Genomic DNA, 72,089 nt, shown 5'->3' on the forward strand with positions numbered 1-72,089 from the left:
CAATATCGGAAATCTGTATCGAATATAGTTAACCAATTACAAGTGTACAATTGGCTTATTTCTGTAACTGATTTGCGTGCTACAATATTGTTGCATGCTGCTGCGTTTCCTAACATGTCGTAGAGGCTGCTTACAGGGATCCTCAGCAGTAACAGTTAAATATTGAAACAGAATATTCTAGAAATATACATTTTGTATAAACACTTGCCCATGCGACGTAATCGAAATATACGTAATCAATAGCGCTATAACCCTTGATCTTAACCTCAGACCAGATATTTGTTTTGTGATAATTTTCTTTTTATTCATCGTTTTCTGTCTGACACACTCCGTCAACTTTTTGGGTCTACGGTCTAAGTTTCACAATACTTTTCTTCACCGTAAGATCGAGTGTTTAAATGCGAACATACCATTAGTGTACAGCCGTGGTTCGAAGCTTAAGCATGAGTGTCACACACTAGGCCAACACTGATCTGCGACACAGGATATTACGACATTTCCCTAAAAATAGCGTACAGATTCATTAGACTGGTATAGGAAGTTCCATGAGCGCCGTCTTTTTGATCTGTCCTTTTTAAAGGCCAACCCAACTTGTATCATATAGCACGTAATGGGGTGAAGTAAATACAAAGAGTGTGATAAATCTAAATTCGTCGATCAGAGAGTGCACCAGGCGTGCCGTGCTCGTTCCAGTAATGGAGACATAGAGTAATAAAAATTCGCTTGTCAAATGTAGAAATTAAAGGAAGGATATTTCAAAACGCATAATGCACATGCTATTTATTATTTGAATTAAAGTTTTAATTTAATTCAGAGAAATATCGTCATTTCAACGTAATTAGTGGGCGATATGTAGATGACAAAAGACATTAATAATTATACATTGATTAATTTTAACACTACAGATAATACTCAAGCTTAAATTATAATGAGAAGCAGGATCAGGGCACTTACCTCTCATCACCACAATTCTCTACAGAATACTCAATCAGTACTGTCCCGCGTTCCCTGAACGCAATGTCCAAAGTTAAGATGGCTGACTCGAGACATTTGCCCTGCTCTGATTGGTCGTATTCCTACTTTTATTCAAAGTTCATAGAAACAATTAATTAGTACCAAAACAATTCAAATAAATGTCTTAAAAGTAATAGAAGCAATGTTAATGATTAACCAAAGCAATAATGAAAACCAACCAACATTTCCTGATAATCCGAGCATCCCTGCCATTTATATATCATTTTCATTCGATATCTATTTATCTGAGGCGTCGACTACCACTCGTTCTTTATCGTGAGCTAATTAAAAAGTTAATGTTTTTTTTATGATGAAACGCAGTTAAACTAGTTTAATTAAATTATTCTTTGTCCCCTTTAATTATTTTCACAATACCTACCTTATTTATTTTGTTTATAATTATTATGTTGAAATAAATTCGTTGCTTTGTTATTGATTGCACAGTGACACAAAAAGGCCATCCGATGTATACCATGTCTGCTCTGTGGTACAACTAATCGTTGTGATAGAGTAGCGACTATACTTTGTCACGAAGGCTGTACGAACGTGATGGGCAGTTTATTGCTTCGACGGCAGTATCGCACTCTTTGATTGGCAACACTATGCGTGAATAAACATTGATCCTCGCCTAATCGACTTCGCTGAACGATGTTTTCATTACGATATATCGTTATTTTGTATGGCTTTAAAAACGTCAATATTTTATATCTTTAAAATTATACGTACTAATAATTTTTGCCGTATTATAAAGTCTCCAATTGATATTAAAAGTGTCATCAGTCACGTGTCCTTTATGTATAAAGAATATTTTTTTAAGTTATTAAAGCTAAAACTAAATTATAGCACAACAAATTGACAAACATATTTTCTAAGGTAATAAAGTCTTAATTTTCTGGTATATTAACAGCCTCCAAAGATAAGGTACTAAAAGTGCATAGGCTTATTTAAGACGAAATTATAATTGTTTCTCTTTGAACTAAAATATCCCATCTTACCTAAAATAGTGACGTACGTACAAGATTCGTACGATTTACTCAATTCATTTTTAATTCTCACAAAGCGATGTTTATTAATTCACGAATATATTCTTGGCATATTTGCCTGGCTTATGTAGGATGCGCTTTGATAAGCCAGAAGCGAACAAGGAGTATTTTGTCACGGAGAGGACACGTACGGACGTGATACACCGTTTATTGCTCTTACTCGCCTGATTGGATACGGGAAGATAAACACCAAACGTTTTGCGATAGATACTAGACTCGACTTATATACCAGACATATATATTATTCCACGGAACGAAGGAGTAACGTATATATATATATACAAGTGACCATTCCAATTGTTACAAAACGTCGGGACATTTTTTTAACTTGTGATAAATTTAATTATATAAGGGTTTCTTTTAAACTCGTTAATAAAAGATTATAGTAATGACAAATAGTTTTATGATAATGTTATCATAGTATGTTTTTCAATCTTATATTCTGTGAACATGATAAATACTAAATTGAATCGAACTTTAATTGCTAAAATTAAGTTTAACCTATAGTCTAAAATAAATGTTTTTATTATGATTGGTTCATACATTACGCGTGTCTGGTAATTAGGATGCTTGGAATTGATAATCAATAGTTTTCATTAACAATGTTATTATTCACGGTAATTATTTTTATATACGTTTAATAAGTAGGCCAAAGTTTTTATTGAATACCACATATATTGTAGTATCTCTGTTAGTCTTTCGTTCATTAAGATTGAGGTTAAAATTTTACAGCCTTCACATGTAGCAATAAAGATACTGATTTAAGTAAAAAGACTTGTTCAACTTTAACATAACCTAGATATTTTGTGTCTGAATAACCTTATTTTAAAATTTTGCTGTGTATTGTGAACCAAGATTTTAACATTCTAAGGCAAGTATTTGGACCATAGATTTGACACCGATTGTAAATAATTTAACTTTGACATTATTTTATGTTCTTAATAAGACATTGTAAAAATTATATGACATTTGTATGCCTATTTATATATGGCTGATTGTGCGGATATTTGTAATTGATCGATCTATTTGTACCACTATATTTACGATTTAATATATAATTATATATAAAAAATGAAATATAATAAGTATATTTAAAGGAACTCCTCACGTTCGTTAGATCCGAAACCAACACTATATTTCCTAAGAATGTAAGTCATAGACAATAATCGTATAATTTGTCTAAATGTGTCAAATCAGTTTTTCAACTATATCAAAGAATCTTTTAGTCATTTAACACTATATAACTGCTGTTTATTTAAATGAATGCAAATTGCTTATAATTAATATAAAAAGAATGCCTCTTAATATGCAGAATTCTAAAAACTGATCATACAATTTTCACGTGAAAAATACTGCACTTCTCATAGTTGAATTGACGGGTGAATAGACGGCAGCAAACTTTGTAGGTCGAGAGAGAGTATTTACTTTACAGCTTCGTATGCGGGCGGATATCCGAATATAAAACAAACATTTGTTCGGCTCAAACTTTTTTGATATCTCAAAAACTATTAGTGAAAACGTTCATGTATTATCTTAATTCTATTAATTAGTGTTTGGGAATACATGTCAACGTTAATTTGTTATAGTTTTTAACATGTCTTTTTAATGGTAAAAAAAGTCGAGACTTACAGCATCATCGTCTACTTATTTACAGAAGGCTCTCCTTATGTTACGTGATACCGCCGCCCATGGACTCTCCAAAAGCCACAGGACTCATTAGTGAGTTGAAAAGAATTGATACGTTCTTATTTTGAATGACGCTAAGTCAAATTGGTTCGGAAAAATATAGTGGTTGAGCGGCAGAAAATGCCTTTAAAACACTTAGTTTCGGAACGCCGGGCACGGTAGAACCGGGTAGAATTTCTTATTTAGCCTTGAAGTCCGATGATCAAACTCAGCTGCAGATCTAATCAACTCCGAACAACTCTGACTACTCTCGGGGGTAAATACGGTACAACATGCAGAGTGACCCCATCTTTCTACGCAAAGCTAAGAAATCAAGCGCCTCGGAAAGGCATTGTTCGTCGACGATTCGAATTCGAAATTCAAAATCATTCAATACAGTCAAGTGGAAGCAGCTGGTACTGAGGAGCTCCCGTCTAGAAGTTAGGGTGTGTTCAAAAGTATTGGATATTTCATTTTCTTCGTAATTAGCGTCTATTCTATGATTACTCGATAAGTCGTCTACGTTCAGCTCAAGGCAGTCTCATCGATTTTGGCAAGATTTTTTAATTTTGCTTCAGTATTTCCGGCTTCCTTTTCCTTTGCAATTATTGTTTTGGGAGATCCGAGTCGCGAGCTTGTTAATAAACTGGACCTGGGTCCATCCAAAGCGTAATTGTAATAGGTACATTGTCATAGACTACAGAAAGTATGCGCCATCTAACAGAACAATGTAACAGAAACTACATCTTAATACATTTCGTGTAAAAGATCGTATAAAGAACATAAAATCCTGATTTGATTACGGCTATGTTTTTATCTATTTCTTAATTTGAAATATCAATGCTTGAATTAAAAAAAATCAATGGCGCTACAACCTTTTTAGGTCTGGGCCTCAGATTTCTGTATCTGTTTCATGATCCTTTGTTAATCTAATAGGCAAGTAGGTGATCAGCCTTCTGTGTCTGACGCACGCCGTCATTTTTGGGTCTAAGGCAAGCCGGTTTCCTCACGATGTTTTCCTTCACCGTTCGAGCGAATGTTAAATGCGCACATAGAAAGAAAGTCCATTGGTTGACAGCGGGGATCGGACCTACGACCTCAGGGATGAGAGTCGTATGCTGAGGCCAACGCTGTTCTCTATGCTTAAATTACGTTTAAATATATCCATATAAATGTTGATTTTTTAATACTATAATAATGTTTATTTAAACACAGCTCAAATGTACCAAGTTTGTACTATGAAGATTACATTACAAATATTTGCGAGAGCGCTTCATACTCTCTGGAGTATAGCGCCCCTCAAGAAAAGAGTAAACAATCACCTTCCACGAATTAAGATGCAAATAAACGCACGACTGGTAATTATAAAAATACAATAGTTTCATGAACTACAATTATCAATTTTCATTTAATATTTTAATAAATTTGGTAATAACAGCAAGCAAAATCTTTTATGCTCCGTCCAAGAAAATCTAGTAATACTACGAGAAATTCTCACGCATATTAAATATTCAAGCTTTTATAGCCGACTAAGAACTTCTCAGTGGTCTTGAAAAAGTGAACACACAGACATTTCTTTCCTGTTTAATTCTCGCTCAGGCTAAATGCACACGTATCACGTACAAGTCGTCTTATCTTAAAGCACGTATCTCGCTTGACGCCTATTTTATTGGCCTTTGGAGTACTCTGAATGCCATTGCATCTGCAATGCCCTTAGAAGGACCTTTTAAAGTTTTCATATGAAAATAGCGTATCTTGGAGTGAATTGGTATGAATTATTATAAGTCTTGTGACGTCCAAACGGCGTAAAGCTACCACTTAACCACCTTTCTCATTTATTTCATTGATAACTTTACTTTAAAAGCTGAACTGTCTTTGTTTTAAGACTGGCTAGTTTCAACGTTAGAGCTGAAATCGTTGAGAGTTGTAAGGTTGCATTGCGCTGACACCGTCTTAGTTATTACTAGTCCAATATAATATTCTTCAGTGTCATCGAAAATATTAGAGGTTTTTTTAATTATCCAACTATTGATCGAGTTAGCGAACTTGTTAACAGTTTCCTAATGGACGTTTAATTAAATAATTGGATGAACAATAATGTTGTAATGTACTGAACGTTTCTCAAGGCAGTTTTAGCTTTAGTGTTTTTGTATAAATTTCCTTGACAATTCCTTTATGGAGAAATAAGTGTTGTGTGCCTGACACTAGCCTTTGATATTTTTGTCTTAAACAGTTTCTCAACACAAAAGCAGATTGTCGCGGCAGTGTTTTAATGACGCATATTACAAATTTAAAAAAAAAATCGGAGAAATTTAAATAATAATCAATACAAAGGTCTGCGTAATCTTTTACGCATAATTAATTACCTACTCTTACCGATAACGAAATGGAAATAAAAACATCCTTTGGAGGACGTCTTTAAGAGGATTTATTCAATTAAAAGGAAAAAATATTTCACCCTCCAATTAACTTGCCAATATAAGCTAGAATTATGGGATTTTAAATCAGATAGCATCGACCGCCAAGGTATTTTTCATTAACGATAAAGTGTACGGTAATTCGTCCCAGACTTTAATACCCAAAAAAAAAATATTCTGAAACCATAGATACGTAACGAAATGCTTAAGGTTCGACTGATTGAATGATTATAAATACCACTAGACTTTATCAAGTCTAAAATATCTTATACAGAACTTTTAAAGAGACATCAGATACCACATGTGTGTGACAAATGTGTGTAAATGAATTTATAAGCGCAATTATTGATCCATTGTATCTGTCGCGTTACAGCAATCGCATTCAAATCACCACAAAAAAAATTGTATAAAGAATACGTAAATTGAACAATCTACGTAATTCACTTTCTTTAGAAAACTCTAAACGCAGCTACTTGTAAGTTATAAAGTATGATTTATATCTAAATTGCTCTACATAAATATTCTGCTATATTTCTTGTAATGTTTATTACACCCGTTTTGTACACATGGTCGTGATATAGCGCCTTAATAACTCAACTTCGTTTCGTATGTACTATAATTATACCTGCGGAAGTTCGCCTAATAACACGCCTAGTGATAACGCAAAGCCATTTCGATACGCGTAACTTTTATTTGTTAAGACTCAATTTAGTTTTTTGTATGTTTTATAGAACAGGGCTGGAGGCTCACCTGATACCGCCGCCCATGGACACTCTCAATGCCAGAGAGCTCTCGAGTACGTTGCCGCGTTTTAAGAACTGATACGCTTTTTTTTGAACCCCAAGTCGATTTTTTTTGGATGTACTTGAGTAGGCAGCTGGTTCCACATAGTGGTGGTGCGCCTGAAAAACTGCCTTAAAAACAATTGTAGAAGGAAGAAGGAAGGAGATGTCACGGATATTGTAACTAATACAAGGTTTAAATACGTGGCGCAAACGAATACTTAGAGATCTTACCCACCAGGGACATCTGCATCTAGAGACAAGTATATTTAAGGACCCTCTTTTAATGAAAACTTTGCTATCTAAAATCTATGCTTTTAATAACGAAACTCACTAGCTTCATAACATTCTTTGTGACCCTTTTTCGTATCAAGCTGTAAAACAGACTGAATTAAGATCTATAATTGCTTAGGTGAAATTAATTCACAAAACAGTTAAAGCGAGCATTTATGAGGGGAGATGTAATGTTGGTTCACGTAAACGGCATTTGCAAATCCGTTTATGTTCCCGCAAGCCCACTCTCGGTGAATTGTAATGGTTTTAGGTGTTGCACATATGACGTACTTACATATCCGGAATGGTAACGAATTACAAAGCTTTGAAAAAGTTACTTTGAAAGTTAGAAATCGTTAAATGTTTAAGTAGTTTCCAAGTATGAGACGACGGGGTTTTTGGTAAACTTTTACAAACGTGACTTTTTCGGGGAATTGTGCACCTGTGTGGAACTCGTGTGTATTTCGGGTTGCCTGCTAGCAATCGCTGCCTGCCGAAGCGATGTGATTGATGGCAGCGAGTTGTAATAGTTAAATAAAATTATAATATGCATAAATAAGTATTACAAACAATTACTCTTCTCAACCAGAATTGAAAGTTTCCAAGTCGGTTTCCAATTACTCGGTAACTAACTACATGCCTTCATATAAATTAATTGATTAATAAGCAAGTAGGTGATCATCCTTCTATGTCTGATACACATTCGATGAAAAAGGATGTAGAATTCTTCTATGTATTGCTACTTCGAGATAATGACGCGATCAAAAGCATGTTTTAATTGACAATATTAGGTTTTGTTCCTGTTATTCTTTTGTACAGTGACTGTGATGTTTTATTAGGTATATATTTGGTTAACACAAGCAACTCGTATAGTATACGTTTATATTTATTAGTATACGTTTCGTGTTTATTTCATTTTTTATAGACAAGTAGGTTATTAGCCTTTGTGCCGAATTTTTTTCCAAAATGTAAAATAAAAATGATTTTATACTAGTCGGTGATTAATAACGATAATTTATTCCTTAATAACACGTATGATTTTCGAGTTTATCGATTATGGCGTGTTTTTAAATATACCGTTTCGTGATCATTTCTAATAGGCAAGTAGGTGTTCAAACTTCTGTGCCTAACACACACCGACGACTTTTTACGAAAACCGTGGCATAAGATTTCCGTAAATTGGGGCACAGCTGCCGTTTGAACCTATGACCTCAGGGATGAGAGTAGCGCATGATATTTGAAACTTTAATTAGACTCAATGAAATATAAACGTAAGAGTACATTGTCATACTCAATATGTATTTATTCCTAGTGTACTACTAGCGTATATACACAACGATGCCATTGTTCACTAAAATAAAAATGTTATTATTAATATTATGAGAACATGTACCTGTATCAGTATTTCCAATACTAAAAGCAATATTTAATATTCTTACTAATTCATTACAATTGCGTGGTAGTAGTAATAGCGGTAATTTTAGGTTAGCAGACTCAGTTTCAGACCTAAAACGTTCGTGCGTGTTGGACATAATTTCATTAAGTGTTAGAGGCTAATAATATTGGATAAATTGTTACATTTGGAAATTTTATTACAGTAATTTAAATTAATACTCATAATATTAGGGATTTTGTTAAAGTTTAAAATTACTAAAGATATATATTTATATATATATATACTAGCTGGCCCCCGCGAACTGCGTTTTTCCTTACTGTAAGTGTACTGAGCCTTCCTCTTAAGTACATACCAACATGGAACATTTTGCTACGCTACCCCAGAGATTGTTCGGTTTCCCGGAATGAAAACTTATTAGGTTTTTCTGTGAATATTTCTTTAAATAAACCTCAGAGTTCGAGTCATAATTTTCTAATTAACAAATAAAATATAGGGGTTGATAGGAGAGGGGTGGAAATTAAGGGTCGTATGCATTTTTGTTTGTTGTATGATAAAAAAAATTATCCTAAAAATATAAAAAAAAATATTGTTTGGGGTGGACACCCCTCATCACTTAACGGTAAAATAGATAGTAGCAGATTCCGATATTTATACTACATATATCTATATAGTAGTTATCATAATATATGTATAGATATTGAATAAATTAAAATAAAATGTTAATATGAATATATTTATCACCTTGAAGGCTGGAAGTCTTTCACGGTCCGCTTCACAAGACATTTTGTGAACTAGCGAACTGTGGAATCGTCTCCCAGAGAGGGTCTTGCCAGGGATATAGGAACCCAAATGGTACAAAAAGGGCATATATATCCCACACAAAATGGGACGGCAACGCACTCAGTTAAATAGGATTTACGCATGAATAAAAAAAAAATTATCAATGTTTTTATTATTTATAGTCAACATAGCTCGGTACTTTTTTATTTTGTATCACACTGAAATGGCTTCAACCTTGAGTGGCCCAATTTTTACACTGCGACCAGGTTAAATTGAAATCGTGCTGTTAACGAGTTTAGAAGTTATCGCAGTTTGATCGAAAACAATAATTAAAATCACCCATTTGTCGACGGCACTTAAGATTGATTGATACCAGGTGACCATTACAGTTTATCCTGGAAGGAAGTTCGGACGTTGAACTCTGTCCGTAACTTTCGTGGCGCTTGTAGCAGACATATCTCGATGTTTATTTTATTGATCAAGAAAAGAGTATGTCATTCCCTGGAAACAGAAACACACCCGCTTGCCCCCTTTTTTGCTGGTGTCCATGGACGTGGTTAGCACTTTATTGAAAGTGACCAGGCTCGTATGCCTCCTGTCCGCTAATTAAGCTTTCTGTACCCAACACTTGTTGGTTGGCTAGCATACTGGCTGGTTTTCTAAAGATGTATTCCTTTATTGTGGGAGCAGATTCTTGATTGCGCGCATAGAATGAAACATCACTTGGCGAGGCTAGGATTGAAATGACTCTCAGTCTAAAGTCGCATTCAATAACTTATTTGTTTGATATTAATGTAACCTATATCATTGGTTATACGATGAGCTTTAAAATGTCTATTATCCGAGAATGAATTGAGACCTTATACTGTAAATTTTATAGATTCATATTATTTAATCATGTGTAATCAGAGTTCAAGAAGACAAGCTTAAGAAAATTTACTAACTATTCAATATTACGTACAAAATTATTCACGCAATGTTGTATGTATCTTTATTTTCGACTCCTTATAAATTATACTCGAATATACGTCAGAATTCGTTGAGCGAGGTAAACGTTGCGTTCGTTACATTTGTTTGAGCTCAATTAAGTCTCTATTGTGGGATTTTTGTTCCAAATAATTCACTGGACCGTGTTAGTTTTTCTAGGATAAATTGAACAAAATACATATTAACGCTTGTGTTGTTAGAAGATGTACTAGTCATAATTAAGATAACATACAGGCTACAGACACACACATTTCTTAGCTACCATCATCATCGTCAACAATGGGTGTACAGCCTCTTAAGGGCTCTTCGCATATATCTTTCGCCATGAAATTCTATTTCATCCTTCTTGCGTCCAATGTCGAATATAAGGGTCTTTTTGAGGTCTTTGACAACTCTATCACACCAACGCAGCCTCGGTCACCAGGTTTCCTCTTGCCACCAGGTTGTGAGATCAGTAAGGACTTGAACCCAAAGGTCCTGCATTCAGTGCACATGTACAACTTGAGCCTATTGCACTAATAATTAGAATAATTATATATAGTCGTTGCTGAAAAGATATCCTTGTAATAGATTGTTCAGCGTCGATCTATTAGAATGCAATTACAATAAATAAACATCAAAAGCTGCATTAAAATTAATTTCGTTACTTCAACTCCCAAAACTTTTAGATAGAGAGCATCTTCAAATCGGATTAAAATTAAAGTTTATTACGACTACTCCGACCCAATTACATAAGCCAGACCATAAATACGACAAGTTAGCGAGATACCTATTTATTAACCACGAGCTTGTAATATATACGAACGCTATTTTAAGTAGATATTTTACCTCGCATGTTGTTTTACTACATTTATTTAGGCAAAAATGAGTATAATATATAATAAGATAAGTATAGAAAAAAGTTACTGCTATAATTATAACAATTTTAATAAAAATTGTTATTTATTTATGTAAGCAGACAATCATTAGTCCGTATGGTTAATTTTGTGGTTACAATATTATCCTTAATATTATATTAGTAGGTTATAATAATACAAATAGCTTTAATCCGGTTAAAAATTGTTTTCTTTCAATGTGTAAAAGCTATGTTAACAAAAGACAATACTATTATTTAGGGCTGTACTGTAGTACGATTACAGTACGTTTTTTTATGTTCTAAGAATCTTTAGTGTTAAATTTTTGTAATAAGCACGTTCGTCCTTGCTCATAGCCTCATTAATAATAATTGAAAGTTGTGAAAATAATGGTGATTGTAGTCATCCCGGGATTGAACCAGAGAGCTTACGATCTACCGTCGAACATGTTTACTTTTAGACCGATGAGCCAGTTAACGTCAGACCCATTAGCACAGGTCGCAAGAGAGTTTAGTGAATTAGTTTGGTGTTCTGTGTATGAAGGTGCGATGGAAAATTTTAAGCTCTGTGCAAATGTTTTATAAGCTTTGCGATTTAATTAATATATGACTTTAAAACATATATTTGTATTTTATTTTCCACAAATAATATTTTTAAATTAAATATAAATACGGGATTTGTGTTGACACACGCAACCCGCACTACCCTCCATCCCCTCCATCCTCAATTGTTAATATAGTTGTCATAATTGCACCACTTTAACTTGAATCTTGGATTAACAAAATTTAAGATATTTACAAGAAAACATAGGGTATAATGCCTTTAATTATCACAGTATCGTAATCAGAGAACAATCAGGTTTGTTTGCAATCATGCGTAGAATGCTGCCGCGGACTGAGAAGCCGTTTTTTATCAAAGCACGAAGCAGTACACACGACGAACGTAAACACGTTGAAATCACGTTACAGAAGCGTGACACCGAGAAGGCCAGTTGCGTCAGTACCTGCCGTCATCCCACAAAATTCCCTCATTGTACATCTGAAAAAATATTTCTTTATCATTTGGTTTTTTAACATTTATACCTTGACTGTTCACATACATACAAGATACCTTGGATTTGATTAAATTTGATTTATGGACATTTTGTATTCAATTACACAATCGGGCAGCCGCGGCCAGCGCTTTGTAAACAATTGCATATGCAGAGCAACATAAGTTTTTGTGTGTAAACGGTTTTTTTTAATTGTAAGAAATTTTCTTATTTTAACATGTATATAATCCATTATAAATGCTAACCTGCTAACTCGTTGTCAGTCCATACTCTATGGGCGTATGGGTGTACCTTAGAAGAGATTGTTTAGTATTTATTCGAAATATATTTAAGGTTTTGCAATAAAACACAATCTTTGAGAATACTCGTGTAACTTACCTACTATGCCCAAATATCTAACATATACTAAAACTAAAAATAACTTTACTCATATACCTAGGTAACACTGAAAATGTTTAGATAATGAAAAACGGCTTAATGTAGGAAGTTGCCAATACTTTTATTGTTTTTCGAAATAATCTCCGTTCCTCACAACATATCGTCGCATTCGATGGAAACACTGAGAAAAGCAATGGGCCCATTCTTCCTTAGAGGTCTCTTCTATGGCATTTTCGTATGCTTTCACTGCATCTTCAGGGCTCATAAACGATTACCTCGAATTTTATCTTTAGTTCTTGGGTGACGAAAGTCGCGGGGCGCCAGGTCTGGACTGGTACAAAGCTTCCTGACGCCTAAACGTTCGTGTAATATTTTTTGAACTTGCCTCATACTAATGCCTAGGCTTGCCCGTATCTGCTGATTGGCCACTCTCTTATCTTCTTCTATCATGCGTGGCACAGCACTGATGTTATCTTCAGTGGTCGCTGTTCGTCACGCGCATCATCATTGAGATTGCTATGTCCACGCTTAAACTCGTTAAACCAATTGTAAATAGTGGCACGAGATGGGGCTAATCGCAGCCTATCATAGATGTGTTGTTGAGTGAGCCCACAACAAAAGTCATAATAAATCATTGACCGAAAATTTTCTAGCGTTAGATTCATTTATACGTGTAACAAGAATTTTATATTACCGCCAATTCACAAAAACAAATGACAAATAAATGCAATATTCTACATTACCAAAAAGTTTTAAATTGAAATTCAAATAAAGTTTTCATTAGCAATGTTTCTGGCCAGTTCTTAACATGTTCATTGTTACCCACGTATGAAACCAAATACACTTATAAATGTCAAAATGGTGTTCCATTGATTCTTAATTTACATTTATTACATGTTGGCAAATCCAGGACCTAGAGCAGTACACTTGTAAACAACTCTCCGTCACCCTTTTTTTTAATATTCTATTATTTAAAAGAACTTAAGGATAATTAAAGTTTTTACAGCATCTTTTACAGTTTGACATACTATTTAAATTCACATTATCAAGTTATTTCTATTAGCAGTATGACATTTACATGCTTTGCTTTCTCTTATCAATAAAGTGTTTTAGTAACGTAAATACAGCGTTATATAGAAATATAATCAAAGTGTAATCGTATAAGTTTCAAAGTCGGTGAGCCCTCGGAAGACAGTTGTCACATTGCCTTCGGATGTCTCTTGATAAATTTAGATACGCGGATTCACCTTTGCGAAGTGTAGCGCAGGTGCTAAACCTTGCCCGAACAATCATGAAATATAGATCGGAGCTCGGACGTGATATATAACGGCCGCCGGCTCTTTGAAACAATATTTATTAAAATGGTCCCACGTTACTCTTTTGGAAAACGGACGTGTGTCTTGTTATGCGATGTCATTGTCTCATGTTTTACGGCCGCGTCTAAGCAGTGATACATTATGTGACGATCATAATTAAAAACTATTGATTTACTTACAGTACCAAATTTTTGAGGATTTTTTATTTATTATGAAAATACGCAGTCGTCTAACCAACAACAGAGCTGATGCGGCTGAAAAAGCTAATGCTAAAATACAGGTCTAAAGTCTGAATATGATTTTGTCCCATTTGGTGTCGAGACCTATGGTCCGTGGGGTCCTAGCGCTATAAGGCTTTTTTACTGCTGGTAGCTACCACGGAAAAAGAATTCCTATAGCTATTCAAAGGGGGAACGCTGCCAGTATCTCCGGAACCTTTCCTAAAGGAACTTGTTTTTTGTTATATCCCTTTATGTTATCAGTATTATTTTATTTTAATGCCAGTAATAATTATAAAATTGTATTAGTTATATTCAGATTTAAATTAATACTAATGAGGAGGAAAGATGTGCGCTTCCTCCAACCTAAAGAAGGGATATTCGACCTGTTCATTTGACGAACCATTAAATGGGTAGGCCGAAGGGCCCAGTGGCTCAGGTCGACAATTTCTAAATATCCTTAGCCACGGTAGGCGTAGACTGTAGATCCCGCTATACCAAGCTCTACTGATTAATTAATTCTATTACAAGAAGAACATTTGATTATGGTATGTATACCTTGGTACTTGTAGATAATAATACACACAAGGCTCACGCGTTCCTTTCACGTAAGTATCTTCTATAAATAACTATTCAAAGTCCGATACTAACATGCAGACAGAACGTGTATCCTTCAGAAATTTGCAATATTCAATCTATAGTGAAAAGAAATATGGGTTTCAAGTTACCAATAGATACTATTGATTTATATTATGTAGACAATTTAGGGCAAAACAGGTCTGCATTCTTAAACGGCTTAGGGGACATAATTTAACTAAATGTTATAGAAGAATCACTAGGCGTTATTTATAGACAATTTCTAATTAAAACTTTACCAAAATGTATCATAAAATATCATTAAAACTTTTCGTTTTAACACATCATTAAGGGAGGAGCACCACCGAAACTTTCAGGTTGTTTTAAAAGTTAAATATAAAAGTAGACAAAGGTAAGTGAGGATGAAGTGTTTGTTAAGAAATTAAATGTTAAGGTAATTTGCACAAGTTTCACTGCGAAATGAGAGGTTTTTAAACACTTAATACAGCTAGATGCAAGCTTTATTTTAATTTTAAATTAATTAAACTGATTCATTTTATTTACGAGTTAATCCAACAGCTATATTTATGAGTGTAAATCCGGTATGTATTGTACAGCCGCTACACCCCTTTATGAATTGCGGCTTCGGCAATAGCGATATATATTTTTTTATAGAACAGTGCTAATCAGGGCATGTGCTTGATATACCAGTAGGTGTCTTGTTATCCTTTGAAAAGTTTTCATGTGTAATAAATGGCATCTTCTGTGTACCTCTTACCTATAAAATGCTTGATCTATATTTATACTACATTACATTACTTATATCTTTAACAGTTTTAACAATATGTTTTAATGATGACTTATAGAGATGTCCAGTTTTCTTACTCTTAGACTTATATTAAGCGTTTGTTAAAAGCATGTTTTTTTATGTGATTTAATATCTTGACTGAATATAAATTTTTGTATTTTGTTGTTCAAAATGAATCAGCCAGCAATCAAGACTTATAGAATCAATAAGAACACTTAAGACAAAAAACATTATTAGGTACTTTTGAAGAAAACGGAATAAAAACAATTGCCGTGAATGCACTAAAAGTATTAAGTAGAAAGTCTCTTATCACTTTCGTCAAAGCTTATATGGATTAAACTTAGTTTCACCGATACGTTCAAAAGCGCTTAGAATTCTTGATAAAATTCCTTAAGATAAAGTTTTGAAACACTTATAAAATTACGGACATTAACGGTTGACTAGGTTTTCGACACATTAAAGTTTTAGATAGATATTTTTACGGCATAATGACCTCTTTCCTTCTTCTTCTTCCTTGCCTATTATAAATTCTTAATATCAGTTAAAGGAGTGTTAATCTTGGTACTCTTTGCAAATCAACAAATGTGATAAACTTGGACTCTAACCTTCTCAGAACAGAACAGAAAACAGCTTTTTATAATTATGACGATTATTTAAATGATCCTAATCCTTGGAATTGATTTGATCCAGTTCGAACAATTTGTATGACATCCAAACTTGGCGATTAAAGTGTGGCGGAGAGTTTCTTGCCAGTTCTTCTTGCCCGCGCTACGCCCTTAACTTAGCTTAACTACGGCGAACTGGTAGTACATGTAAATTTAGAATTAATTTAACATCTTTTTTGTTGACGTTCATTAGTGTAGTTGTTTACCTATATGAATAAAGTTATTTTGAGTTTGGACACTTCATTGATTATTCAGCAAGAAGTAAGATAATAAATCTTTTGACGGGAAATGAAAACATCTCCAATATAATAGAACATAAAGCATTGATTCATTGTTATTGGGACCAATTTTTTAAAATAATTTCTCGCTGTATGGGATAACAATTAAAAAATACATCATAAAATTTTAATGTAACAATTTATTTTATATACAAATAGCATTATGATATGACTAGAAGAGCTAATATTAATAGCACATGAACGTTATTTCTAACTCCGTCACTTCGTTTCAACGCTTCTAATTCGCTAACATCCGGAGTCTCCTCAAAATCTACATCATTGTACTGCATCTCTTCAAACTTTCCCGAGAGAGCTGTAAAGAAAATATTTATCACTGTTTATCTGGTCGTGGCGTAAAGCCTCGTTAAATAGACGAAGTGTATTGAAACAAACAAATGTTTTGTCCGTATGGGTAGTCGTTGAAGGCGGAGGTGTTTGGTTGGAAATACCTAGAATCCCAGAGGCATGAACTTTACGATAGTTTTGTCAAGTATTCGTATATATATACGTCAATACGATACATTTAGTTTTTGACAGTTTGAAAGTACAAAATCGATACTGGTGTACAGTACATATAGTTAAGTAGACGTATAACAGTTACTTGTATCGTGTTTGGATTCAAATACGCCTACGTTATTTTTATACAAACCTGTATCGTTAATTTTCTATTAATTAGCAATTCAATTTTATGTATTGCTTAGGTCTTTACCGTACTTTTCTCGCACAGCATATCACAATCGCAATCTAGTGAGAAATGCAAGGCATGAAAGGATCTCGACAATAAATCTTAAAGTTAGAAAAAGTCTTAATAATATTGAACTTAGGTTTAGACGAGCTCTTTCATTTCATTTGCATTAGGCGTGAAACAAATATTAACGGAATCTACTGTCTATGTTAATAATAATAATTATTTTAAGTAATCGATTTAGTTAAATAATTATACATGAAAGTTTTTCCAAGTAAAAATCTATATAAACTAAATTATTCAAAGAATTGCGTGTCATTGACATCCTTCTATAATCAAACTTATTTGTTACAAAGTTTGTATGCGTGCACCCGTAATTCAAATCAAATACTAATTTAAGTTTCTTAGAACTACATTTTTTCTCCTTATATCTCTTATCGTATATGAATTATAAACATTCCCGTAAGGGAATGGAACTGAATCGGGTAATGGATTTCACGCTAATTATGTACTACTATTAAAATTATATTCTCAGAAGAGCATGCATGAGATTTGTAATTTAATAATGCAAAACTAGTGACAACATAGTAACATTGATTGTCATTTGTTAGTCTGTGCGGAAAGAGAAACGACGTAGCAGTTAAACGTCATTCGTGTCACGCGCCATTTAAATTATACACAAAAATCATTATAAGTATCAAGATATAAACTGTTGAACTACAATGACCTAAGTGTTGTCAATTGTCAACAGCTGCAGACTTTAAACGGACGTTCTGTATGTCTGTGATTGGTCAAAAGGTAACCAATAACACTCGAAAGAAGAGATCGATTTAGATTCTAACATTGTCACTAGATACGTGTTGAATATGGATGAACTATGGACAAACTGATATTGGATTCCGTTTTAACTAATTTAGAATATAGGCGAGCTAAAACTAGATTATCATGGTTTTACTGATATTATTTTAGAAAATGTACACTACTAGTATACCAGAAGCGTCGCTAATACCGCAAGCTTTTGCATTGACTAAATGTGGTTTATATGAGGTTGTACGAGGATGTACGTTGTTGTTTAAAATATATTATAATTGCGAATATTTGAAAATAGCTCAAATGGATCTTGGTTTTTTATCGAAAGTACTTAATTATTTATATGTTATATTCTACGTATGTGGTTTAAATATGAATTATTTTAAATTAAAAAACAAACAATAATTTTATTTTCTTTAAATAAGTATCACAAATGAAGTTATATACAAGTTTCTCAAAATCGATTCCGTTAACCATAAATATTTACGAAAAAAAATAATTATGCACTTCCAAAAATAATAGATAGAGGAAAAACAATAAGTATACACTTTAGATTTCTTTATAATTAGGTAAAGTTTATTAACTATTTTTAATTCACTCACTAGTGCCCGCTCCCGAATATTTCAAATATTATAATAATATACAATCGACTGATTTGAAAAATTCCCTCACAAATAGAACCCTATGTTATCTCTGATGGATAAAATCCATAGATTTTTTTAAAAAGGTATGAACAAAATAAACATTCCTAAATAGCGTATGCTGCGGGAATGGTAACACAAATATTATTTTTGGATTAAAGTCTATTAACCGAGATATAGACCATATAGACCACCGTGCCATGAGCGAATTAATGCGGGTAGAACCGCAGAGCCGGTACATAATTAAATTACTTACAATATAATTTAATTGTTCCATCGGTGTCTCCAAGCGAGTTTTTTGAGATACAGCTGTACGTTCCGAAAGTGTTTCTGCCAACTTTCTTAATTTTTAATTTCATGTCCACTTCATAGCCCCTCTCAACGGCCATAATTTCGAACCTTTTATCAGCTACAACAAAGTATAATTTGATTTGATTAGTAACAAGAACCTTGCTTAGAAATAGGGGATCTAGTGTTTGTATTACAAAATCATATTTATACATATAATCTGTCACGCGTACATTACAGAGTAAAAGCGAGAGTAAGGACGTTAAGTCAAGAAAACATTGAATGATTTGACATATAGGGGTCATACTTAGTGCTTAGTTTCGACTCTGGATCTTAGTATTGGCTTCAGATTTCTATATCTGTTTCTTTGATCATTATTTATCTCACAAGGTTTTCTTGTTATAGGTTAAATTGAGTATATAAAATAATTAAAACACCATCGTGTTATAAACGCCAGACTAAAGTTACGCAGTGTTACTGCTTATTACAAAGAGATTCTAAAATCTAATATTTAATTTACATGCTCGTCGCATATATTAATTATACACAATTTGTCTTAAAATATTTGAGTAGCACAAATAAAACAACATCATGAGTAGTTTTGGACTTTTACTGTTAATACTAATTGCCTATGAGTGCAAATTAAGTTTAAAAATCATTAAAGATGAAACTACCAACTTTTTATTTCTTTATAAAGCTTAATAATAAAAAAGATATTAATAAATGACATACTATTTGTCGGAGCAATGGCATTACTGTCAGCTGCCTATATCATAATATGTCACAGAGCTCATAAAATAACGACGTCAAAGTCTCATAAGTTAAAAACCGTTAATATTTTACTAACTTTAATTATTTTTACTAATAGTAATGACCATGGAACATAATATAATATAATACTCGTTAATTTGTAGATCTTTTAATATTGGCAGATCAAAAAAATCGGTAAGTATTATCGGTTTTATTCTAATTAAACTTTGACGTTGATAAATTTTAAGAAATATGACATAATGACAATGGCAGATTACTGTAATGCCATTGCTTCGACATATTTCTTCTTTCTTCATATATATGATTCTACTGTTCGTGTGTATTTCACTGAACTCCACTTAAACGGTTGGACCGATTTGAATGAATATTTTTGTATGCGTTAAGGTAGCGGTTGGTTTAGATTCACAAACAGCCCGGCAGATGGGGCACACTTTGATTAATATCCTTATCGCTTGAAATATCATGCAGGACAATGTTTGTCGAGTCCGCTAGTTCTATACATTTTTTATCATCAAATATAGACATAACTTTACTAATTAGCAACAACAGAAGTGAGAATGTAAAACGAAAGATGAAGCGACGCAGCGTTAAATCACAATTGCACGTTTCACCTTTCATTTAATAATATTATGTCTGTATTATATATTATAGACTACAGTGATATAAACTGACAAATAAAACACTTTATTATTTTAACCTTATTCTATTGTTGCATAATTTTACAGAGTGCTAGACTTCTTAGATATTCTTGTGTGGATGATTTGTCTGTTCCGAGGTGCAAGAAAAGTATTATACAAGTCTACGCAAATGATATATGAGACAGGTAGTGATTACTGTCGCTACAATAAAATATCTCCGTGACTTCATTTAAAGCTAAATCTAGAGGTTCTACACAGATTATCGAAACAGTATAATCGTTTCGCACTAAAGTATGACAGAAGAGACAGATCGCATACACAAAAATGTAGGGCTTTTAGGATACATACGATATTTGGTAATAACCCAGTTGACTATAGGTACTTACTCTGTGATATTATTTGATCGTTTATCGTCCAATAGTTTATAGACCTCGGGAATGCTTCGGAATGGCAGTCTAAATATACAGTATCGCTTTCCTTGGCCCCTACTAATTGGTTTTGTATTGTCATTATTGGCGGAACTGCAATAAATCAAAACAAGTATCAATTCGTTGTTCAGTTAACTGCTTTGGGAACAATTTTAATGATCTAATAAAAATGTTTTATTTACATCACAATTCTAAAAGGGTGTATTCTATAAAGGAAATTATTACGGAGTCATTACAAAATCTCCAAGGCTTACACAGCGTATACAAGTATGTGATGCTTTAACCTCTACCATTTCCTTTAATTTTAACCTAACCTTCCGACTCCTAGAACCAACAAAGTGTCGGTTGGTTGGGTTCCGCGAATCTCTTCACACGATGTATTCTACTTTGGATTCTGCTACTAATATCGAGTACTTTTTCGCACCCCTCTACTGCTTCATTAAAGAATAGGTTAAAACAACTATTAATGTCCTAAGCCTTGTATCTTTTTTCATTATAATATCTACTAGTATGTTTGTAGTTCTCCTGATTTTGTGTTGTATTGTCTACTTAGATAATGTTCCTCTGTCATGTTTTGATTTCTTTTGCTTTGTACCTTATTTTTTATCAGTGAAACTTTTTGTATATGTGTTATTTTTTTTGCTTTCTAATCTAGAGATTTACCTGTTTTGTTTTAAATAAAAAAATCACAAGTAGGAAGTATCAATAACGATTATAGAATGATACATAACGCTATTTAATTTAGTCATTTTAAGAGCCTATGGCAAGGGCCGTTTGGTTACCTTGAATAATCCATGAATCAGATGCAGAAATGTGTTTGTCTTCGCATTACTAACCACTAAATAATATCAAACATTGATGTTCCTGCAGTTTAAAAGCGTAGGCAAGTGTTAGCATTTAGCAATATCAAAATACCGAGAATTGAGTATAAACTTTCCAGCGATAAGAGAACAAATTGTTGGGACATTTATCAGTGGCAGTAAGTTGAAGGATCGCGTGGTAACTCACAGTGCACGACAAGCATGACTCGCTTGCTCACGGAGGGCGGGACTCCGTTGCTTGCGATGCAAAGATATGCACCCATATGCAGTCTTGATACCTTTACCAGGTGCAATACGGCGCCACTCACGGATGAATCTGAAAAGTGTTATGTACGTCTTATTTTGAATTGATATATGAATTAACTAAAAATATTTCAGAAACAAAGTGTTTATTATTGTAATGCTATTTGTTTTCTAGGGCGTATATAAATAGTTTTGTTGGTATTCCGACACGGGACCAGGGGATATATAACTGATATGTACAAAACATGGATTTTCAAAATAAATACCACAAACAATTATTAGCGACTGTAATTATTTTATATGTATTTTATCAATATAATAACTCCGATCGAAGCATTTGTTTTAAAAGATATTCGTCAAAGAGGTTGTAATAAAAATAGAACCTCTGTGACGACATTTGCTACACGCATTCTATCAATGTTATGTCAAACGCCATAAGGTTACATGAAAAAAGTTTGAATTGTAAAAGGGTTATGCACTGAATAAAAAATTGCTATCGTAACGAAAGTCATGATAACTTAATACGAAGGTGGTTAAGTTTTCTTAAATTTTCAAATTTTTCGCGCATTTTTCTTAATTTTCATAAGAATCTTTTAAGAATTAGTGAAATCGGTCCCATCCCATCTATATATATATATATATATATATATATATATATATATATATATATATAAAGTCAGAAGTGAAACCTCAGAACATGTCAGAAGGCAAACTAATTTTTAAGTCTTGTTCATATTTATACAAATCTAATACTTTAGATTTCCGTTACTTAGAGGGAAGAAAAAAGGAAGATATTTTAGGAATTTAATTGTCAATTAAATAGTGTCGAAAATTTATACAAATTATAAATTAATTTAATTTAATTTATTTCTTTGACATTTAAATTATTCGATGCGATTTTTATTGTGGCTAAAGCATTATGATAAGTAAAATATGCAATATAAGTTCGCGTTTCAACACTATTCAAATACCTTTTAAAAATAGCATCTATTGTCGTTCTACTCTCGCTTCATGGCTATTTTTTTCATGCTACCTTAGCCCTTTCTTACTCCATTTCGCTTGGTCTCAATCGCTCGTCAAAAATACACCCTCATGTGCCTAATGAAGTTTTACTACAAAAGGACTTATTTATCCTTTTGCTGCATAAGTACAAGATCGATACCAAGCAAAAATTCAGGCAGAAGACGGTCTGTCGCTTCGGTTCGGATCGGTTTAGTATCGTTAAATTGAAACGTTGGGATTAATTTTCAATTCATTAATTATTTTTCCCAGCGTATTGCTTTACTGCACATCAGTAAAGTGTAGTGTATTTTTTAAAAACATCGAAACTGGTATGTCTTAGTATTATAGCCATACCTACCAGAAGAGTAAAAAACAGCCATTGGAATCCGTTTTTAATTAAATCCTACCTATTTTTGAGATTTTCTACATTTACTTTAAATTAATTTAATTAGCATATCTATAAATACACGAATATTAATCAAATAATTTAAACTGATAACATAAAACCTTTCGTGTTGAAACTCGCTTAAAATTTTAGTATAATTTTATTCAAATTTTACTGTTAAGTGTATGTTTAATCCACGATGCAAAAGAGAGGTTATAAATCTAACCAGGATAGTTCTTAGCTATTCATGAATATCAGGCATATCAAGGTCATCAACTGGTTTTATGAGCTGCGTCAAGAATTTTACACGCATAATAGGTATTTACTATAGTTTAAAGGAATACGTAAACAGTTGAAACATGTAGGTAAGCTATCACCACGAAGCTATTTGGGATTTATTAGATACGTCCTAGATCTCCGTTCTCTGTTATAATACTAGCTTATATTTTTTTATAGAAAAGAATTTTATAGCGTGGGAGACTATTTAGACAATAACTTTTGACATCAATTATAAACAATTATACTACTGTCATTATTATGACATAATCATAATTAATATGACATTTGCATTTTATATGTGTAACTGTGCAGTTTTTTTTATTAAATAATTAACCTGAATGTATTAGTTTCTTTGCAAATAAACGATTTTTTGTTCTTATATACTCTGATATATACTAAAAATTTTCACATATCTTTTTAATATATACTTAATTTAAGATTTACAGTGTCATTTGGTGTACTCTAACGTAAAAAATAAAATACGTTGAGACGGAAACATTCAGTCTCTTATGTGTCTCTACGGAGATCTTTGCTGTACGACGCAAGATTTAAGTTATTTAAATTCTAACCTGGTGTACGTGAAGTCCTCTAACCCTAGGGGCATCGGACAGATCTGTTTTTGTTGTACAAAGTCAGCATTCTGAAACTACCAAGGTAAAACAGTTACTTTCGCGTTGGCAATCGATCCATCCAAATTAAAGAACTTCTTTTGTCTTGGCTACATACCTTATGACATGAATTATGTTTATAAATATGTATGAAGCAATGAAATGAGCAATTGTATGATTTTACGTTCACTTTATTATAGTTGTGACAAATAAGTATACGTTGCAATAAAGATATATCTTAACTCGTAAAATCTGTTTAACTAAATGTATAACGCATTTAGTCTACGACTTTTTGAGATATAACGAATGTTAATCAGTCATAAATTCTATCATTTAAATTAACATTCTAAAATATTATTTTTACAAAGTTTTCGTACCTCGATCGATATTTAATATCATATTACTGACCTACCTAGATATATAAGGTCAAGAAAGGTACTACTAATTTTGTTCTTCGTTGTGTTTAAAGGCTTAAACATAAAACTTGGTGTTTATTGCGCAAATTATTTTTATCAGAAATCACACTTTCTGTTTCTGGCAATAAAATATACTGTGCGGCTGACCTATTCAATGCTTTATTTTTAAAGGGTAATTCGTAAAAGTTACTGCGCTTTTACGCAGATTTCTCTTTTTGTTTTGAATAACGGCGGGAATTTTTTATGGCTTTGTCACGTTAACACTACCTTTGTGTTTTTACTTACCAATGATTTATCATAATTTTAGACTAAATGAACGAAAAAATGTTAAAGGGCTCTGACAAAATAGGCTATGGGACATTGCATGTGATGGTAATAATGTAATATATGAAAAATAGGATTAGAAAAATCTTTGATTTAAATTTGTACTAGTAGTTGATCCTTTTTTTTATTTTACCCTAAGTAACAGTGACCTGTGTACGGTATTTCCTTTCCACACTTTGGTATATTTATTTTATTTATTAACACTTCGTTACACTACAATATAAAAAAATTGAACATAATTAAATCAAAAGGAGGGCAACTGGTGGCCTTATCGATTTCGAGCGATCTCTTCCAGGCAACCACGGTGAGTAAAGAAAACAATAAATAATGTTATACACAGTTATTAAGACAAAACTAAACAGGAACAAAAAGAAAACAAACTAAACTAAAAGTATATTTAAGGTATATCTTTCATGAATGGTTGGTTATACCTAAACATTAGTACTTACTTTTTAGTAGTTGCTTATCAATCACTATAATAACGATTTTAATCACAAATTATTCCTTTGAAGTATATTACTTTGAACATTATAACCAGTTTCGTGACTTTAATTAGTTATTGTTTTATCAAGACGCCTTTAATTTATTTTTCAATTACATTTGTAGAAATATGAAACAGTTACAGGCACAATAGTTTGTGGAATAATAGAAAATTTCCTCACTTTGCGCGTCGCTGAAGTTGGCGGTGGGCAGTAAGTCTCCTGCCTCCTTTCTCCACACGACTGTGGGGGTGGGGACCCCGTGGGCGGCACACCGAAGTGAAACGTTCGCTCCTTCCCTTGCCACCTGGTCACTGCTCGTAGGATAGTCCAGGATGTCTGGTGGAACTGTCAAAGTAAATGTATGTTACTAAAATATGTGTAATTTATTGTCTTGTTTATTATAGATTAAATGTAAATTCACGAAATGTTAACGACAATAGATGCTGTTTTTTATTGGTTTTAATTTTGAAACTTTATACGATTAATTTATTTATAGATGTCTTTAGAAAGCCGAAGGTCCAATATCTTTGGGCCGTTTTAAAAATGTTGTATGTATTACGTTTTGACACAAGGTATTATTGTAATTAAAAATATTGTAAAACTATTATACAATTAAACAATATTTACAATTTGGGAATCAATTTATTATTTTTTAGATATTTCATTTATGTAAAAAAGAAACTAACATTTATGTTACAGTAGAACACAAATTGGTCACGTTTTCGCCGTCCAGCCATGCGTCGACATTCATTACAATTATACAATAAGAGTACTTTGTCAAAAATAAGTTAACTAATAAATCAAAGATAAAGAGAAAATACTAAACAAAGGTTTATTAGAGAAAATGGTTTACAATGTTAAGAGGACAGGTACAAAATGCTACAATAGGAACATAACTCAACGGACATATAAAATCGGCGACGGAGTTAGTAAAAAAAATATACAACATCAAAGTGTAATATATTTTTGAACAATTTAATGTAAAGTATGTAATGTGATTTTAACTAAAAAGAGATATTATTTGAGTCCGTTAAATTATTTTGCGACTACCCACTTATCAATAGTAACCTTATCTAATTCATTTTTTTTCTCTTGCCTGCAAGATATCGCTCGAAAGCGATACAGCCGCTAGTTGCTGCGCTAGTTGCCTTGTTTTAATTATTTAAATTATACTATATTTCTGTATACCTGCAACGAAGTGTTAATAAATAAACTACTACCCTCAAATGATAACAAAATCAATTTCATTACGCTATATTAATTATAACTTATCTTATTTGCTTCACAGTCTAGCACAAATATCTAAAACTTTAACCCAATCCCTATTACAATAATAAAATGGGAATTGTATTTTCAAGATATCAAATAGGCCACGGAACGATTATATATTAAAGTAAACTTCATTCCATTCAAAGAATATGACTTCAAGTCGGCCGTTATAGCAGTAAAAATGAAATTGTCTGATGATCATGTTTTGCAGACATTATCATAGAAATATACTACTTCTGAAAATTTAGTGCCTATTACTACTTGATACTTGACTCTCTTGGTGCAATATAATCTATTTGTAACTTATATAATACTAGCGGACCCGACAGACGTTGTCCTATATTACAAGTGATAAGGATATTAAACAAAGTATGAAAGTACCAACTATAGCACCGTCTACCGGGCTGATTTGTATATCTAACCCATCGAGAGCTCCATCCAAACGCATACAAAAAAAAATCATTCAAATCGGTCCAGCCATTTAAGCGGTGTTCAGTGGCATAAACGCTTACAGTAGAATGATATATTTGTAAAGATAAACTTAATTCAAGGCTATTGCAGATATTAGAAAAATATACATCGTTGCTCGAGGTATTATTTAAAATAACTTTTGCAATATTAATATAATATTTTTAATCATGTTTTTTGGTAATTTTTACTCCATAGACAAGTAATCGGCCTTCTTCGACAAGTGTTTCTGATTTTAGATGCTCACAGAGTCTGACATAGACAGACAGTCCATTGGTGCATAGTCGAGGATCGAACCTATGTCCTCATCGTAGAGAGTAGTTATAAATAGCACCTGATCCACCCCTGCGTGTAGACGGTAAACAATTATTGAACAAACACAAAGCGTGCTTCATTTCTAACAGACTTAAAAACTCGTTTTTGTCTAAGTTGTTGAGCCTTACCACCTCTCACTTTTACTCTCCACAAACAAGAAATCCCTGTATATTAAACACTTAAAAACAGTTTTACAAACCTAATTTAAGATATTGCCGCAATTGTTGCGCGGACAGCATGTCATTACGCTTTTTATACCAAGGTGAAAATGCGTCTACATATTTCCCGAACTACGTAGCATGTGGGAACTCACACCAGCTACCCAGAGAACCAGAGAACCAAACCACCTCAGGTTGGACCAACATGACCGCATCAAAGGAGCCGTTGGGGTCGCTTCCGGATTCTAACGGGACAGCATGTCATACATAACCTTAGTCAACGTCTGTATTACATGAATAGCTAAATATACAAAATATACATTCGCATAACATCCTCATGTTTGTACTACTGTGTAATACGTTTATTTCATCCAAGAAGATGACCTCGCAGACATTAGTATAAACTAAGATAATTAATGTCTTACTGTTAACACATACATGAAAATAATGAAGCATGTCCATGGATTTTTGTCTCAAATTCCTGCTCCCACAGGTACTGAACCATCGAAAACAATGTTGTTTATCTCGTCAGCAAGCTTGCTCAGCTCTGTACCGAACGACCATTTATCACATTGTATATTTAATTATAAAGAGTTGGTAACGTTATACGCCTTAAGCACGGAAGTTACTGCATTTATTTTTTTTGTGTTGGTTTTTTGGGCTGTACATTTTAGAAGTATTTTGAAAATTTGCCGTTGAAATAGTTTAATCTCAGAAGATATACATCCAGAATTGTTACTGTGTACAAAAGGATCTTTTGTATGCAAGTTCGATGTAATTATCTCAGAAACCGTAGTGCTGATAATGTAACCTTGGTTTTGAGAACAAAAACTCATTATCAGGATCAGAATCGCTTGGAAGTTAAAGAGTATTTATATCCATATCTCGGGGAGCTGTTTGTTAATATAATATCAGTATAAACATGATAGTATATAATGAATGCATAGTTACTTGGATGTTGTTTAATACAATCTACTTTCTATAACGCTTTAATTTGGATTCGTAGAATTGGAACGATTTCTCGAAACTCATTTATATTTTCCACGCGAAAATGTATTGTATTATTTGGTTTATTATTGTAGATGTAGAGTTAAGACATCATTATCGTCTGCCTACACTAAAATAATGATTTATATTGATATTACGTAACCATAGCAATTCAATTATAATTTGTTTAAAGTCTTTCGTCGAAGTAAACAATAAAATGTATGAGCATGTCGCAATGCGATTGTTAAAACAAAATTACTTAACCACCGAATTATTGTAACTGATTTTTTTAATTCAAATTAAAATTAAATTAAAATTGCTCGTATAATATTAATTTAAAAGTCCTTACACATTAGAAATTGCAAATTCAGTGTTTTACAACTTTTTGTTATTTCATTTTCCCAAATTAAGTTCTTTTTCTATTATATTCTATTTAAAATAATCTACTTTTTATTCCTCCCATACAAAACGCCAATTTCATAAGTAAGGATCTAATATTAACTATGTCAATAATCAAACCTATAGCCAGTATATAAAAAAACACATAAACAACCTCATGAAATGTGTGGCGTAATGAATGTATATTATGGTACCTGCTGGTAGAGCACGCGTTCACGCGGTTTAGAAAAAATATGTTTTATATCTAGTATCCCTCGGTTTTCGAGATTTAAATTTTATAAAATTCAAAGAGATTACTTTGGCACTTTTTGGTGCAAACCCCTAAATATAACTGTATTTTTACGAGGTGTTTTTTGAATAGCATCTATCAAGAAACACTTCTCGCAGGTATAACAACTATTAAGAACAAAGTAACTATAACATATGTTATAGGGTGTTTCAATGTTTTTAAGTACTATATCGACAAGCCCTGCGATTCCGTATCAAAAATTAGGTGGGAATTCGGACCGGACTCACGTTACCCTCTGCTTTTGACGAAATGTACAGGTGCAATGTAAATGATTTTCATAATTAACGTTTACACAATACTTAAGGTCTAATAGTAGCCTTTAAATTCCATGAAATAACTTCTTTGTCTGCTTTATTGATCAGACGTACGTCATCGACTTATGGTTCTAAGAAATACCGATTTTCATACCGATGAAAACTAATAGTTCACATTTATATGAATTCTTTATTGAATTTCTTATCAGTACTCGTTTCATTCGAGTGTATATATTTAAGACAAAGTTGTCTATTGTGTATTTTTGTGATCACTTCGCTGACGGAACCTGGCATCTCATAAAATATTACTGCCATCACTAAAAGCTCTAAAACTTCAATATTGGTATGAATATTAACAATGTATTTTCTATAACAAAGAAGAATTTATGTTTCGTAATTGATTGAGTTGCTTCAAACAATCTAATAAATAATAAAGCTAATAATAATGGTTCGCTATGTATCAATGCCTGTGAGTAATTACTTTAAGATCTGGGCTTATTTATAGTAAAACAATATAAGGATAATGCAAGGTTTGCCCTTGGATGGCTTATATTCTAAGCGTTATATTTCCTATTAGCTTATTTCATAATATGCAAGCAATGTTAAGCAAAATTTATTATGTTATTCGGAAAAAACCGAAGAACTTAAAGCTAGAAAAATTAAACAGCGAATAGAAATCGTGAACTGGAAATGTGTTCCCATAGTCGGATATCGAAAAGTCTGTCAGAATTCCTTCATGGAAATTGAAATAGGTTAGAGTTATGTCGAGCGCTCGCCCCGGGGATTAAAAATAATTTAAACATGCGGGAATGAAGTGCGAATAACGATTGTATTAAAACAGTGGCTTAACAAAATTTATAGTTAAATAGGCCTTTACCGCTTTATTAATATTGTTTATTTGATTTTATTACAATTGGAAAATTGTTTATTTTGTCAATAAAGTGTTGAAATGGCTGGATATTATTTTATTACGTATTAATCTTTCTATTGTACTTATTCGTAATTTCTGTTTGGTTTAATCGGTTATTTATTTAGATTTTTTATTAAATGAGTTACCCTTTAACAATTACTGATATCTTATCATACTACTACTAGGCTTTGATTAGTTTAATTATATAATAAACACAGACGTAAGCTTTGGAACTGGACGTTCATTGTATCCGTTTCCTAATAGGCAAGTTAGTATCTATTCCTGATTGACACTATCGATTTTTAAGTTAAAGGCATACCGGTTTTTTCACTTAAAATACACATTCTAGGAAAAGTCTACTAGTACACATCCGTGATTCGAACATACGACTAGAAGTGGCACGTTAAAAACTTGACTGACGCTTCTGCTAAAGTGTAATAATAATAATAAAAGCCTTTTATTTTAAATACTTTACATTTATATTTCTATAATCTCTTTTTATTTGTGCTCGTTTTTAGTAAAGGCCTCCTCCAAGTCCCACCATTTATGTCTGCAATGTGCCATTTTCTGCCTCCTAAATTGTGCCTCTTTTGTACCTTGGGCACCAGTTTAATAATTTCTTGCTCCACTTCTTCTTTCACTTTAGTTTATTTATTTTTATAGTAACATTTTCTACCTTGGTAATTATTCTTAATGATGATTCTTCTTTATTTTATATATTCTTTCCATTGATCTTTAATACACTTGTAGTTTTGTATGCTGCGTTTTAGTGGGTAAAGTATAACAAAATCCTAATTAATATAATAAATAACTAATACAAATTCATCTCAACTAAACTAATCTAACTTGAGTTTATCTTCGACATAAAATTGACAAAATGAATTTATAATGTTTGTAGAAGTACTTTGTGTGCGGTCAAAATTAAGGCTTTTAGGGTCATATACGCTCGGCACTATTTGTTACTAACCGGGATCATGTTCGGGAGCCGACGTGATATATTAGGCCCTATATTATGCCGATATAATATATTACACACTCTGTTAGCGTTTATACATAAAAGATAAGCAGTATTTATTATGGAATTTACTCCAAGCGACCGATACTTAACTAATTAATCTAAATAAAGTGTCTAAACAATTATTGTTACGCGTATTACAATGCGCAATACAACGGGCGCCGTGATGTGTAGCTGAACAACCCGTAGTTTTTAAACCGTGCTCATAAATCACTGTAATATCCGTCCACATGGTACGAGACCACAAATGACATCACGCGCTCTCACATGACGTGAAGGAACATTGTAGCGAAAAGCGTATTTACTTGTATAAGAATTATAAAAGCATTTATAAAAGCCGTTGTAGTACCGCTATCACCAAACTAAAACAGGTATGTCAACGTCGAACACGGCGAGCGTGTTATCTAGTAATAACCAAACACCGCACCGCACAAATCAACAATTACTAGCAAAAGAGCATATATATTAATTACCTTAGACATAAAATATATTATTTGCACTCTATTATTTAGCAAATTATACCTAGATTAAATATATTATTTAATATACTTGATGTAAATTGTTTTCTTAGTGACGAACATGGAATTTATTTTCTGTAAATTGTTATTGTAATAATAAAGATTTTTAAACCTTTGCCTTTGATTAACATAATGCGTTTCTATATATTTCCAAACGAATTGAATTGAATTTATTTATAACGACTTGGCATTTCAACAAGTGCTTGGCCATTGAAGAATAATAATAATTTCCTTATTTTTGGTTATAGGGGCCGTTCAAGTATTACAATGCGGATTGGGCATCTTTGATTTCCTTATCTGGTGATTACGTCAACAGTCATTTCAATTTTTTACACATACCTAGGTAACAGTGAAAATGTTTAGAAAACGAAAAACGGCTTAATGTAGAAAGTTGCCAATACTTTTATTGTTTTTCGAAGTAATCTCCGTTTCTCTCAACACGTCGTCGTATTCGATGGAACCACTGAGAAAAGTAGTGGGCCCATTCTTCCTTAGAGGTTTCTTCTATGGCATTTTCGTACGCTTTCATCGCATCTCAGGGCTCGTAAAGCGAATACCTCAAATTTTATCTCTTATCTTGAGAATAAATGAAAGTCGCAGGGCGCCAGGTCAGGACTGTATGGCGGATGACTAATTATCTCGATACCTATCATCGTCAAATATTCAACAGTCCATTTTGCGGCCTGCTTTGAAGCATTGTCGTGGTGAAGGAGGATCCTGCTTCGAGGGCGCTGCTGTCGAATTTTTTCCAAGACAACAAGCAAACAGTGATATACAGACAGACGAGGCAATCATCTTTTTTCTTATTTTCCTCTATCATGCGTTGTACAGCACTGATGTTATCTTCAATAGTCGCTGTTATAAGACGTCTCTCACGAGGATCAACATTGAGATTGCTACGTCCACACTTAAAATCGTTAAACCAATTGTAAATAGTGGCACGAGATGGGGCTTCATTAAGAAATGCTAGTCGCAGCCTATCATAGCTTTGTTGTTGAGTAAGCCCACAACGAAAGTCATAATAAATCATTGACCGAAAGTTTTCTCGTGTTAGGTTCATTTTCACGTGTAACAAGAGTTTTAGATTTGCCACCAATTCACAAAAACAAATGACAAATAAATGCAATATACTACAGAGAGTTCTAACATTGAAATTCAAAAGAAGTTTTCATAAGGCATGTTTCTAACTGGCCAGTTCTAAACATTTTCAGTGCCACCCAAGTATTATCCAAACATTGTCTTTGTTTGAAAACGAAACGAATTTCGAGGTTTCCTACAAAAAATGAATACGTCTAGTGGGGCATGGACAGGACGTTGGTAACGTTTCAAGATATATGTGTTCTTTATACACTAGTGTAAATCTTTCTACGTCGTTAAAACTGTGAAGCAAATCGTGGTGGGTTTTTATAAAAAATCAATTATACTAACCGACAACATCGAGATACGCGGTCTGACTCTTCATGGGATCCGTGTTGAGTTGGCACATGTACCAACCCCGATCTGACTGTCGTACGTCGTGAATATGCAGAAACCAAACGCGCCTGTCGCTGTGGTTCACCGCTATTCTGTGGTTTTTTGTTATCACGTGCGTGGCAATTGTCAGGATGGTCTGCGTGTCCACGCGTAACCACGCCACCTGTAACCGAAATTGAGTGACAACCTGGCTATTGTTATACGTTACTTTAGATATGAAGAAACGTCTAATTTGGTATGTTATTACATTAAGAAAAACACTTTTTGAACGGAGTGAAGCTATGTATTATTATTAAAAACTTAATATTATTTACATAATTTTAATTTTTTACGACGTTTCGCGTGCTTTTCAGCGTGCGTGGTCACGGTGACTAAAGACAAAAGGTGTTAAATGTCAAAAGTATCACAGCTGCAGAGAATGTTGTGTTATCTGTATTTACATATCTGTTATTACATTTTTTTAAAGTTCGCATCATATGAGCGTTTTGACAGTGGCTCAATATTTATGTTTAGAACCTGGGTGTTGGAATGTGTAATAAAATTCAAACTCAAAATAACTTTATTCATATAGATAACTGAGTACACTTACCATAGTCAACAGAAGAGATGTTTAATTGATTCTAAATTTATATTAACTACGTGTAGAACAGGAAAGAAGAACTGGCAAGAAACCCTACGTCTCTCTTTTTAATCGCCAAGTTTTGAGTCATACAAATCGTTTGTAAGGTACAGCGGCCATAAATATTTGAACTATAGCAATCCCAAGGATTAGAATCATTTAAATAATCGCCAAATTTGTAAAAAAGCTTTATTGATTAATTTACGTTGAACAAGAGCTTTGAATTTATTCAGTGTTAATTCTCTAATTTCACTTGGGAGATTGTGGCAAAAACGAAACCAATCTCCATATAAGGAGTGGTTTATCTTCTGGAGCCTTGTTAGTTTTACGCTATGTTTTGTTCTGTTTCGTGGATTATAAAATTTAAACCATTTGTTTATATTTTTTTGTACATACAACAAGGGTTCATAATATATATACCAGATAGTGTCATAGGATTTTATTCCTTAAACTTATTCCGTACCGACTCCCTTGGGAATGTATTGTCATTCAAGGATAACAAAATAATATATTAATGCATAGTATTGTCTTTTGTTAAAATAGCTTTTACACATTAAGAAAAACACTTTTTGAATGGATTAAATCTATGTATTATTATTAAAAACTTATAATTATTAACATAATTCTAAATTTTAATTTTATTGTCACCTTGACCACGCACGCTGAAAAGCACGCGAAACGTCGGCTTTAATTCGTTCAAAAAGTGTTTTTCTTAATATATTAATGCAATACGGTAATGGTAACAACATGATATGTCTTCCGGTAACAACAATCTGCGACCGAATTAGGTCACAGATTCAAACACCACGCTTATAAAACTGAGAAACCTGACCAGCCTTGTCTTGTACAAGTTATTGGAAGATTTGTGTTAGTTGTAAGATTATATACATGGAACATTATAATTCGTTTCACTACGTTTAATAACTCTTTACTGTTGTGTCTTTTATGTCCCATTGCGCGGTCACGAAAACGGTCTGAACAAACTACGTATAATTATCATATTAGTAGTATGGGATAATAGTATTAAATACTTAAATTTTACGAAAAAGAAAAAAAATATTTTGATAGTAAAGAATTGTATTGCAAAATATAATAAAATACAAATTTCGTTACGTTATAATAAAAACACGAGTAATGAAAATAGTTTTTGGTCGAAAATATTTATCGGCGCAAAAATTGTTACGAAAATTTCATAACAATTAAAACTGGTTTTCACTTGTGTTTTTACTGAAATTCCATGTAAAATAATTTTGAAATTGGAATCTATATTTAATGGCATTTCAATGGAATTTTGTTGACGCTTATAAAATCTCCGAACAAATACATCGATAGACAGCGTGATAAATATTTTCGACTAGACAATGGGTTGTTTTATACTGAGATTGAACGAATTTTAATCGTTTTATGGAATTAAATAGTTAAAACAGTAGTTTTCAAATATTAAAGATTGGCGTGGCGTGTATTAACTATATTTTGTAAGTTTCTAAACAATCTGACATTCAACGATCGTATTGCGTACAAATATTAATTGTTATTACCGTCCATAATAAAACCATCTCAAAGCAAAGAGGCATAGCAATTAGTGGTCTTGTGTAACCATCACTGATACCAACAGTGAATACCTGGTAATATTATTCACAATACTTACTCGAAAAGAACCAAGATCATTGACAACACACGTGAAGACAGCTTCCCTTCCCAAAGAAACAGTGAGGTTGTTGAGACTATCTTCAAAACGAGGTACTTCTGCAAACAATGTCAATAATTTTATCTTATAATATCCTATTATTGTATGTTAAAATATAAACAGAAAGTAGAAATTTATTATTAACTAAACAAAAAGCAAATGTATTAAGAAAACACTTTTTAAACGGATTGAAGCTATGAATTATTATTATAAACTTATAATTATTTACATAATTTTAAATTAATTTTTTTCCGACGTTTCGCGTGCTTTACAGCGTGCGTGGTCACAGTGAATTTAATAATTAAGCAAATGTAACTTTTAAAACCAAAGCGTAATAAAGGACAAAGCGCGATTGGTAGTCTGTGGACTTTTTCCACAGATCTTAAAATTATAATTTTATAGTATGACATTGCAAAGTATGTTATTAAATATCAATACGTCTCAATTATATATAAAAAACACAAATATAAGTTAGATACAATAACGAGCTGGAGTGCGATGTAAAATAATATTATTGGTTCCCATAACCACGTTCTTCTATATAATATAATAATCAAATTTAGTTTTCTTTAGTCGGGATGAGCTAGAGTATGCACAGTAAATTTCTCCAAGAAAAAACAAAACACTTTTTCAAAAATAACTTCAATGAACTGAATCTTGTAACCTGTGCATTACATGATTATCTGTGCAATTTGAAATTGTTAGAACTTGTTAGCTCAGCATTTCTTTATAATCTTGTTTATGCAATAATAATATATATCGAACAAATCATATTACACAGTAAAATTGTTCTTCAAATTATACTTTCTGAATTAAAATAATACTGGATGTTTGATTAATAAATGGAAAGTTTTAAAGTTGAGGTAAAAACAATAAGTAGACATCTCGAAATTTTATCATTTGTATTCGCCATTTTGAAATCGCTTTATACAAAATAAGCCAATTGGATCTTGAAATTATTACGCTTCATTATTGAAGCTTACTGCAAATACGATTAATAAATTTTATTTACAGTTACAATACACTTAATACAACTGATTAAACTGCTGATTTTATCCATGCAACACGCGTGCCTAATTGGGCGAGATTGGAATATGTTGCCTCAATTTATTTTAAAGCAAGCACCGACTATAGTTCGTAGATTTTATAATTGGTACCGTGATGCTAAGTGCTTTTCGCTATTTGTGTACAAATTACGGAGGATGAGAGCGGTAATACGGCTAACAAGGCCGAGTATTACGGTAATGCTCTTAACAACAGGTTCATGCTTAACTTATCAAAACTATAGGAAAAAAATAATTAATGTTTTTATCACGCTAGTTTTTTTATAGGACGTTAAAAATAGAGGAATATGCTTGGTTAATAATTAAGTACTCATTATAGACAGTACTTGGTCTTGAGACAAAATCACTTATCGACAGACATGACCCACTAACGCCAAAGGAAAGTCACTACTAACGTATGGGAATGTCAGTACTGTCCATTTACCAAGAGCTAGAGATAAAATCATGATCAAGTCACGTGACCATTCTAATACAAATTCGTTTAGCGTTAGTGGGTCACGACCGTCGAAAAAGATTTTGACTCTAGGCCTTGACCCTAGAGATGTTGGTTGACTTGTACAGCGTATATATATAATAAAGCAAGAAAAAAGTGGTAAAGTCTGTGTGTAATATTGTTTTATTTCTAAGATATACTGATATTAATTACTTGACATCAATAAGCATTGGAGAAATGTAATGCAAAATTATATTTTGTAAATGCAAATTTTTTTGTCGATCTTTGTCGATGAATAATCGGGATGATCTAGTTTAAATAACCTACTTAATGTAATTAACCTATTTAATAAATATAAGACAAATTTAATTTAATTCAAGTAAAATTACATTTTTTCTAAGAGCTACCTTTAAAAATAAAACATGACATGCAAAACACTCACAGCTTTCGTTGAAAACGCTTCAGTATTTTGCTCAAGCCCCGCTTTTTAATAAATATTTTTTTACTATTATTTCAATTCAAAGAACAATTTAAATTTTAAAATGAGACATTTTTATGCTAATAATTATTACAACCATTAGGTCGCAAATCAAAATCAATTAAAAAAAACATACAAGTATACAACACAGTATTTTTAAAGCAGCTGATTTGCCCTAAGGCAGCTGTATCGATGTGATCATTTTTACAAGTAAAGTATTAATAATTATAAGCTATAAAAGTAATTTAAAAAATATTACAGGATTACACAAGGCGTTGTTTGGTGCAACAGCAACGCTGTGGTATGCTACGGCGACGCGGTTGGGCTGCGGGATCGACCTCCCTGGCCCTTCTTTATGATACACGACGGCTTCGTAGAATCTTTGGTGGATTTCCCACGTGCCGACACTGTCCGGGCTTTTACCTGCTATTCTCTCAATTTTATGGAGAGTAGCGTCCTCGACCCTGTAGTACACGAAGTATAGGCCTTCTTTTCACCTTCCATGCTAGGCAATACTTTAGAATGTGGAGCACGTCATCAAAAACGCCGGTATCATTATGGTGGCAGGCAGGTGCCTCCTTACGCTCGACTACCTTGTGTAAATATACATCGTCCAGCGATATCGCTAAAGCCACACCAACGCGGGACAGCTCCTCTTCACATACAGCTTGGAGCCGAGCGATGTTAGGCTCTACAGTCTCTACATGCTTGTGCAAACGACCTGCGTTGCTGGACTGTTGGGCAACACGCTGAGAGTGATTCGGGAGGCCTTCCACTCTTTCTTAATAGCACCAGCCGTCCAGCCTTCCATGTCGCTTCCCAAGCATTCTCTGAGGAGACATTGAAATCGCACGGCAAGACCAGCGCCGAGAAAGGCTATAAAGGAAAATTCCTCTAACATTGATTGTTAAAGCGTACTTAACATTTCTAAGTTATATTAAGATAAAATTAACAATGATCACGGCTTTATAATGTATGTTTTTAATTATAATTGCCAGTAGTGAGGATAAATTAAAGATTTTAATTAACAAGGGCAAAGTATACTTTGGGTCAGAATGAATGGCTTTTACTTTAGGTTTGTTAATTATGGGATGAATTAACAACACCCATTTAGAAATGATTTAAAATTTACGTATAAAAATACTAAAACTAAGAGAAGCATGGTAGTATTATTCTTTGCTTTCCTTCTCTGCCATACTTATTTAAGTTTTATCAAATAAAAATAGTTTGCACTATCCTTACATATAAATAAATATATTAACTTTACTGGCTTTAACATAACAAATCTGGCCATAAATATATTGTTACATAAATATATTTTTTTCAACTTTTTAAGTATTTTGAATTTGGAACACGTATATAATTTTAAATACTACTTTTAATTTTGTGCCATTTTACATATTTTTTCGTGTTCATTATCAAATTACAATATAGAATAAGGTGTTACAGAAAATTAGCTTGCAGTGATCGCCTAGCACAAAGAGGGTATGGAGCCGTCGGTCATATTCCAGCCTATATAAGCTTGGTATCAGCCGCATGTTCGTACTATCAACGGATACAACAACACTACAAGAGCGTACAAATTCTTAAAAGGCCGGCAACGCACTCGCGAGCCCTCTGGCATTGAGAGTGTCCATGGGCGGCGGTATCACTTAACATCAGGTGAGCCTCCTGCCCGTTTGCCCCCTATTTAATAAAAAAAAAAAAAAAAAAAAAAACTTCGTCTGTCGAAGACCAGAAGACCTGCACCTGTTCACAAGGCACGAACTACCCAAGCCCGGCTTGAAACCAACGTTCCGGACTTTATAAGAGCTAAAGACTGGCCCTCAACCCTTTACACTTCAAATTCAAGTTTTGGTGTACATGGCCTGCTCTAACGACACGGCGACATTGAGTGTCTTAAAAGTCTTTGGGTCAAGCAGTGGCGAAATTTCTCTTAGAGTGCGTAAATCTATAGAATTGTGGCCAAACAGATTATAGGCCTGTAAAAACGCCAAAGGTGGCCATATCGAATATAATATTTTTTTGTTTTGCTGAGAATTTAATAAATTCGTACCTACATACGAATTTTAATAAAATTAAATTACTTCATTAAAGAATGCATATTCATTTGTAACAGAATTGAGGTATATTATATATATATATATATATATATATATATATATATATATATATATATATATATATATATATATATTCATATATATATATATATATATGAATATGTTAAATGTATTGGAATACAACAATAAATGCGGACGTTTAATCATAAATATCAAATACAACAAAATCTTAATTAAGTTTGTTCTCAAAAGCAGCAATGTCCGGAGTAGTGGATAGTTAAATCTTGTGTGTGTGTTTGTTATATATGTGTTCTACGAATGTGTATTTATATATGCTGGCAATTATATAAATAATATCATACAGTGGCTCTGCAACGGGCAATACCTATCTACACCTTAGACTAGTATATATATAGTTCAAGCAAACAATTGTTTCCTTCATTATTCAATATTTTATAATAGTGCAGTATTTGCGGCTTAAGCATGCAACTAGCATCCCCGAGGTCATAGTTTCGATTCTCGGCTGAACCGATTTTCTTTCTATAAGCGCAACGAACGTGTCGTACGGTGAAGGAAAACATCGTGAGGAAACCGGCTTAGACCCAAAACGTTAAAGCCCATCAAGAACAATTGTGATAAAGTTCCTATTACAAGAAATTGTTGATCACTAAACTGATACAGAAATCTGAAAATTATCTATGAATTATTAATATGTTTTCGAGGATTGCAGGGTATCAAGGCTTAAAGTAAAGAGTAAACATTTTTTTAATGTATGCTGATTAATCTATATACATGATTCTTATCTATGAATCTATGTACAGTACCACCAAACCATGTGAAAAATGCGACGAAAATTTCATCAGGCGTCGTCAGGTAATTGGTCCTACGAGAGAACTTTGAGTAGCACATAAAATAAAATAAGTAAGCGGCACATAACAATATTAAATATTGTATATATACATTATAAAATATTCGCATGGTATCTCATACACGCGATATATATCACTTGAAAATCGAAATATATTATTTATATTTTATAATATATATATATATATATATATATATAAATTGTTACTTAATCATATCTTCATCCTAAATTCTCTACAGTTGCCTACTTATGATATACCAGTTTTAGTTGAAGTTGAAAATTAAGGACAAATTACAAAAACAGTTTAACCATTACAAACATACAGACGTAATACATTCGAAGAAGCTAAAGCGGAAATGGGCCTAGTGGGAAGAAAAAAGAAAGGACCCCCACCAGAAACCGACTAAATAAAAGAGATTGCAAGATTGGTAAATAGTAGCGAAGATAAGAGAGCAATGGAAGAATTTGGAAGAGGCCTTCACTGCGTTGGAAGTCGTGTACAATATTAACATAATGACATAAACTTAATGTAATCGTTGTAGTATTTTCGACGACGACGAGTGAACTGAAGTATTTGTATGAGATCCGATGTAGTCTCAATTTCCGTAGCTCTGATGTAGCAACCTTGGAATTATGCGGAACAAAAACTCTGTATTGTGATAGAGATCGTTGTCTGTATCGCTAAGGGCTCTGCTCCGGTTTTGTTAGATCGATCATAAATATTATTCACAAATCCACCATGACGGCTTATTTGCCTGCTCAAGGATTCTCGGATTAAAACACTAGACCCGCACTCGAACTTATTAACCACTAGACCAATGAGGTTGTAAATAAATAAGTAGCCCGATAATAAGTAGTCTGTGTTGACAGAAACTATATAATATTAAAGTAATTAAGGGATACAACTTCTTTGAAGTAACTCGATTAATTATGCTTGAAAGAAAAAAGCGGGAACTTTCTGTTGCCTTCAATATAATTCTATTGTTCCGACAAAGTTCTTTAACTGTAAAGAAAAGTAAATTCCAAACCAGTGAACATACAGGTTAGTGGGTTTGATAAATTGCATTTTTTAATGAACTGTTCCTTTAGACTATGCAACTCACTTAATATTTTATATAAAAGGCAATATAGTTTTAATAATCGATTGTCCATACTTATGTAAAGTGTCTTATTAAGCGTTTAATCGAAGTGTAACACTCTTTATATAAGTAGATCCTTAAAAAATGGAAACTAGAAAATGATGAATCGTCCTGATTACGTACAGTATAAGCTAAATAAATAAAGCAAAATTTATTTTTCAGAATTTGTTACATTAGAGACATTATTTTTTTACTTAAAATGACTTGGAATACATCGTTATAAAACAGACACTTTTTAAAGTTTAAAAACCAGTTAGGTTCACAAGAATGGTGTTAATAGGACAATATAGATTCTAATTATAATACTTATCATGATTGCAAAAAAATACTCAAAACGATTAATGTAAATAATGTAATAAATTTTCAATTATTATTGCGTAAAACCAGTTATGTTTAAACTATTATACAGGATAATTTAATGCAATTATTATGTAATATATGTAATCTGGTTTGGTGCCAATTGTTTCATATGTCCTAACGTACTGCGTACATAGTATTGAAATATGAAACGAAGACGTAGCAATCACCAAATGGTTTTCAATTGTTAACCCGTCCATATACTCGTAACAGTTTGGACTTATACAACTGTATGTACGATGCATTGAAATCTGTATACTATTTGATTTATCTATATGTACAATATGGATACAGGCTCGTCTGGTACAATGCTAGTAGTAGTTAAGTGTGTTCCAAAAGTTCAGTCTTTCAGACGTTTCCTGAGCATTTTGCAAGCTTCACGGAGCGATCTCCCAGCTCCAATGATTTCTGCTCGTTGAAAAGCCACGCATTCCAGGATTTTGTGTGTGACTGATTCCTCTGTGCTAAAACATTCTCTGCACAAGGAACTATCTATCGCTCCATGGAAAATGGTTTCGAAGACTCTAAAATATAACCTAATAATTCACGAAAAAATTATTTACTGACAACTCTGCTGCTGATTCATTACAAACTACAGTAGTTTACAAATGTAATATTTACAAGTATTGATTATATCATATTAGTTGGCTTAAAACTGTGAAAACAATGGCCTCAAACGACCAAGAGATAATATTATTCTACTGGACTATGTTTAAAGTAACGACCCTACGCGTGCCTTAGGGTCACTCGCTATAACTAGGTTCATTTTATCTGCCTCCATATATTTGTACAAAGTACAAACATAATGTTTGTCGGGTTGTATTCTCACACGTACAGTCCTAAGCATTTATAGAGCCTCGAGCAAATTTGCTTGTGGGACGCAATATCCAGCAGAGCGGGCTCTGGGGAGCTATTTTGTTTTATTTGTCTGCGTGAGCCGATAATGAACGTTTTTTCTCTATACAGAGTCAATGTAAACAAATATAATAAAGATATATATATCGGACTTATATTGCTTGCCTCTATCTCTTTATTAAAGCATAAAGGAAATGAATTGGGTAATACGTAGAAGGAAAGGTAGGCATAAGATATATGTATTATGGTGGATGAACTATTTTTTTGGGTCTTTCTCAATAACCCTCTTCTTCAAAGTTAAATCAGTCTTATTGTACCGTTTTAACTATAGCAGACGCAGATATGTTTTATTTTTATCACAGCTTAACAACATTTTCAGAAGACATAAAATATTTCGTACTTAACATTCAAACGCGGCAATGTACGAAAGCTAGTTGAAAATTATACTAAAATATCATATCTATATGCAGAATAATATCCTACTATTGCTTGTAGCTTTATTAGAAAACACATTTTACATATTTGTCATTATTGGAATTTGGTTACTACTGGTAATACTGGTAATAGAAGTATGCCTTCCTTGCAAACAAATCTAAATACAAACATTACCTGTCCACATCGTTACACTTACTTTAGTACTAACTAACTTATGTGAGACTGATCTTAAATTATCGTTATTCATGTGCACTTTTTATTTTTCATGTATAAATTTTTAGTTTAGTTTGCTTTTGTTCCTGTTTAGTTTTGTCTTATTAACTAAAAGAGTAAGAGATCGCTCGAAAGAGATAAGGCCGCAAGTTGCACTCATTTTCATTTAATTATGTTCAATTTTTATAAGGTACTGCAACGAAGAGTTATCTTATGAATCTAAGCAATTTAGGACCATAACATTTTATTTTAGACCCATGTCACTAATTGCACTAATTAAAACTAGCGTAACATTGTTATCGGTTCTTTCACTTGCACTTTTAAAGGAATCACTTTAATACAACTTTAACGATGAAAGCATGATAGCGCTTTTAACAAATTTAATTTAGACAACAGTCTAGAACAGCTTTATATAATTTAATTTTGCTGCTCTATCCTTTAGTATGTTCACTCTCGAATAGTGTTTTGTTTCTACGAGCATGTAACGCAATCAGCTCATTCCGTTGTTACTAATATTAACTTGTATCACTTTTGTTTTGGATATTAAATAATTGATATTATTAATAAACGAATACTATTCTTGTCATTTTCTTATGTATAAGTAAATATTTTTATAAATATTGGTTAGTTGTTGGTTAATTGACAAATTCAGACATTTTTCAAATTCCTTCGAAGTACAATGATGTTTTATTATTGTTAATTATTTATACCAGATGACAGCCAGTACTGAATGTAGTGTGTGATACTTACGGCTAAATAAATGAGAGGATGAAACTGATAAACAACCCTACGAATCATTCTCACAGTTGCCATATAAGTAATAAATATACCATGTATACGAAACGTCAGCATCAAGAAATCTAAGTTAGCAGTTGGGTTCACAAGTTGAAGCTGGTAGAATTTTCTCAAAGCTCCGTCAAGTACCACGGTAATTAAGACCTTGTCTTTGTCAATTTAAGGGTATGTGAAAAATTTACAAATCAAAATGTATTATTAATTATTCAGATTTTAAAGATAATTTTAATTTTATGTCGTTTTCATATTACAGATCCTGCATTATTGTGTAATTTATAACTTATATTCAATTCGAGACGGGATAATGTTTTAAATGCACTTCATCATTGCCAGCTTAAATTTCAGCTTTAAATACCACAAACAGGGTAGTAAGTAGAATTTATTGTCCTGCTTCGTTTAATAAGTTTTATAATAATAAATTACTGCGTATTTTACGAATTTATCAAAGTTGTTTATTTGTGATGGTCGGTTTAGACTTAGACATAACATTTATTACTAACAAAACACACACAGAGAATCACACAAAATAAAAATAATCAAAGATAAAAAAAAGAATTAGAGATAACAATTTTTTAAGAGAACAAGGTACGTTTTAAGTATGTAATGTGTGTATGTGCTGTGGTTGTAATTGGTGCCTGGCTCAGCATTATGCCGAGGAGGAGACTGTTCCTCGGCATAGTGGTTAAAGATGAAAGGGCCTCGGAAGGAGAAAAAGCGTTTGACATTTTTTGGGTTGCTTATATATAGGTTTACGTTACGTTACGTTTAATGTGGTGTGTCGGTGTGTTATGAAATAGATAAATAAATTTTTTTGGGCGGATTAAAAACTATATGTTTACAACGCTAATTTAGTTAAAGCAATGACAGTCTTGGCCTCGGCATTACATAAAGGGCTGTGTCAAGTCAAGAAGCGGTGGTATTATTTATGTATATTTAGAAGTTAGGAGTGGCGCAGTCATTTCTAACGAGGATCTTGAAGCACAAGAGCATTTATGCGTAGTTTATCATCGTGTACTAATTATAATAAAAATACAGCAAGAGCACTCAACTTCCTGTAAGGTTACCCATTAAATGCCTCAGGCCCTGGCTCATTATTTTTTATAAAGGAATTTTAGACTGGAACATTTTTATTAATTTTATGATTTTTTTTTGAAATTTTTTGTGACAGTTAAATAAAATTTATTTAACTACATAATGCGTTATAATAAAACTTTCTAAACTAAATACCTTTTCTCTATTGTTAGTGTCGTTTTTGCTACAAACGTAGAATAAGGCGAAAGATAAAATATAAAAAAAATATTGTAATCGTTTTTTTACCTTAGCCTTACTTCGCATTTTTTTATCAATAAATAAAGAGAAGTATTTTTTAAGTTTATCAATAAGATATACATATTATATCTAACTTTATAATATTAATTTAGAAGACACTTGTATAACAGGTCTTCTTTTGTGCAAGGGATTTACGATACAGTTGTAATGAATAAATAAATCAATTTTGTCGAGACACACGAGACACCGAAATTTTATTCTTAAAAGGCCGGCAACGCACTCGCGAGTGCTTTGGCATTGAGAATGTCCATGGGCGGAAGTATCACTTAACACCAGGTGAGCCTCCAGCCCGTTTGTTTTGTTCTATAAAAAGAAATCCATCTTTCATGTAGAGTAACAAGAACGTTTACTACAAATAATCGTTCAAGCCAGGTTTTTATTAGAGATTTCAATTAACGATGGACTTTGTATTACGTGAAACGTTTGGATAAAATTAAATGTCACGCGGTGCGGTTTCTATTGATTTATTACATTTATATTAGTATAATTAATTATGTCACGCTATTCGAACATTCTGTTGTCTTTTAAATAAATTTAGGTGTCCATCTTATGTAGCCTAAGGACAAATATTTTTTTTAAATATATTTATTATTAAACGTTTTGTCTTACGCAATTCTATTAAAAAATGATCATGAAACAGATACAGAAATCTGAGGCCCAGACCTAAAAAAGGTTGTAGTGCCATTGACTTTTTTTTGTCTTACGGTGACGGACAAAAAGGTTGCCGAATTGAACAGTCTTTAATAATAGCATATGTTGAATAAAATAAACACATTTGTTAGTCTTTAGGTTAGGTATATATATTTATTATACTTAAAATGCCGGAAAATCGGGCTGAAAAACTAAACCAATAAACACTCCATCATTAAAATCCTCGCATTATGAAAGAAAAAAATATTTTTATTAAGTACGAAATAATAAGTAAATACAAAGGTATGTCTGAAACTTTCGTGACTTCAAGGTGAATTATGCTGACGTACAACACTATCTATTTACGGTGAACAAGTTAAAGCTTTCAGGCGATGGTTGAATGGTTCAGAAGTAAGAAAATTTGATTTATAACGAACATCATTTCAATCAAAAGATTTCTCAAGAAATTGTATTCATCAATAAGATTAAACAGCTAAAACGCATCTAATTTCACTACAATTTAAGCAGTTTTCTATACCAAAAGCGATTCGTATATTCGAACAATTATGTGTAAAGAATTAATCTAATAACTTTAACGGATCAATCCTTATTTTTACCGCTCATAACGGAATAGAAATTTCAAACGGTTTGTGGGTTAATTTTTACTTAAAACAGTATCCCGTGGTTGCTCATATTATTTACTTTGATTATACGAGCATGAGCAGCAATACACGCGGCATGCTTGTTGCGTTACGTCAATGTTATTTGTTATGACTTTTGAAGCATAAGTAAGATTGTAAATACTGTTATTTTTTATGCTTATTCTATGGAGATATCATTTATGTTACGCTACATTAAAATATTAAATAATAATGTAATATATAGGTTCAAACTGTGTTGGCCTAGTGGCTTCAGCGTGCGACTCTCATCCCTGTAGTTGGACTTTCTTTCTATGTGCGCATTTAACTTTCGCTCGTACGGTGTAGGAAAACATCATGACGAAACTAGCTTGCCATAAACCCAAAAAGTCGATGGCGTGTGTCAAGCACAAAAGGATCACCTTCTTGCCTATTAGAATAACAAATAATCATGGGACAGATACAGAAATCCCAGCCCAGACCTTAAAAGGTTGTTGACCTCAAATAATAGATTTTTTTAATATATAGTTACCCAGTGTCAGTTTATTGATAGTTTTTTATGCTATTTTCTTAAAGTTGAAAAAGTACACCATTAGGCAAAATAGGTCTTCAGATTCTTTAGTAAGTATCTAATCGAAATACACTTCAGAGAGATGCAATCATATTGTCAGCTCTCGACTGGAATCACCAAAACAAAAGGAAACGTGGCCGTTCAAACAGAACTTGGAACGAAGCATCATTAAAAAAATTCTCTCCCCACCTGGGAGACATGGAATCTTAAGTCAACAAGCCGCACATAGAATTTCGTTTCACTTTGATACATTTTTTAGATAAATAATTATGAATCTATCATTTTAGATAATTGCAAAGCTTATGGCTACGGATGTTAGATTAATGTTCCTTAAGATATATAGTTGTCTCGTAATAGTTTAATATCATCGGGGTAAAGTACCTAACACTACACTTGTATAATTAGTGGACTCACTTTGTTTAAATGTGTCGAGAAGGCAGATCGTCTTTTATTATTAAGATGTAAACAAAACCATCAAAGAAGATTAAAGCTGGCCTAGTCTTTGGTACAAATTGCTTTTTCGCTAAGAAGTCTAGGTTTTAGGCTTTAATGACTGAATACAATAGGTATTAAGTACTCTATTGAGTAAGTATATTATTAATTAGTAAATAAATTTATTCTAGAAGTATATCTATACAATTTATGATGGCTATTAAGGCTGAACAAAAGGAAATATTCATTCTAATTGTTTCCAAAAAGGTTAAGTGTATTTTGTCTTATTGGAACCAATTTTTGATTTGGTGGGTGAGGTTGTAGGTTTGAGCTTTACACCATTGAATTTTATCTACGAGCGCATCTAACACTAGCTCGTACGCTGAATGAAAACATGGTGACGATCGTCAAAAAGTTGACGATGTGTGTCAGGCACAGAAGGTTGACCTTAAAGGTTGTAGCGCTCCTGGAAGTACTACTATATTAAACATAATTAAAAATTATAGTCATGTTTTATTACTTAAAAATAAACTATTAACCTTACATAGAATGTAGATAGTAGAAGTGTATGTATGTGTTCAGATGGAAATTAAATCCATAATAACTTATGAAATAAATTCAAAACCTTAACTCAAAAGATAAGATGTTATGTTAAGATTATTTTAAAACAAGTACCTAACAAATTTGTGAACGATCGCCGTGATTCGACAACTTTCCCGAGTTGCCTTTCTGTTTCAGAACTTCGCAGTCGTGTTTCCAAACGTTATCATCCAAGAAGTAACAAGCCGAGATAAATGAAGTTCAGACATTCTTAATCTAATGACGGGAACGTGAACCAAGATGTTTTAGTTATTTCTCAATTAAAAGAATATTCGGTAATAGATTCGTTTTTATTTAAGTGAAACTTCTTTATCGGCGCTGGAAAAAAATAAACCGTCACATTATTCCGTTACGCGCCATCTTTTTCTTGTCCCAGCCACGGTTGATTCGAAGAGATTCGAAGCCATTAACAAAAATGTATAATAACGATAAAAATGATAGCAATAATTATATTACAATTGATGAAATTCTGTAATAATCTTAGTAGTAATAAGGTAAAAGGAATTAATTGTATTATTTGTATTCATAATAAAAGCTTTTTGTTAAACTTCATCTTATTTAACTTTATTAACCCAATTTCTGTAAAGTTCCATATAGTAGATCATTTTTCGAAAAATAAGGTCATAAAGAAGTTGCACTTCTTACGTGTGTACACTAGTACACGCACACATTTTTTTTAATTCAAACGGACAGCCAACTTCGGTAGCGGGGTGATTGGTGCCTTTTTTCCTGTAGGTCGAGATGCTTAAGAGGAACAGAACAAGAGACTTACAAGCCGATATTTTACGAAATAATAATTATTCTATAATGTGTTGTAAACGTTTAAGTTTATTCTATAAATGTGGTTAAATGTTTATTGATTATCATTTTTTTATTATTGGCATTAAAGAATCTTCTATGTTTTACTATAATGCTTAGGTATTCCATAAATAAATCTAAATACATTGTTATTACAGTTGTATTAGCTGTTTATTATTAGATATAATAGAATAATTAAAACAAAATAAACAAGCCTCTTTTGTTACGAACCAAGTTGTTTTCTTCAACATTCCTCACACTAGATTTTTGACTTAATTAATATCCTAATGGTTAACCCAATTTAGTATTCATATTTATATTTAGATAATAAAATTAATGGTTAAAATAAGGTTGTCGATTAATTTCTGTTTTTATATTAATTAAAAACACCAGTGCTGGCCTAGTAGCTTCAGCGTGCGACTCTAATCCCTGAGGTAAGAAGGAAGTAGGTTCGATCCCCGGCTGTGCACTAATGGACTTTCTGTATATGTGCCCATTAGACACCCGCTCGGCGATGACGGAAAACATCCTCCAAAAACCGGGGCATGCCTGTTACCCAAAAACTCGACGATGCGCGTCAGGCACAGAAGGTTGATCACCAATTTGGCTATTAGAATTGATCACGGCATAGATACAGAAATCTGAGGCTCAGATTTAAAAGTTTATAGCGCCGTTGGCATATTAAAAACACGCCATAATCGAAAAACTCGAACATCATATGCGTTTTAACGGATAGGGTTGTTAACGGGGCACAATATTATGATTAATCACTGACTAATATAAAATAAATCTTTCGTTTCACAAGTACTACCTTAGTATAATAGCTCTATTAACTCTTAAAAATAAATACTCATTGTTTAAAATAAAACTTATTAATAATATAGTGTATAAATAAATAAATATAGTGTTTTTCAGGTATGGAGCCTGGTTCTGAAACGTACTAAAAAATAAAAACGTACTGAACATGTGCGCGTTTTTATTTGCGAATAATGTCATATTTATTTATAGTTTACATTAAGGTACTAAACTACTCCTATATATCTAACATGCATTTTAAATACAAATTGCAATCAGATCTGAAAACGAAATTAAGATTGGTTAAAAACTATTCTGTCATAGATACCAAATATCCTTTACAAATAAAATGTGAACGACGGACTGAATTCTACAGAGCTAATTTGTATGAAATCTAGATATTAGAGTAGTTACGCTACACGAAAGATGTACTTTTGTATTCGCCTTTAATAAATAAAAAAAATAACTAGGTTAGGATAAATTTTCAAAACTCAATATTTAGTTCACGTTTAGAATTCTATTTTTGTATTGAATACCTCTTTAATGAGATCAAAATCTGAGTGAGTGCTTAAATAGTATTTGAAGGCTTTTTAAAAGATTTAATGCAACATCTCCCAGATTTTGAATAACGCACGTTGTTTAATGCAGCTAACGAACGCTAATTAGACTGTAAGTTTTCCTGAGTGGCTTTTTGAAGACCATTAAAGCCATTTATTTGTGTTGCCCTAAAGCATACGGAAAATTATATATTAAAAGTTTTTAATAAAAAGTGGGCTTGGACTAGCAGTGTATATAGACAGATACATTGCTAGTCCTGGATATATAGTATAAGTCATACAGCATGCTCACCATCAATGATTTATTTTTATATATCACGGAAATAAATATTTGTAACAAATACACCAATGTAAATAATTATTTCATTCGAATGCTAAATCATTTCTGAGTAAAATAGCGGCCGTGCGATGCATAACGGTCGGTAGTTAGTTAATAATTATTAAGAAAGGCTTAACAAAGGATCGTAATACACTCTGTAACGCTTAGTATTTATACTTTTGGGTTTCCTGACTATAGTCAGCCAATTTAGGTGTAAGTCCCTTTAACAAATCTGTTCTACTAGACAATTGGTAAGTGCTTATGGGATAGTGGTCTTATTGAGAAAAACTTATGTTGCCAGTTTCCTTGTATTATATGTTCCACATAGAAATTTTATAAACATTCAGTCATCGTCTAGTATTTATATAATTAAAATCAATGGCGCTACAACCCTTTTAGGTCTGGGCCTCAGATTTTTGTATCTGTTTCATGATCCTTTGTTAATCTAATAGGCAAGTAGGTGATCAGCCAGTCAGACACAGAAGTCTGACGCACGCCGTCATTTTTGGGTCTAAGGCATGTCGGTTTCCTCACGATGTTTTAATTCACCGTTCAAGCGAATGTTAAATGCGCACATAGACATGCAGTCCATTGGTGCACAGTCGGCGATCGAACCTACGACCTCTAGGATGAGAATCGCACGCTGAAGCCACTAGGCCAACACTGCTCTATATATTTATGTAATTATATAATTATGTAAGTTTTTATCGTATTATTTAGGTTTGTCTTAATTATCATTGGAATTAAATTAATTATATTGCGACAAATGTTAATTAAAGTACGTTTTTATGTTATTTCTTTGCTAATGAAGAAAATGAAGAAAAACGTACAGGCTTTTTCATATGTGGAATTAAATTGCTACTCATAAGGAACCAATCAGCTTAACTTGATTAATAGAGTATGTTTTTAGTGAGAGGTTTCTCCAAATTGGCTGTATGTAAGAGGCGTCTTGTCTGTACTAAGCCGGCTTTGATCTTATAGTAACATACAACATGAACTATACGCTATGATAGTCTTGATTGATTCAAGCAATTTTAATAATTTGTGGTATGTATTCACTGAACAAAACGCAATATACTATATAATTTTTCACTTTTTTAGTGTTTGACTGATATTAAGATGACCATATAAATTGCAATTGTATTTTTTAAAGGCACATTTCAATAGAAGTTTTCCGTACGATACCTGATTACATGAATCCCCCAGTCATATTATTATTTAATAGACGTTATCTAAAATGTTATTAAGTATTTTATTGAGAACTAACATTTTCTAAGTTTAAATGTAGTTATGAATGAACAAAGAACGTGACAGCGGAAAATAAATACGTTTCAGTAGTAACAGAAAGCTCACAAAAACCTTTTAATGGATAAAATCATTTTTATGGCCATAAATGTAATACAAATATTGTTTTAAATAGGTGTTTATATCTGTTGAAAAAATGTAATAATAATTCTTCATCATAATGTTATGATACTTATAACTAAATTAAGTAATGAGATGATTATAAATATAACTATTTCGTCATTTTGAGACATATTTTTTTTTACTTTTTATTTTACAACACAAAAATATAAAAATCCTAGTACACTTGCTAATCGCTTAGAAGCGATGTTTTTCATGCAAACCTAGTCATATAAGGATAAGATACTTAATGTGTCTATTTTATTAATATATTTAAAATACTTTTATTAATTTCAATAAACAGTCTAAACCTCATGTAACGCCCTTCGATTTAACGACGAAGTCCCTAAAGCGTCAAAATCAATTGGCTTTAGTTGATTTAGCTTGTCTTCCATCCAGCATTACACCCACTCTTAATAACGACAACAATTGAGTAATTAAGTATTTTTAAGTTGCTAAAATTGTTGTTGATCATGACTAATAAGTAGGAGTCGTGGATTATCTATACGTTATTCATCTCTTTATAACGCCATAATTTGAACAGTCCCTTCAGTGTCGTAATATAAAGTTTACACTGTATTTTGATATATAGTTAACAAAATGTGATGGAAACATTTTCGAATATTCCTGAAATCAAAGATTATCGTATTATCTAACACTGGACCGCCGCGAACGTTCAAATGTATAAGGCGATACATGGTCCTGTTAAAATTCTTAATTTAAACGTCTCGATTATTACGTTGTTTTAATAGTTCGCAGTTGAATGCTTTGCGCAAATGAGTTTGCCTTTAATACATTTACTGTGTGCCGTGTTCCTTGACGTACGTTGTAGCGAAAATTACTGCTTACTGCAGCTTGATAAATGCATTAAGACGATACTATAATATGTTACGTTAATTTCTCTAAAGGCTCTTTACAAGTAAAACAACATTGAACATTACAATCAAGCTCAATTGAGATTAATAAGTTATTTGTGTCTTACACAGTCTCTAAGTTCTAGAAAAATCTCGAATATTTCTTTTCACGTTTTTGTAACTATGATATAGTTAAAAGAATTATTAATAAGGCCTGTCTCTTTTCATTTCAGCGTTAAAGAATTTTGGTCGAAGGACAGGAATTTTATGAAAATATGATTAGTCTTATTTTAGCCAAAGCAACTTTTATTATCTACTTGTTTAACTAACCAATTTATGTAAATATAACATAATTATTACCCATTTTAATGAAACTTATTTCACACTGAAAACAAAAATCGTGGAAAAAATAATAAAAGTAAAACTAATTTTTATACATACATATATATATTATCATTATATTATCATTATCATTTTATATTTATATATATATAGATACATTGAAAACATTTGACACTTACTAGTGTCAATGCATACAGAAAGATCAATATAGTTAAAAATACTATTTTTTATGAAATAAATACAATGAAAAAATGCACTGAAACCTCATATTACATTTAATTACACACAGAACAATTATTTCAATCCAATCATATTTTTGGTAGTTATATTTGACCATAGATGTTCCACAATATTAAAATTCATTCTGTGAAACAATTCTAATGTTGCAAAAGTAAGACGCTTGAGACGTTTAAGATATTTATCGCGTTTTTAACCTCAAGAGAGTAAGGCATACATCAAAAAGTCATGCGAAAATACGCTCAAAACTTTGTACACAAAAGTAAGTTTTTACTTCGATAAGGTAAAAACTTTAGCCACTGATCTAAAGTAGCTTCATAAACTTTTAAATCTTTTAAATATTGATTAATCCAATATTAATTCTAAGCTTTTACATAAAGGATGCTCACCAACAGTATCCTTAAAACAAATCACAACATGGAAGACAAGTCCAAAATTTACATAGAATAAAAGTTTTGCCAACAACATCATTAGTTCACATCGCACTTTTTATTTTAAAAGTCCATTACCATTTTTGTGAAACGCTACACGCCGTAAGTTCGTTGAGCGCTCCGCGTAGAGGCACTACGTGTAGCGCTACGTAGATCGTAGACCCGACTGTGTTTAGCGAACACCGCTGCTAACTCATCAAAGAGAAAGCGCTGCGCGACACAAATTAAACAGCGACACTTTAGTTATTATATTAGGCTAATATTGGGTCTGATACTTTCACACAATGATGATTATTAGATAAAATATTATAATTTTTTGATTAATTTAAAGCGCTGTTATCGCTTAGTAATAGAAACGTCCGTTGATAGTCATAAGTGGTGCACATGCGCCAAACATAAGAATTCCCTGGATGCCGAATGTGGTAAAACTTTTATTTAACTAATTTACATTGCAAACATATTTACATGTTACATGTAAACAATTACGTTTATAAAATCATCAGTTAAATAATTATTAAAATATTCTTATAGCGAAAAAAAATCGTATAAAAAAGAATAGTTTTCTGTAGTTTAGCGCTGATCAATTAATATAGTAAATATTTTTCTGGTTCAGCAGTAATATTAATAATATAGATATAATATTATCGGATATAGATTAACAAAAAAACTGCAATAAACTGAAATAATCATGAAAACCTTTTCTTTTAGTCCTAAAGTTTTCTCTTGACGTAACTCACTCACTTAATCGTTAGTAAAAATACTAAATCTAAATTTTAAGTGAAAATTCCAGTGTCGGTACACAATGTTCAATAATTTTATTAATATTGTGCTCAAAATTACCATGTTATGACACGTGGATAAAAGGTAGTTTATCACCACGGATACGTTTAAAATCTACGGAACCTATTTTATTAGTAATGATTTAGATTAACTATATTTATAAATAGTTCCTTATTTAATTAATTTATTGACCTTATTTATGTAATATAGCTAAAATACCTGAATTAAATTAATAATACATTGTATTACTACAAATACATATCCAATGTGAGTTCCATAGTGAGTTTGAAATACACATAAAATTGCGGGGATAAATCAGTATGTAATTAATTGTCAATTAATTTTTATTGTTGTGTACTTATGGATTCTAATTTAATTTAGTTAAATATGGTTCTTTAACTATGTGTCTAAATATATTCTAATGAACCGTGATAGTTAAATACCATACTGTACTCCATGTTTAAGGATAAGACTAAAAATATGTTTAAATAAATAGAAAGTTGTGGTATGCAGAACTTAATACCAATATTTTTTATATTATTCTTTTATATTTAAAACAAAGTCAGGTTGTATAAAAAGAAAATACAAAAATCATGCGTTTGATAACCGTCAAACATTGAATCCAACAAAATCAACGATAAATTGTTCTCACAACTTAAAGAACTTATTTGAATAAAGGTTTCGAATCGACAAGACATATACACAATATACAAATATTGTCTTATTTCAGGTTTTAAAAAGTAGAATAATGTCAGTAATGAAAGCCGTTTGACATATTTATTGGTTATCAAATATTTATGCGAGTGTTCATTAATTTATTTTGTGTAAACTAAGGAAAATATCAAGCTACTTAAATATGCAAACAAATCAAGGCAAGTTGTAATGTTGAGTATTGCAATTCAGCGATAATAGTGAACTTAATATTTATTTTGTATTCATCGTATTACTTTTATAAAATCATTGATTATGTTCAACTTATACGTAGCACAACATTCATTGACTGTTAGGCGATACGAAATTCGCCGTGTCAGCTAGTATACTAAAAGTATCTATGGTGTAACCCAGAAACCCAAGCCATATTGCTTACGACTCTTCTCTTTACATTACATTTACAGTGAAACAATATAACTTACATTCCCTTACTATGTATTATATTTGCTCTTAGTTTGTTATGAGTTGAAGCGATTCGTAGTTCTGAATTCTGATTGTTTGTGAAGACTGGTCTCGGCAGCTGCCGTATTGCCGAGAAGGTGCGGTCAAGCGAAGTATTTTCTCCTGTTTGCTTTAAATTCAATTCTAACAATAATTCATTGAATATTTCCACTTCAATCGGACTTTCGTGAGTTTGTTGCTTGTTATCAGACGATCCTTGAGCGTTTCAAATGTTTTGGGGAGTTAATAACTATATTTTTGAACGGTACTGATGATTGAGGGGTTTGAAAGTTTCTTTTATTATCAGAAACTAGAACATTAATTTAAGGTGATTTTATAGCGAATAAATGTAATTATGTTATTTTATTTCTTTATGTTGGTATTGAAAAATAAATACCGTGTTATATTATTGTATTATAATTGTGTTTGTTAGTAATTTATTGGTATAATGTACGGTAAATATTTAGTTCAATAAATATATATGTTTAAAATACTTTTCTTAAGTTGTCTAATAAATTTGTTACTTGGAATGTGCAAGTAAGGGATCAGGTTATTTATTTGAGAAGTTGGGAGAGCGTTATTTATAAAAACTAAATCAGTCTTAACTAAAGTACTCTTTCGTCCCTTTCTGCCAAATTATGTTCTTTGTGTGATGTAAGGAGATAAAGGATAATACCATATGCCTTATAGATTCTACATACGATTAAAATATTATAGGTTATACCATATCAATGCTGGGAAAAATCAGTTTACGACAGTAATTTTTCAACGACATTGTAACTAACAATAATTTTGTCAATGATTAGAAGCATTATTAAATTTAATAATTATTATCAATAGACTATTGTATTTTTTTTAAATCCAAGTCAATGTAGGACTCAAGTTGATGGCCATAAGTAAATAAAGTCCATTCAATTTAAATTGTTTCATATACACGAAACCGTACAAAGAAATTCTATTTTCGATTTTATTGTAGAGCCATTGTGTATTGTGATAAAGAAAATTTGATTTTTCAATATTCATTTATACATGTTATCTTGATATTAAAAGGAGACCTTGTAAAAATACACCGCCTAAAGCGAGATTTATGCATGCTCCTAGTTGACTCCCACAAAAAATATACGGGCTTCATTTTAATTTGGAAAGAAACATGTTGTTTACGTCGCTCTTTTGTTACGCAGAAACAAACCGCTCTTTGTCTCGGGACGGACGGGCCCGCGGCGGCACTGTTATCAGTGACTCGTCTAATTCATCTACTCAGTACATATTAGTTTACCGAGATAGCTAAAGGGTTGCTTTTTAGGCTCGCTTGTACAAAGACTTTTTGTATTTCGAATATGTTTGATGTTTGAACAAGAGCAGTAAATGTGTACAAAGATAGACTTCGTGTACTTTTACTCTTTGCTGATTTTGTTAGATTATTAGTTCAGTATAATCCATTACTAGTACATAATACGTCAAAAACATTTGTAAGTATTCTTTCTCTTTAATAGAGAAATGTTCTACGATAGATGGTATTAATACTCGCTAATAAAAAAATGTTCAACTATAGATATTATTTATTCTCAATAATAAAGAAATGTTTAACAATACATATTATTTAAACTCAATTATAAAGAAATGTTTATCTATAGATATTATTTATTCTCAATTATAAATAAATGTTAAACTATAAATATTATTTATAGTTATAAAGTTTATAAAGAAATATTTTTCTATAGATAATATTTATTATCAATAATAAACAAATGTTTAATTATATCCATATTATTTAAACTCATTAATAAAAAAAATAATCAATTTATCCAACCGAACTCCAAAGTAAAATATTGATTTGATTGAAGTATGGCTATATTAAAAAAAACACTTCTCAGTTACTACGACCACTATACATTTAACACTCGTGGTTCTTGGTTCGATTTCCGAATCTCCGAGTAATGTGTATATATACACATAGAAGAAAATTTTGTAATTTCGCTTAAAACTCATGACGCAACTTTAAAAGTGGTACCGAATATGCTAGCGGGAATCCTGTTTTCCAGATGAGCCTTTAGCTCTTATGATATTATTACAGTCTAGCTAACTGGCTACACAAATTTCATCTGATATGGAATGCATCAAGTATCTAATGCGGCAGCGGAAAGCTTTTATTACTCAATGTTTGGTTAATTAAAGTGTAGATATTGTTTTGAGCTTTTCAACTGCTTTACAACTTTTAAGGAGATTTTATTTGTAATTGAATATTTTATAGAATTATTAAAATATCCAATAAGACGTAATAGACGTATGATCGTAAACGAATGACGTCTATTGATCCGTGTCAATTACAATAAACTGACTTATGGATGGATTTTTATGTTAAAAAACATTCGTTCCTACAAAAGTCTTTGACAAAACACATGAGAGGTTTAATTACACACGACGTAAAGAAAAATAATCAAAAGAACGCAAAACCTGATGACGGGACAAAGTACCCGAAAGATGAGGCAGGCTTATTAATTTCGTTGGAATATTTTATTTAAAAATCGTTTGAATGTTTATTTTATTGATGTCTCGATTGTCATTACATATTTATTCATCCAGATATTTTTAAAGATTATATGTATGTATAATGTATATACTGAAATTTGAGCCTTTAGATCCCGACCTTTGCTGAGGTCGTAGATTCTAACCCCGGCGGTGTATCCAGGGATTTTTCTGTCTAAGTGCGTATTAAACACTCGCTCGTACGGTGATGAAAAACATCGTAAAGATTGCCATGCCTGCCCACGAAAACGTAAACATATTAAGAATAATGATCAGAATAGAAATTTGAGACCAAAACCAAAGTCTAAATCATTTATTAGGTATTTTTAGGTACATATTATTATGTAACACAATGTAAACTTATAAACGTATGTATGTATATGCTTATTATTTTACATTTATTGCCAGTTCTCAAATAGAGGACGTAGAACGGACGTAAAGAAGAACTAGCAATAAACCCTTCAAGGGTTGTAACGAAACTGGATAAAATATATATAAATTATACTAATAAATTAATTACATGTCTAAACAGAGGCGACTTATTTTGTCTGTTATATTTAGCTGAAACATAGTCACTCATATTAAAAATAGCTCTTATATGTCTATATCTACCAATATAAATGCATTATAAATGTTTTAAATACGCAATGACCATGCGGCCAGGTTGATTCATTAGTCGTCTGATATAATAAATCATGAAAATTATGACAATATTAGTACCTCACATCTGTTTTAGGTCACGACTTATTGGTATTTATTTTCGCCTAGAATAGAACATAGACCTTTTAAAAACCGCGCATTTGGGCTAAATATGTGGCCGCTTGGAGTCCTCAGAATATTTTAATTACCATTTTTATATTGTTATCATAAAACGATATATGTATTATATTCTTATAAATTTTTATTTATTTCGTAATTCTACAGCTAACAATAAATAATAATAATAATTTATTGCAAGAATATGGTACAAAAATGTGTAAGGTGGTAGAAACTTAAGTTTGCGTATTAGCGGCCACACATTAGTCTTTAAAGGAATTTTACATTCTACATTATCAGTCATATGAATTCTTCAATTATTATATTATTTGTATCGTACATATCATATTATACGTTATTAAATTTATAGCAACTACAGTATCTCACGCAAATAATCATTTATTGAATAATACATTTTTTTCCAAAAGTTGTAGATTGATTTTTGGCACAGCCAATTTCTCCCCATGTCTTCTTCTTACTTCGACTTCTACATTCGACTTAAAACTTTGTATGTTTCTGTGCACGAATAAGGACATTTCTAAATAAAAATATAACTACAGGGAAGAGATAAAATATTGAGCTTCTTAAATAAAGGTACGCAACTATCAATACAGTTAGCTCCACAAATTTCTCTAATACATTTCTCTCGAGTAAATTTCCCTAAACTATAATTCCATATCTAAGTATAGAGAAACATACGCATAATAAGCAGCTAATACCGTATCATGGTTCACAGTTTCCCTTAGTCGTTTTAACACAAAAACTAAAAAATGTTTATAAATAAAACTATTACCCTAAAAATATATCCAAAGATGGAATACATAATATTTACAAAAAGGTAAAAACATTAAAAATTATAAAATACATTTAAATAAGTAATACCTAATATGGCTGTAATGTGTGATGGTGTAAAAGTGAGGGTATGTACGTGAAGGTGTATGCAGGGCTTATTCGTCATGCAGGTGATTTTGCTCTATGGATATTTTATTAGATAGCTTAAAGAAGTCAAGGCTTAAATATTGGTCGTTGTCTGTCCGGACTGCACGATACAAATCTGAGTTTTAATTATTAAAATAATAATAGCAATTACAGTCGAATAAGCTCTAATAGACCAGTTGCTGGTGTATTATTAGGTTATTTCGATAAAGGTAGTGTCATAATGCTGTAATTGTTGCAGTAAAATGTAATAAGCTGGACTATGACAATAGGAATGTTACCACATTCGCTTGCCAAATACTTATTTAATTATCTTTCCGGACTGCGTTATTGCTTTAATATTCTCCCACACAGTAATCATCTAATGTTCTACACATTCTATAAAGGAAAACGTACAGTGTATACGGAATAATACATACCAATGGCGGTACAACCTTTTAGGTCTAAGCCTCAGATTTCTGTATTTATCTCGTGATCATTTCTTATTATACAAAAGACAAAAATCATTTATTCATATAGGTAACACAATGTACACTTATGAACGTCAATAAAAAATAAAATAAAAAGTACATAGGTGATCAACCTTTTGTGCCTGACACGTGCCTTTGACTTTTTGGGTATAAGGCTTCACGATATTTTCCTTCATCGTACGCGTGATGGTTAAATACACATAATTAAAGACAAAAAAGTCCATTGGTGCACCCCAGGGATAAGATCAACACGTTAAATCCACTAGGACAACGCGGAATAATATGGAAACAAGCAATATTATTATATAAGTAGTTTTTTTTCTATTAAAAAAAGCAAATAAACCAACAGTCACACAGTTGTACTATGACTACTCTGTCCAAATTCGATATTCAAAACTTTGAAAATAGAACGTGGAAATTAAAATCTTTATAACACTGATCAATTTAATATCTATTAATGTTCATTTTGCATAGCAAAATAATGGATGTATTCGGATATATTCAATCGATTTTTAATTACGATGCGAATCAAAAATAAACCGAACTATCTCGATCGCCTCTGGACACGGTTTGTTTGCGTTTAATTACTGTGTGTGATCGAAATTCTCACCTAACCATGTTACTTGGTACAGTTACGTACAATGCGAGATGTCACACTGTGTTCCAATTAATTTAGTTCACCACATGAGTAAAATTAACTTTACCTAGGTAAATTTACTTAGTGTATTTAAAACTTGATTGTCAAGCCACGCAAAACATCGTATCGCATCATTCCGGCACAATTTTTTGCCTAAATTATCGTCTAACGAGAATCTAGCCCAACATGGGTTGTACGTTATATGCGGTTACAACTAAGCCACGGGGCCAATTCACCTAATAGGATATTTGGTTGACTTATTTTTAAATATAAGTTAATCTTTATAGCTTAGCAATAAATAAATCAAGCAAAAATATCTTAGTTGAAACAGTTTCTTTTACTGTTTCTTTAAATATAAGACACGAAATAAATATTAGGTCCTTACATATGAAATTGGCGTTTTGTCGTACTGGCCACTTTGACCTCAACTACCTCCTCTTTGGTTAGGAATTTCAAATTCAAATTTGTACAGCTATTTACTCATGTATTTGTGCTTCGATGACCCTCATTCATTTGTTTTTTTCTTCTGTTTTTTTTCTGTTTTACAAAATGGAAAACTTAAGGTATCGAATTATTTACGAGTACGAGTTCCGCCGTGGCACTAGTGCTGCGGAAACGACTCGAAGGGTGAATGATGTGTATGGCGGTCATGTTGCAAAAGAAAACACAGTACGTTTTTGGTTCCAACGTTTTCGTTCTGGAAATTTCAATCTGCAGAACGAGCCCCGTGGACGGCCTGAGACCCAAGTTGATAATGAAGTATTGAAGGCTATTGTGGAAGCGGATCTATCGAAAACCACGTCCACGCTGCGGTGTTAGTGATTTAATTCACTTGAAGCAAATTGGGAAGATTAAAAAGCTTGAAAGGTGGGTACCTCACGAATTGCCTGAAGCAAACCGGCAAATGCGCGTAGACTGCTGCGTTACATTACTGAACCGGCACAATAATGAAGGTATTTTAAACCAAATCATTACCTGTGATGAAAAATGGATTCTTTACGATAATCGGAAGTGCTCAGCGCAATGGTTGGATCCTGGTCAGCCAGCCAAATCCTGCCCCAAGCGAAAATTAACCCCAAAAAAGTTACTTGTAAGCGTTTGGTGGACTAGTGCTGGTATTGTTCATTGCAGTTTCCTCATATCTGGCCAGACTATATACGGCTGACGTCTATTGTCAGCAATTGCAAACCATGATGGTAAAGCTAGCGGCTAAACAACCTAGGCTGGTCAATCGCTCCACGCCACTGCTACTTCACGACGACGCTAGACCACACACTGCACAACAGACGGCTACCAAATTAGAAGAGCTTCAATTGGAATGTCTAAGACATCCTCCGTACTCCCCGGACCTTGCTCCAACAGATTGCCATTTTTTTCGAAATTTGGACAATTCTTGCAAGGGAAAAAATTTAACTCTGATGGGGCAGTCCAAATCGCCTTCACAGATTTTATTGATTCCCGTCCGACAGGTTTTTTTAGTAAAGTGATCAATGAACTACCTATGAGATGGCAAAAGTGCATAGAAAGCAATGGTTCATACTTTGATTAATTAAATATATTATATTTAAAAATATTCGACTTTTTGTTCCTCCCATACAAAACGCCAATTTCATATGTATGTACCTAATATATCTGTTTATTTTGGTTTAAATTTCGAACTCTTGTATAAATACTGCCAACATAAAAGCTAGCCTATGTTTTTAAAAAATGAATTATTTGCTTCAAATATGGTGTTACATATTAAAAAACGTGATTGAGTAATATTTGTCAATGGTCAAATGCTTAAATTACTCATCACTATAAAAAGAGTATCTATATTAAATATTTAGCACAGATTTTTAATAATTCTATTTTTAAAGTCAATGGTTTGTTAAAAGAAAACAGAATTCAAGGCACACCAAGTAAAAAGGTTACTAGTAAAGCGAGTTGATTAGCCCACCCTTCTCCCAGGTAATCCACTATGTTAATATAATTACGACCACAAAAAGGAAACGAAACGTTTTGCCGTCCGAATTATTTTACCCGAAAGATAGGTATTTCCCGGACGAAATCTTGCGTGTTTTGTTTCGACGTACCCTTTTAAGATGCCTCATTGAAATGTATTCAAAAAATATTGTTAGATCTTTTGTACATGTTTTTATCCATATTATAATTAGGTTATAGTTTTGATTGATTATAAATTTAGCGTTTGTATTAATGACCCACACGGCTTGATTTCACCACTGGGGCATAGTAACTCCATAGATTATTTATATTGAAGAGTATATATAAAGATAATATTAACAATATGAATTCATATTTCAACAGTATCTTGGGTCAAGCCTCGGGGTAAACGGCTTCCCTATTGTTCATATTCGGTTAAAAACGAAACCCTGATTCGTGGCGATAACAGAATTGCTTTCCTTATCAGGCGTTCAAATGAATTCGCCGACGCGATTACAATTTCCCTGCAACAAATGTGACCTTTAGCTTTAGGATATTAATAAATTAATATAAAAATTCTATTATTCTGTATTATTATAATTAATTTTAAATCACGCCTAATTTGGTTTGAGATTCAATATCATATTTATTTTATTAAGCGTACCAACGCTCGTCACACTGATTCCTTGTATAAAGGACAAAATACAACATTCAGGGTCTGTTTCACAATGAATGTATAATATTGGTTGGTACTTTTACCAAATAGCTATGCAACACACAAATTATTTGGAAGATAGATGTTACTGATGGACTTTGATGGAGCGCTATGTGACAGTTGTGAAACGCAACAATAGTGTTTATCGTAATAGTAATAAATGGCTTATTTGGAACTTATGTAGAACTTATCCTGCCGCCGGCAGATCGATACATAAATTATAAAAGTACAGGGAAATTGATTTCAAAGTGTGGAAAAGCAACTATGGATCCAGATCCAGACCTACTTCGAATATCGGGAGGGACAAACGGGATGCCTTGGGTATCCAGTATGTCATTTAAATTTAGTTAAAAGTTTGGAGCAATCAACCGTGCTCTGAGCAATTTTGTATGTCGGAAACTTTCAATAGTACATGAATTCTAACTTAATAATTGTCAAGCAAAGTCTAAGTATATGCCAGCTTTTGCCAATGCGGTTATAGAACGTCCATTGGTGGACAGCCGGACAGGTTAAGACTTCAGAAATGAGAGTCACTAAAGCTACCGGATAATGCAGTGTGCATTATTCGTATGGTGGTGTAAGTTGGTGCTTTAGTGTGAATGGTGTATATCTTCTATCTTCATATTAAAATCCTGTTTATGTCTACGTGTGGGTTTTGGAATCGTAATTATTAAGATGTTAATTCTATATCATACATAAAATTGTTAATATCACACACATAACATTATATTTCTGCTCTATTGTTGCACGACATAAGGGTCGAGGATCGCAAAATTTGTCGCCAGCCTACTAGTAAGTTATAGCTTTAATAAATTTTCGCTGCACTGTCTTTCTGTATGCAAACGCATATGCAATATTTCTTGGCATATGCCTACTTCATTTATCCAAGAGGCTATTACGAAGAGCTCGCACGATAAGATTGCATAATATTATGTTCGCGGCTGCAACATCCGCTCAATTCGCGTCTCGTCCCGCGAAGGAAATGCCGAGGCAAATCGTTCTCTCATTACATACTAGAGCGCAACTTAATAGTGTGTGAAGGCAGCCATTTTGCTGTTTGTCACCTTTGTCGCATTTTCAAAAATAGAACAGAACTCAATTTACAAATATAACGATATTATTCCTGTGTTTTGCTTACGTAATCTCTAATGCTTAAAAAAGGCCTTTCAAGTGAATTTATCAATAATATAAATTTGCTTTGACTACTTTACAGCAATCGTGATCAATCAGAGACAAGGTATTGTGCCATCCTTGGAAGATCAAATATTAGTACACACTGTGCACGAGTTGTTATATAAGAGTGTGTACCTACAATGAAGCAAAGCAACAATTCAATAAATACAAGATTTCAAGAGTTCGCTTTCCTCGGGGCATTGGGGCCAACTTTCAGTCATCATTGATAAGGGTTTAAATTTAATATTGAACTATTGAAATTAATTTCACAACAAATTGTGTCATATCAAAGTCACAATGTTAAATATTATTTGTAAAGTTGTGACACATTCTAAGAAAACTATACAATCCTCTAAATCACATTTTATGTAGGGACTTACTGAACTATCAGTATATGCTCACCTATGTTAAGTAATACCACTGCCTAAGGTCACACTTGATGACAGAAGCGTAACGATTGGTACCCTTCGATGACCCAAGCTAATACAAGCTACAAAAATACCTCAAAGGGCAGCTGGTTTGTCATGGTTTCTTCTGTTACTGTTTTATAACTTTGCAGTGTTGGCCTGGTAGTGTAATTCAAAATTCATAACTCTGAGCATTCTAGTACAAATCACGATGAACATATCCACTATATGCATGTTACATATATGATACATGCATGTTTTAAACCCAAATCGACATATGTCAGTAGACTGGTATTCCTCTAAGAACTGATATAATTAAAGAACAAGTGAAAATAATAAGAAAATTAAAACACATTTGAACAGTTTGGTCGCTTTGGCAGTACCTTTCATGCTGGCAGCATTTCCTCGCTGTATTGTTATTCTAAACCGTTGAACGATAGAAATATGCAAGCATAATATATTGGAATGTGTTTTGTCTTACATCCACTTCGTAGGTAGTCGTAATAGCAAGACGTTTCTATAGTTATTGGCTTTATTAACCGTTTTTATTAAAATAATCGAATTATGGTTATGCAGTAATTTAACCGCATTGAATAACAACCCGAGTCACGGCGACGGTCGAATTAGATTGGTCCGTGTAAATTTGTCGCACGTATAAAGGAGTTGATCCCCCGGGACAGTACGCCAACAAGCGCCGCTTTTAGCTTTCATTAAAAAGAGCGATTTTTATGCCCCTGATACGGAGTGTTTGTAAAATCGAGTAGCTATCATGTTTACTTTAAACTGATTGAATATTAACTGCCTTTTACGAAGCCATCGATTTTACTGATCAAAGCCATCACGTATTTATAATAACAATGTATGTTAATTAACGTATGTGTAAACTAGAATTGCATTGTTAATATTGTTTGAATTCTCAAAACCGACAAATTGTTTTAGCACGCTCAAGCGTTTTTTTAAAGGTCACTGAGGGGTTGTGGGCATTCTATATAAGGGGTTTTAGCCTGGGCCAGGCAAACGTCCGGCCATAGCTAAGACGTAAACATCTTTTTCGACATAAGCCTTCAATGATTGTCTAAATTTAGTTCTTCCAACATTTATGCATATTAATGCTCCTCTAAATTTGGCTCTAAATCTATTCCGAAGATTAATAGATAAGAAATAATCATTAACATCAGAACATAAAATAGCAACCAACACATAATTACGTAAATATCAGTCAAATCGACAGTTTTGCTGATAAATAATTATATTAAAATGTATAGCGAGCGGTTACATATGACGTGCAAGTAAATGCTGCAATAAATCCCGGGGTGACATGTCCTGTCGGGTTGAATGTTGCATGTCGGTTACACGAGCGGGTACCTACTTAAACATGTAACCATTTACGCGTCTGTGCACATTGCACTAGTGAGTTATATCCAAAAAAATTAGACGTTCGTTTGAGAGCAGAGAAAGAGTTTTCAGCTTGGCCTAGTAGCTTCCGCGTGCGACTCTCTGAGATCGTCAGTTCGAGCCCCGAGTATCCACCAATGGTATTTCTTTCTACGTGCGCATTTAACATTCGCTCAAACAGTGAAGCAAAACATCTGAGGAAACCTGCTTGCCTTAGACCCAAAACGACGACGACGTGTGTCAGGCACAGGTGGATAATCATATATGATTGTGACCTATTAAACTCACAAATGATCATGGAAAAGATGTGATAATGTTTCATTAAAAAGTTTGTCTAAAATTATTACTTTAAAACTTCATCACTTATGAGATTGTAAAATATTACCAGACGTTCTCCCTTCTTTATTATAAATTTACAAACCTTTATTGATATATATATGTCAGATCAAAGGCGATATTGTCAGCTGCCATTGTCATTATATGTCAGAGCTCATTAACAACGTCAAAGTTAAATCAGTTCCATACTCTTACTAGTAATTAGCTTATACCTTCGTTTCCATTTGATGTCTTTGTTTATTTTTTCTCACGTGTAGTTTCCCTACGTTTTACTTAAAACTGGCATAAAGTTATGTTTTATGGCAACTATTGCCATAAAAAACCCTTACTAGAAGTTTGTTTTATTGGCAATGTTGCTAGATCTATAAATGAACTACTAGTATTTATAAGCTATATTACATATTGTTATTATATACCACAAAGCTTATCTGATAGTCAAAGTCAAAAGTCATTTATTCATAAAGGGTAACACTATGAATAAAAAATAAATATACATTAGAACGGAAGAGAAGAACTGGCAATAAACTCTCCGCCACTCTTTTTAATCGCTAACTTTTTTTATATATTACACATCGTTTGTAAGGAGCTGCAACCGTCACACCATGTTCCACATGACATCAGCAGGAGGCATGGTGAAATAGGAGCACGCACTTACATTCTCGTGGGAATACCATTCTCGTGGGAGTGGTCGGCAACGGCATTGCTCCGACATATATTTGATTAAAAAATATATTATCTTAATACTATTACTACTTGTCATTAAACAAGCAAGTTTAATAGACAACTTTGGAAGTTTTTGTATGATTCTCAGTTCAGATAACTATTGACTTTCTATAAAATTAGCTAAAACAAGTTTTGTTTGTGCTTTTATTTATTTTTACATATTAAAACACTTGTAAGTTTCTTTGCTTTTCTTTAGAGTACTACATACCCGACTAAAGTGGCTTTTTATAAACATTTATTCATATTTATGTAGCTTTGAAAGTGAATACAGCAATTAGTTGGTAACTGAACATTTAAATAAAGAATTAATACAAGTTTACTGCAAAGAAATCGGTACTTTCTTGCAGATAATAAAATTATGAGTTTTTTTATTTATTTGTATACACAAAAACACTATAAACATAAAATTAGAAAGTTAATAAATCTAAGGACAAGGATCATGCTAAAGGGGAGCCAAGTTAAAGTAAAACAAAGAAGTTCTAACCGTTCGGCTACCATTACTTGAAAAAAAGATATTCAAATTGGTATAAATAACATCTATTAACATGAACAATACATAAACAAATCTTCAGATTCGATAATTTTAGTAAAAGCTTTTCCAATTTCTAAATTTAGAGTTAAACAGACATCAAGGCGAATATTGTAACGATTATAGTAATATTAAAAAGAAAGACTGCTAATATACAACGCCACGTAGCAAATCTACTGGAATAGTAATAAAAGCGGTAAAATCTTATTAGTCCAAGGAAAAAAATCGACGACGCATCGTTGATTAATGAGCAGAGGCATCACTTACATATCAAGTAAGCCCCCCAGTCATTTGACCTTTTGTAAGGTATATCGATACGCTATAATATTATCGTCTTCCTATGATGTTATACACGGTTAATTATCTCATAAGAAATATCGTTATATTAGGTCCTTACATATGAAATTGGCGTATTTCGTACTGGCCACTTTAATCACGATGTTCTCCTCTTTGGTAAGGAATTCCAAATTCAAATTTGTACAGCTATTTACTCATTTATTTGTGCTTCGATGACCGTCATTCATTTGTTTTTTCTTCTGTTTTTTTTCTTTTTGCGTCACTCATTTTACAAAATGGAAAACTTAAGGTATCGCATTATTTACGAGTACGAGTTCCGCCGTGGCAGTAGTGCTGCGGAAACGACTCGAAGGGTGAATGATGTGTATGGCGGTCATGTTGCAAAAGAAAACATAGTTCGTTTTTGGTTCCAACGTTTTCGTTCTGGAAATTTCGATCTGCAGAACGAGCCCCGTGGACGGCCTGAGACTCAAGTTGATAATGAAGTATTTAAGGCTATTGTGGAAGCGGATCAATCGCAAACCACGTCCGAGTTAGCTGCAGGCTGCGGTGTTAGTGATAAAACTGTTTTAATTCACTTGAAGCAAATTGGGAAGATTAAAAAGCTTGAAAGGTGGGTACCTCACGAATTGACTGAAGCAAACCGGCAAACGCGCTGCTGCTGCTGCGTTACATTACTGAACCGGGACAATAATGAAGGTATTTTAAACCGAATCATTACCTGTGATGAAAAATGGATTCTTTACGATAATCGGAAGCGCTCAGCGCAATGGTTGGATCCTGGCCAGCCAGCCAAATCCTGCCCCAAGCGAAAATTAACCCCAAAAAAGTTACTTGTAAGCGTTTGGTGGACTAGTGCTGGTATTGTTCATTGCGGTTTCCTCATATCTGGCCAGACTATTACGGCTGACGTCTATTGTCAGCAATTGCAAACCATGATGGTAAAGCTAGCGGCTAAACAACCTAGGCTGGTCAATCGCTCCACGCCACTGCTACTTCACGACGACGCTAGACCATACACTGCACAACAGACGGCTACCAAATTAGAAGAGCTTCAATTGGAATGTCTACGGAGGATCCGTACTCCCCGGACCTTGCTCCAACAGATTACCATTTTTTTCGAAATTTGGACAACTTCTTGCAAGGGAAAAAATTTTACTCTGATGGGGCAGTCCAAATCGCCTTCACAGATTTTATGATGAGATGGAAAAAGTGCATATAAAACAATGGTTCATACTTTAATTAATTAAATACACTCGTCGTCGTCAAATACAAGTCGAATATTTTTAAATATTATTATATTTAAAAATAATCGACTTTTTGTTCCTCCCTTACAAAACGCCAATTTCATATGTAAGGACCTAATATTTAGTATCATATCAACATGGAACAAACAAAAAGTTGGCGAATCTAAATAAGTATGTATGTGTTTTGTAGAATACCTCAAACACATAAGTATGTATGTTTTTGAGGTTATTTTAAGAAATTGTAAAACCTATCAAGAAATAATAGAACTTAGAATATAAACTCACAGACTCAGGGCTTTATAAAATGTAAAAGAGAGACAAACACATCTATTTTAAGATAAAGATAGCAACAGTTTTAAGAACTCCTCGTCAGCCCTTGTTTAACATAACATAAGTTACAGTAAATAAACACTTATGATAAACAAACTATACACACAATATATTCGCCATATGCGTTTTATATTAAACGCTATAATAACAACGCAATTTAATTTTAAAATGCAACGATGCATATTCAGATTTTGAATTTGACGGACGTCGAAGCATCGATCGGCCAATCGTGCATCACCAGCATAAATTCATTTCTCGTTGTCAGTTATCGCTAACGTGTATCCAAAATCCATTGAACGGTTTACGCATAAAATAGAGCTTAAATCGCATTATAATAGGCTTCAACTTTAGTAAGGCTTTATGTCCATTATAGAGGTTGAAATTGTGGTTAATATTTATTGAGTTACAGGCATATCATTTGTTCTGAAACGATCTTTAGTATGTTTAATTTATATATATGTATGCGTACAAGCTACATCTAGATGCTTTATGGCTACCATGATATCAATCGGAGGTCAATAAATTATATACTTGCCATGAACCAATTAAAATCACGCGAAATGATTAGGTGGCCAGCCACCGAATACGCTGCTACTAAATATCGATAACAGCATAAGACGTTAGATGTCCATTTGCAAATGGAGGAGTGGAGAGCACGTGATAGTACTAATTTAAGCCGTAATTTCGACTATACGTGTCCAGAATATGACCAGTATAATAAATAGCTCCCTGGTAGGACGGGACTATGTATGACATATCTTCTCTCATTGGGTTTATTTATAAAAGTGTATAAATAAACCCCCACTAAGGTACCCCCACTAACCCCAACTAAGGTAACGAAGTGTCGTTACCTTTTACAAAAAAAAAATCATAGAAAAAACAGGGTACATAAGTAATTAGGCAACGGGCGGCCTTAACGCTGACAAGCGCTTTCTACCGGGCAACCCTTAATGGAACAATAAGAAAAATAAACACCTACAGAGGGTAAAGTGCAGAAGTGCATAACTGTAACAAAAAAGAACACAAAATAACATGCAACACTAATTATAACTAAAATTAAATTAAATCTAAAGAAAAAGAGGTTAAGAGAAAAGAGAGAGAGAGAAAGAGATTAAGAATAATTGAGATTGATTGATTGTTGATCGATTAAGAAAACACATATATGTATATATAAACAAAAATGTTCAATAATCAAAGAATTAACTGAGTCACAATTAATATATATATATATATATATAAATATATATTAATATAATTATGCAACCTTATATATATAAGGAGCTAATAAATTTAATGACTGAGCTCGTCAGATATAAATTGGTAAGGAATTAATTCCATAGCAAGATACTTTGCACAGTAAAGGAGGAGTGGTAAAAATCAGTTTTATGACTAAGAATTCCAAGCATTAGGGTTTCACACCACTCACAAGAAATACTA

The 72,089-nt window shown here is 32.5% G+C and overlaps 1 protein-coding gene across 1 annotated transcript; it reads right to left on the reverse strand.

The window, feature by feature from the left end:
- Window positions 1-16,662: 16,662 nt before the first annotated feature.
- On the reverse strand, window positions 16,663-54,443 carry LOC123714434 (lachesin-like). The gene is made up of 8 exons (XM_045668675.1): window positions 54,279-54,443; window positions 35,645-35,742; window positions 33,333-33,540; window positions 25,503-25,667; window positions 21,771-21,899; window positions 20,721-20,855; window positions 18,894-19,046; window positions 16,663-16,814 (listed from the first exon to the last, which is right to left on the reverse strand). Exons 1-8 carry the CDS (start codon window positions 54,358-54,360, stop codon window positions 16,663-16,665), a joined length of 1,122 nt encoding a protein of 373 aa, XP_045524631.1. The 5' UTR covers window positions 54,361-54,443.
- Window positions 54,444-72,089: the final 17,646 nt, after the last annotated feature.

This window comes from Pieris brassicae, chromosome 9, assembly GCF_905147105.1.
Source record: "Pieris brassicae chromosome 9, ilPieBrab1.1, whole genome shotgun sequence".
Taxonomy (NCBI): domain Eukaryota; kingdom Metazoa; phylum Arthropoda; class Insecta; order Lepidoptera; family Pieridae; genus Pieris; species Pieris brassicae.

Excerpts from the sequence above, each read along its gene's own strand:
- LOC123714434 (XM_045668675.1), bottom strand. The coding sequence starts at position 54,360 with ATGATGTTGTTGGCAAAACTTTTATTCTATGTAAATTTTGGACTTGTC. Across the intron at positions 25,668-33,332 it reads CGCGTATCTCGATGTTGTCG|TTCCACCAGACATCCTGGAC; the intron begins GTTAGTATAATT and ends TTACTTTGACAG. Across the intron at positions 16,815-18,893 it reads TGGAACAATTAAATTATATT|CTCTCTCGGGAAAGTTTGAA; the intron begins GTAAGTAATTTA and ends TTTTCTTTACAG.